Raw genomic sequence first — 72,089 nt, 5'->3', positions numbered from 1 at the left:
CAATGGTGATCTTGTACAGTTGACTTTTTCAGACGAATCGCGTTTCTGGAGATTTCAAATGAACCAGGCTATCCTTACCAAATGAGTGGTATGAATGGATCATATTGAGGCATTAGAGGATATTGAGCCATGGTTTGAGTTGTGGCACCATGTCCTGATTAAAAAGTCAGTTGTTCAGATGAATTAGGTCAAAAACCCTAATTGTCGACCTGATGAAATTGATGACTGTGGATCTTGAATTGAGATGTAATTTCCATTGGATGTTGTCATAGGAATTATTTGAAGATGATTGAAACCTTTGATTGACTTCCTGGGGATTTTTAGGGTTTCCCAAATGTGGTCCCTGATTTTGGTCCCTGATAGTTCAAAACCCTAATCTGATGATTTGAAATTTCACTGTTGATCAATCCTTGTGTAGGAGATGTCTTGAGCCAATGGATTAGGTCAAAGTGATGCCCTTGGGGTCTTGAGGTCCTGTCCCAAGTCATTAGATCAAATCCTGAGCAAAAGTCAGGAGTATGCTATCTTTAGTCAAAACCCTAATTTGGTTGATTCAGTGCCTTTGAGCTTGTTGAAATGAATCTCTGAGGACCAAATGTTGATTGTTGATGAAGATGGTTCATTTGAGATGAAGGGAGAACAAAACCCTAATTGATTGTTACTTGTACTGATGAGTGATTTCTTGATTAAATCCTGCTGAGTCACAAGTAACAAACACAAGCTATGCAATTTGTTAGAGATGCAAATGATGCATATGCTATGATATGAGGTGGTATCTTAGGTCAAAAATTGGGGTATGACAGATGCCCCTATTTAAGTTTCTTCAACCTGAGACATGAAGATTGAAAATCTTCGTTTTGATAGGGTGGAAGAGACTTAAATATCAGAAGACGCGAATTTTGGACCTAAGATACCAAAATTGCGGATGATGCAAGGATATCTTTACCGAGGGGATATCAAGAACTGGCTCCGTTGGGAAAAGAGATCGGGTAGATGCCTCAATCCGTTTTAGGAAGAGAATCCGTTTTTTTCGAGAAAGCAAGTGTATGCTTCACCGGGGAACGATAGCTTTGTAAAAAAAACTTACCTATCGACATTATCGACTATCAACACATGGATAGACTTGTTTAATAATGCGAAGGTGAAAGGTATGAAACTGTGTTACCGACTATCAGCATGGTGATAGACTTGACATGGTAAAAAGAGTTTCAAAGGTTCGGTTAATATTACCGACTATCAGCATGGTGATAGACATGTTAAATAATATAACCAGAACAGAAAGTTACCGACTATCAGCCTCATGATAGTGGTTCTGAAGACATGATCAATTATCAGCCGAGTGATAAAATGATTCTGGAGACTTTGCTAGGGAAATTACTGGTTATTCAGCCTTGTGAACAGTAATAAGGCCCTGATTGTCACATGGTCTTCACAATTGATTTCCTAAAGAGGAAAAATCTTTTGAAAGAGACATAAGCTGCTTAGATGATGAGGCTATTGCTTATGGTTCTATTTTTCACGACTCTGTTTGAGGAATCGGAACTTGAATCTTTGGTAAAGACAAGGTTCTATCCATGAATGATTTGGAAAGAAACAGTCAAACAAGACTTTAAACCCATGAGGAATGAACTCAAATGGGGATTTCCCCCTTTGTTTTTGAGAGGAGAAACTAAAGCAACCTTCTTCCACGAGGAATGATCTCAGTGGGGAACTGGAGAAAGAAGATGTTCTTTCTGCTTATGGGTGACAATCTATTGGAGAGATGACACGCCCATACCTGTTTCTTTTCTTCTCTTTTTTTTTTTGGGATAGATATATCCTAAACAAGTGATTTTATAGCAAACATTGAAAAATGCAAGAATGCATAAATGATGCAAATATGTATGAATGATGAATGTAGCATGCATGCTGACGATACTGACAGACAAAAGAGTATATACTGGAGACGGACCGACGTCGCAATACAACCAGATACTTGGTTAATGTTCTTCAACACGGTGATGAATGGTGTTGCATGCTTTCAACTTCTCCGGGGAAGATAAGCATCTTTTCTTATTGAGATGGAAGAACTTCTTCACTGGAGATAAAAAATCTTCGTCACTGGGGATGAAAGACCTTCTTCACTGGGGATAGAAGAGCTTCCTTACCTCGAGGGGTAATTGCTTCAGGAATTCTTTTCTGGGACCAGAATACCGTTGTCTCAACAATTTTCAGGGAGAATCCTTTTGTTCATCTTACGGAGACAACTGCTGATGTTCCTCCCGTTGTTCACAACTCAAAGGAAAGTTTCGCTTTTATTTTGAAAAAAGAAAAGGTAAATTCATTTAAAACTTATTTTTTCTTTTCTTTCAAAAGTGAATAACACAATTAAAGCGTCATTTTGCAAGCTGAAAGGAATTAAAGATTGCAAACAAGTGGGCACAAGGCTCAAATTTATTTAATAGGATGGTAATCAGCTAAAGGCGTGATTCCATAGAGTATTTACAAAAGTTGGAAATGGTAATTATGCAGAAAAGGCTACATTGAAAGCAATAACCACTACTCCCCCTAACAACTTTGAGTTCCAACTGTGCTTGTTGCTTCAGATTGGCGATGATTTGATCGAAGATCCTTTGATGAAAAAGACTCTTCAGGTGACGAAGTATTGGCTGATGCAGTTACTTTGTCATGAATCCCTAATTTTTGCCTAGATTGCCCTTTCAGGTTTTCAATCTACCAGGATGAATTTTCTGTTTATTGTCTCTAATTTTTGCCTGGACCGCCCTTTCAGGTTTTCAGTCCACCGAGACGCTCATTTTTGCCTAAGTCGCCCTTTGCGGGTTTTCGACTTACCGAGCTGTTCTTTTGTAATTTTTTAGACAAAGTATTTCTTGACTGCATCAGCATTCACAGGATGTGGGAATTCATCACCATCCATGGTTGCAAGAGTCATGGCGCCGCCAGAAAATGTTCTTTTGACAACATACGGGCCTTCGTAATTAGGAGACCATTTGCCCCTAGAATCTGGTTGAAAAGACAAGATCTTTTTAAGCACGAGGTCGCCTTCTTGAAATTCACGAGGTCGAACCTTTTTGTTGAAGGCTTGTTTCATCCTTGCTTGGTATAACTGTCCATGGCATAGAGCAGTCATACGTTTTTCTTCGATTAAATTCAACTGATCATATCTGCTTTGACACCATTCAGCCTCTAATAACTTAGTCTCCATGAGGACTCTCATTGATGGTATTTCAACTTCTACGTGGAGCACAGCTTCCATGCCGTATACTAGAGAAAAGGGAGTTGCCCCTGTTGAAGTACGCACTGAAATACGGTACCCATGTAAAGCAAATGGCAGCATTTCGTGCCAGTCTTTGTAAGTGACGACCATTTTCTGGACGATCTTCTTAATGTTCTTGTTGGCAGCTTCGACGGCGCCGTTCATTTTTGGTCTGTAAGGAGAAGAGTTATGATGCTCAATCTTGAATTCCTCACATAGTTCTTTCATCATCTTGTTGTTCAAGTTTGAACCATTATTAGTAATGATCTTGCTGGGAACACCATATCGGCAAATGATGTTATTCTTGATAAACCTCACAACCACTTGTCTTGTAACATTGGCGTAAGATGCTGCTTCGACCCATTTGGTGAAGTAATCAATTGCCACTAAGATGAAACGATGACCGTTTGAAGCTTTTGGTTCGATCATCCCAATCATGTCGATACCCCACATGGAAAAAGGCCATGGAGATGAGAGAACGTTGAGTAGAGTCGGTGGCACATGGATCTTATCTGCGTAGATCTGGCACTTGTGACATCTCTTCACGTGTTTATAACAGTCAGATTCCATTGTCAACCAATAGTATCCTGATCTTAAGATCTTTTTGGACATTGCATGCCCATTTGAATGAGTTCCAAAGGACCCTTCATGCACTTCATGCATTAACATGTCTGCTTCGTGTCTGTCCACGCATCTGAGCAAAACCATGTCGAAGTTTCTTTTGTATAGCACATCTCCGTTCAGGAAGAAACTGCCAGAAAGCCTCCTTAGAGTTTTCTTATCTTTGTTTGATGCCCCAAGTGGGTACTCTTGAGTTTGAAGGAAGCGTTTGATGTCATGAAACCACGGTTTATCATCGATGTCTGCTTCGGTTGCAAACACATAGGCGGGCCTTTCAAGGCGCGTAATTCTGACTGTAGGCATATCGTTCCAATGATTGACTTTGAACATGGAAGATAGAGTAGCCAAGGCGTCTGCCATTCGATTCTGATCTCGAGGTACATGATGCAATTCAACCTTGTTGAAGAAAGTCAAAAGACGTCTTGCATAGTCTCTGTAAGGAATCAAGCCAGGGTGGTAAGTTTCCCACTTGTCTTTGATTTCGTTGATCACGAGGGCTGAATCTCCATATATGTCTAGGATCTTGATCCTTAAGTCAATGGCTTCTTCGAGACCCATGATACAAGCTTCGTATTCTGCGATATTGTTGGTACAATCAAATAGCAATCTGGCAGAGAACGGGATATGAGTACCCTTGGGAGTGATGATGATTGCCCCGATTCCATTGCCAAAAGCGTTTACTGCTCCATCAAAAATTAGGCCCCACCTTGATCCAGGATCAGGACCTTCTTCAGGTAATGGTTCGTTACAATCTTTCATCTTCAAGTACATGACATCTTCGTCAGGAAAGTCAAACTTGAGAGATCGATATTCATTAATTGGTTGATGCGCCAAATGATCGGCGAGAATGCTTCCTTTGACTGCTTTTTGAGCACGGTACTCAATGTCATATTCGGATAACAGCATTTGCCATCGGGCAATCCTTCCTGTTAATGCAGGCTTTTCAAAGACATACTTGATCGGATCCATTTTGGAGATTAACCAAGTTGTATTGTTGATCATGTACTGGCAGAGACGTTTTGAAGCCCAAGCCAAAGCACAACATGTTTTTTCGAGCATGGAGTAACGAGACTCGCAATCTGTGAATTTCTTACTCAGGTAATAGATGGCATGCTCCTTCTTACCGGTTTCATCTTGTTGTCCAAGCATACAACCCATGGATTCTTCCAATACGGTAAGGTACGTGATTAGTGGTCTTCCTTCAACTGGAGGAATCAATATTGGTGGTTCTAACAGGTATTCCTTGATGCTGTCGAACGCTTTCTGGCAATCTTCAGTCCATACAACCCCTTGATCTTTGCGGAGAAGCTTGAAAATTGGCCCACAAGTAGCAGTCATTTGAGAGATGAATCTGGAGATATAGTTCAATCGTCCGAGAAATCCTCTTACTTGCTTTTCAGTTTTTGGTGCAGGCATCTCTTGAATAGCTCTGACTTTGTCGGGATCTACTTCGATACCTCTTTGGCTGACAACGAAACCCAAGAGTTTTCCAGATCTAACCCCAAAAGTACATTTGTTAGGATTCAAGCGAAGCTGATATTTCCTTAGTCGTTGAAACAACTTCAAAAGGTATTCAATATGTTCTTCTTCTGTGCTGGACTTGGCTATCATGTCGTCCACATAAACTTCAATTTCTTTATGCATCATGTCATGAAAGAGAGTAGTCATCGCCCTTTGGTAAGTTGCGCCTGCATTTTTTAATCCAAATGGCACCACTTTGTAGCAAAATGTACCCCATGGGGTGATGAAAGATGTCTTCTCCATGTCTTCAGGAGCCATCTTGATCTGATTATAACCGGAGAACCCGTCCATGAAGGAAAAGACGTTGAACTTAGCGGTGTTATCAACCAGCATGTCGATATGAGGTAATGGAAAGTCATCTTTTGGACTGGCTTTGTTCAAGTCACGGTAGTCAACACACATTCTGACTTTGCCATCTTTCTTCGGAACTGACACTATGTTGGCCAACCATTGAGGATACTCAGAGGTGACTAGAAAACCTGCGTCGAGTTGCTTTTGAACTTCTGTTTTGATCTTGTTAGCCATATCAGGGTGAGTCCTTCGCAATTTCTGCTTAACCGGCGGACATTCTGGCTTCAGTGGTAAGTAATGCTGAACAATATTGGTATCCAACCCAGGCATGTCTTGGTAGGACCAGGCAAACAAGTTAACATATTCTTTGAGAAGGTCTGTCAACTTACTCTTGATATCAGTATCAAGCAGCGATCCAATGGTCACTTCTTTTTTGTCTTCTTCATAACCCAAGTTGATCTTTTCTAAAGGCTCTTTGTGAGGCAGAATGGCTCTTTCCTCGTGCTTAAGTAATCGAGAGATCTCGTCCGGGATCTCCACTTCTTCCTCCTCTTCGGCTTCGAACACAGGAAACTCAAAGTTGGGAGAAGGCATAGGGTTATTGCATTCAATGGGTTTATCAATAGTGAATCTGCACATATGATTTATATTTATTTCAGAAAATTTATGAATGCAAGAGTGTATGCAGATTTTTTTTGAAATTTTTTTTTTTTTTTTTTGGTTTTTTAGGATTACCATTTCCAGAAAAAAGCAAAAATAAAACATATAATGTAGGGAATTCAAAATGATGCTTTATTTATGATTCATTTTTGAAACAAAGCCCTAAACACAAACTCATTTGTCTTGGGCAGGACAAAGAGGGAAACTTTTAAAACAAAGCCCTATACACAGAGTTATTTGGGCAAAACATTTAAAAGCAAAGCCCTATAAAACATCTCTCTGCTTTGGGCAAGGCAGGAGGTCAAAATAACAGCGAGGTGATTACTTTGAGCGGCGAACAACATTCGGAACGTCAACAGCTTTCCAGTAGCAACGAACTCCTCTGTGTATTATGTATTCAGGAAAATTCTCCTCAGAATTATCTTCAGCAATGACATTGACCGCTGGTCGAGCAGGATTTGAAGGTCCTGGTTTGTCACCCTTGTTCTTTGTAGAGTTGAAACGGTCTTCTTCTATTTCTTGAAGAGCATAAGATGAGTCACAATCTTCAGAATTTTCAGGATGTATTTCCCAGTCTTCAGGATGAAGAGACTCATTGTCAGCGACACTTTCTAAGTCAACTGCGGGGCCATCTTCCCCTTCATCTTCAAAAATGGCATTTATGTGATAATAACCACCTTCAGGATTATAAACCTTGGCAGGTGCGTTGAAGCTGAAATCTTCAGTAATTTCAGGCTGCTGAGAAAATTGACAGGGCTGATAAGCCTCTTCTGGTTGACTGTTATATTCAAAGGGATCTCCCTATCCAGTTGGTTGGATATCTTCAATCGCAATCTTTGAACTTTCGGGTGCAGTATATTTCACCATATAATCAAATTTTCCACTTGGTTGTCCCAAGGTGTCCCAGATCTCTGCAGGAATAGGCGGAATTTCTTTAACACTTGTTTTCTCTGAAGGAGGATATGGTTCTTCCTGAGATATGTATCCCGAGTCATTGAGATAACATTTCCATTCTTCTTCAGTATCGGAGAGACCTTCTTCGATGCATTCTTCAATAAGGACATTAACCTCTTGAGGAATTGGGTTAAGGAACCCTCCACTATGGAACGTTTCTTTGATTGGACGAAGGGTTTCATCCTTCTTGGTGCAGTTTGAGAATGTTGGTGAACATCCGAGTCCTGCTCTAGTTTCATTCTTGGTCGGGATCACAACTTGCCCCCAGCCGGTGGTAGTTCCATCTTTCACTACTTTTACTGCCTCTTTGTAAGAAGAGATTGACGCTTTCTTTTTGGAAGATTCGTCTTCTAAAGAGAGACCTTGGAACTGGGTTCCTTCCACATCATCAGCACCAATGAAAGAGAAATTGGATAAATGACTCACCATTAAGGCTTGTTCCCCACTTATTGTTACCAATTTTCCATTTGTTACAAATTTTAACTTTTGATGGAGCGTAGAAGTTACTGCCCCTGCTTCGTGGATCCATGGTCGTCCCAACAGACAGCTATAAGCAACTTGAATGTCCATGACCTGGAAGGTGATTTGAAATGTATGTGGACCAATTGTCATGGGAAGGTTGACTTCGCCGATAACAGATTTTCGCGATCCATCAAATGCTTTGACAACTACACCACTGAACTTCATAGGCATTCCTTGGTAAGACAAACGAGCAAGGGTCGTCTTTGGCATAACATTCAAGGAAGATCCGGTGTCTACCAGTACATTAGACAAAGAGTCTGACTGACAGTTCATAGAAATGTGCAAAGCAAGATTGTGATTTCTTCTCTCCTCGGGGAGTTCTTCCTCACAGAAGCTCAAATTGTTGCAAGCTGTTATGTTAGCTATTATCCCATCAAAGTGATCAACAGTCACATCATGATCCACAAAAGCTTGATCTAATACTCTCATCAGGGCTTCCCTGTGGGCTTCTGAGTTCAACAGCAATGAAAGTATTGAGATCTTTGAAAGAGTCTGCATAAGCTGATCCACAATCTTGTATTCACTTCTTTTGATAAGCTTCAAAATTTCATCAAAATCAGGATTGACATTGGTTCCACTGGATTGGCCAACATCAGTGCTTGTGTTACTGACAGGAGTTTCCTCAGGATTCCCTATTGGTGTATTGATAGGATTTTGTACGGTTGCAGGAACAACAGGTTGCTTTGGAGGTAGTGGAGTATACACACGTCCACTTCTTGTTACTCGACTCACATCGGCAATATTCACGACAGATGAAAGAGTAGGTAAAGGAACTTCTTGTCCATTCTTTATCATTGTTGCATTGTAGTTGTATGGAACTGCCTTGTCAGAGTCATAAGGAACAGGTCCAGGTAGACAAATGATCAAAGGAGCAATAGGAACCTTTGGCTTGTTGTAGGTAACTTCTATGCGCTCGGGCATGTTGAAATAAGGAACGACGACGTTAACTTTAGGCATTTCCGAGTTGATATCTGAGACTAAAAGCTCATGCGGATAACATCCTATCATGTTAACTTCATCTTCATTCCTATTTCTGTAGATCTGAATAGTACCATTATCCAACAGAACTTGGAGATCTCTTCTCACAATCGAACATCCGTGAGGATCTACACAACATATGCTACAGGAACCGTAGTGATGCTGGCGAAAATTCTGCCCTCGACAGAGAGTGGCGTGCATTTGTACCAAATCTGCTCTTGAGAAATTGATATTATAGACTCGGTATGGACCAGGACATCCATACACCATGTTTACAACATACCCTCCATGATTGGGTAGCGGATTTGCTTGCACATTTGGATTCAAATTTCTGAAAGAGAGAAGATTAGATCTAACCAACCTCTGAACTTCATATTTCAAAGCTATGCAATGCTCAAGATCATGGCCAGGTGCTCCTTGATGATAAGGGCATGATACCTCAGCTTTGTACCACCATGGAAGTTTCTCAGGTACTGGTGGTGGTGCTTTAGTTTGAACAAGACCTCTTTCAATCAAAGCAGGGTACAACTCGGTGTAGGTCATTGGAATCGGATCGAACTGTGGAGCTCTTTGCACACGATTCTGATTGTTGTCAAACTGTTGAGCCTGTTGTCGAGGCTGTTGTTGTTGAAACTGCGGGGCAAATCCCGGATTTGGTGCTGTGTTAACGGCTGGCGCGATAGTAGCGACCTGTTTTCGACGATTGACGTTTCCTCTTGGCCTCCCTTGGGATACCATGTCAACACTTTGTTCTTTCTTCTTTGGGAAACCACTTCCAAACTTTTTGGTTCCGCTTGAAGATCCACCTTCTTTAGTTAGACGTCCGGTTCGGACTCCTTCTTCTAGACGCATCCCCATGTTTACCATTTCGGTGAAATCACTTGGAGCACTAGCAATCATGCGTTCATAATAAAACGGACTGAGAGTATTCAAGAAGATCTTTGTCATCTCTTTCTCTTTTAACGGTGGATTAATCTGAGCAGCAGTTTCTCTCCATCGTTGGGCATATTCTTTGAAAGCTTCATGATCTTTCTGAGCCATGGATCGGAGCTGATCTCTGTCTGGAGCCATATCCGAGTTGTATTTGTATTGTCGGACAAAGGCCTCACCTAGGTCGTTGAAAGTTCGAATGTTGGTGCTATCCAATCCTGTGTACCACTTCAGTGCGGCACCAGTCAAACTGTCTTGAAAGTAATGGATAAGCAACTGATGATTATCTGCATAAGTAGACATCTTCCGGGCATACATCACGAGATGGCTTTGTGGACAAGAACTACCTTTGTACTTCTCAAAGTCAGGGACCTTGAATTTAGCTGGTATTTGTACACTGGGAACTAAACATAGCTCCTGGGCATTCTTTCCAAACAAATCTTTCCCACGAATAGCCTTGACTTCCAGTTGAATCTTGTTGAACTGTTCTTGGAGATCTTCCACAAGATTACGCTGATTTGTGCTATCACCTTGATCATGATAAATCTCATTGCCATCATAAGGAACAGTGTGAACCGTAGGGGTCGGAACTGTCATAGTGGGTTGAGAAAGTGCCATAGTGATTTGGGAAAAAGTTACCCCTGAATGTGGAATAAATGCTGAACCTTGTGTGGCAGGCGCTTCAGTTGTAGTTGTTTGAACCTCAGAGAAATTATGGCGGAAACCTGCACCAAAGCTAAAAGGCGTGCCCCAACCTTCTGGCATAGAGAAAGATGGAATGCTGAATGCAACTGTAGAAACTGGAGTAGTGACTTCAGATGTTACTGTTGCTTGACTGTTGGGTGGCGGCTGCTGATTCTGTGCGGCCATTAAGGAGTCAACCAGAGTAGTGAGACTTTCCAATTTTTCCTGAAGGGTGGTCACTGTACCACGAAGCTCAATATTCTCTTGTTCAGAGTGTTCCATTACTCTTCTTCTGCTTGAACGAGTATTGTATCTGTGATCTGATTGCGAGCGCGGTCGAGAAACTTTGAGACGCGACAGCTTGACGATCTAATGGAGAAAGATCCAAAAGATGAGACTCTATACAACAGACTCGATATGCAGAATGATGTATGCAAAAAGAAGTTTATGATTTTTCCAATTATTTTAAAGATTATTTTCTTGCAAACATTTGAACACAAACTATTCTTTTATTATTTTTTTATTGCAATAATGGGAAATGTTACAACATTGGAGTGTAGCTCCTTACAGAAGCAAATGATAAATAAAAAGCTAAACAATCCTAAGCATCCTCATCAGACGAAGAACCAAATGCGTTGTGCAGCTTGAGCCTCAGGATTTCTTTCCCACAGTAAGCTTTCAACTCGGCCTTTTCAGCCCTCAGTTTGTCAACAACATTCTTCCAATTGTCAGGTATCGGAGCATTGCTTGTCGAGGCTTCAAGATTTCTCTTGCTTTCTTTGATGTACCTCTTGATTGCAGCATCTTTCTGACGGATCTTCTCATCTTTACTCATGAGCCAACCATCTTGATAATAAAGAGTTTCTTCGTGATCTTTCACTCTTTTCTTCAACTTTCTATTTTCCTCATCAGTTTTACGAAACTTTTCTTCCCAAGCGTCTTTTTCTAACCTCATTTTGGCTAAAATCTCTTGGTATTCTTCCGTAGTGTCAATGGGAATGTTGGGTAGTTGAGACACCGCAGGGAACATGGGTTTTTCATAATCATAAGGCATTTGAAACTCCCTTGTTCTTTTCTTCACCCAACAGGTATAGGCGTTTGTAGCAATGCAGTTTCTTTCCCCACCTTTTTCTTTTCTTCGGACGTCATACCAAGCTCTTACCATTCTTGTCTTCAACCTTTGAGGATCCTCCCCTTCTCGGTAAAAGTAGCATTCCACTGTGAGACCAATGGGTTTAGCTGAATTTGCATACCCGAGTTGTCGTCGGGCTAGGACCGGATTGTAGTTAATTCCTCCTTGTGTGCCAATGAGAGGTACATTGGCGAACTCTCCACAACTATCAATGGTTTCTGTACCACAGCGAGCCAAAGTATATGATTGGAAAAATAGCAAGTGTACTATTTTCACCGATGTAGTAATAATGGGTTTTACCCCAAGTATCGATCACGAGGATTGCGTAGGAAACACAAGTTATTTAAGTCAATTAAACAAAAGAGCAAATAAGTGTTTTGTTATAATGCAATAAGTAAATTTAAATAAAAGAAATAATAAAAATAAGCTGAAATTAAAGTTTGACTTTTTAGATGTAATTTGAGGTAATGCCAGGGTAGGTGTTTGATCTTCCTTATAATGACTCTGTAAAAAGATCTCTTAAACAAGTTCATAGACTGCAACTATTTGTTCTTAAGGGTGTTTCCCTAAGTCCTTAGTGGAAAGCCTTTTGGTTTGCAATCCTATTGCCTAAGTCCTTAGAAACAAAGGTTTGCAAACCAAAGATGTAAATAATCAAGAATGTTCAAATAACCTTTCGGTATCCCTAGTCCTAGGTGATAACTACTAGATCAAATTGTTTAAAAACCTTAACAACCGTAGTCCTACAAATTGTTAACCGTAGATCAATCTTTGTTTTTCCGACAAAGAAGGCATAAAAACATTAAACAATCAAATTGCATAAAACTAATACTTGATTAAAGAAATACGGAATTCAAAAGTCATTACAATTCAAATCAGGGACACCCCCCTAGCATTGGGGGGTTTAGCCTCTCATAATATTCAAGAAACCAAAATCAGAAAGTTTAGACATTTACAAAAGATTAGGAGAACTCTGATCTTCAATGGTTTCCACCGTTGAATCTCTTCGTCTTCCACAACCTTGATAATGCTATCTTGCTCTCTTCTGGAATTCTTTCGTACGATCAAAAAGTATTTTCCCCTTGTCTCTCAAGCCTCTTTTAATCCCTCTAGGTTTTCAGATTTTAGCCTCAATGCCCAAACTGCCCCCGGACTTTAAAAATTGGAAAAACCACAAATTTAGAACTCCTGCCCGCACCGCTGACACGGCCGTGTCCTTTGACACGGGCAGACCGTGTCCGCTTCTGGTCTGGGAGATGAATTCTTTTTGAGGCCTGACACGGCCGTGTCAGGTGGCACGGTCAGACCGTGTCCGCCTCTGCCCATATGCTTTTTCCTTGCTTTTTGCTTCTTTCTTCACATCTTTTGGCCACACGATCTTCCATCACTCTGAAGCTAACCTGAAACCATTACCAAACGAGATCAAAAGCACCTAATTGACAAAGAAAACGACATAAAAATACATTGCTCATAGAATAACTAGAATTAGATGAATTAAAGAAAAACACTTAAAAACAAACACAAAGTGTTACCAAGTATGACGATCTTATGCCGAATTTATGACGAAATTAAGTAGAAATGGTGACCGATCACAACCCCAAACTTATCTCATTGCTTGTCCTCAAGTGATGCATGAGAGAACAAAACAAAGGTCACCCCTGAATTCATGCTACCACATTACAACCAATGCTTTTCGCAACTCAATTATACCTTTCCGATCAATTTTTTCAGTTTCGCGAACCGGGTTTTCCGCTTCACTTCCACGTCAAAGTACTCCTTCACCTGCAAGCTTTTTCACATTTCTCACCAATTCTCTCGGGGTTAAAATGAACTTCACTCACAAGTCATGATATGCAATACCAACTTTTAAATTTGAGTAAACTCTACTTTCATACACAAACACTTTACACACACTTTTTGAGGTCTTTGGGATGTAGCGGGGCTTAGGTGCGGTGAGATAAACAAGGAAAAGGATACACAAGGGTTATAGGCTCAGCATTCATGTTGTTTTTCTTGTTTTCGTGCTTCTTATAGCATCATAGGATTTAACCACACCCTTATTTCTATTCCTTTTCTTTTCTTTTTTTTTTGCTTTGAGTGTGTGATAAATCAATGAGTCTTTTTCTTTAGGCGAGTGCTTCTTCGAATTCTTCCTTTTCTTAAGGAACTTTGATGTCTCAACATTTTTCTTTTCTCTTTTTTTTTTCATTCATTTTTTTCGCACTCGCCATTCTTTAGGTGTACTACCCCAAACTTACAATTTTTGCACTGATATAACACAACATTACAACACTTATGCTGAGCAGGGTAAGAAATTAGTTTTTTTTCTTTTTGGCCGTGAGTTAATATATGTGGTTAACACAAACAAGGGATACAGGCTCAAATGGGTTTACAATGGATAAAAATAAACATGGGAAGGCTAGAAAGGCTCAGAGGGAAACAGAAACAACGTGCCTCAGTGTGTGTGATCATGTAGTGTTATATGAGCAGAATGTACGCAAATTCAAAGTGATAAAGTCATACCTGACTACTCTCTTATGATGATATATTTTTGGCTTTTTTGTGTTCTCACCATGTTGGGCATAGCTTACAGGATCCATAGTACTTATCGTGTGATGTTGCTCCTTTTTCGGTTCGTGTGTACCAATTTCAATCTCGGTCCGGTGTCATCAAGTTGCGTCCAACAATTATTTTTGGTTGAATCAACTTCCAGGGATGCCTGGGATGCAAGTTTGGGTTGGATCTTTCATCCTTTTACTACCATTCCATCAACCATCCGGTAAATCTCATCAATCTGTAACACTTGGTAAACATAATAGCATAGAAATACTAGGAAAAACAACTACTCAAAAAAATAAAAACAGAACGCAATAAAACCCCCCCACACTTGAACGAAACATTGACCTCAATGTTTCAATTCGAGATAGCAAGGGTGAACTCACAGAGGGTACTGCGACTCCAGCTTCCGCTTCCTAGCTTTCACCAGAGAGACCCACTTTTCTTTATTTTCTGAAAAACAAAACAAAAAGTAAACCGCATTATTAAAACCGTGGGTTGCCTCCCACGAAGCGCTTCGTTTAACGTCGCATGGCTCGACGGTCCATTACCCTTTATTAAGGAGGGTACTTCCTCCTCCAAATCTGGTTGCTTGTCACTTCTCCAAACCTGGTTGCTTTTCTCTTCAATTTACTATCCACTTTCATCTTCTCACTTTGATTTGCTTCTTTCTTTTTCTTCTTAACTTCTATAGCGACCTTAGGACTTTTGATAGAAACATGAGCTATTTCCACCTGAGAAGCTATGCTTGAAACTTTTTCTTGGAGATGTTTAAGGCTTTTGTATTCTCCCTCACTTTCGATCATACCAACAGAAGCTTGATCATGTACACCTTCACTTTGTTTCTTGACTTCTAGCATCTTTAAGGTTAATTCTTCATTAAAGGCTTTCACCGTCAGAGTCCCTTTCTCAATGTCAAAGTTGCAACGACTTGTCAACAAAAATGGTCTCCCAAGAAGGATAGGAGTTTCTTCATCTTCAGGAATGTCCATGATGTGGAAGTCAACAGGGAATACAAACTTGCCAATCTCCACTAGTACGTCTTCAGCTATCCCATATGATTTCTTGATGGTGTGATCCGCGAACTTCAACTTTGTCTCACTTTCACTTATCTTTCCCAATTCAAGCTTTTTAAAGATAGATAGTGGCATTAAACTCACACTAGAACCCGAATCAATGAGTACCTTTTTAAACATTCTATTCTTGATAGTGCATGGTATCGCCGCCGCTCCAGGGTCTTTCTTCTTGATGGGGATCTTCCTTGCTGGAGAGACTATACTACACTTTTCTGTTGCAATTTCTGGTTCTCCCCCCATTGGTCTCTTTTTACCGATAACCTCCTTCATAAACTTTTTGTACAAAGGCATTTGCTCAAGTGCTTCAAAGAAAGGTAGATTAACCTCTAATTTTTTAAACAAGGCTGCAAACTTCTCAAAATCCTTTTCTATTGAATTCTTCTTTGTCACTCTAGAAGGAAAAGGAAGCTTGATTGCCGGTTTAGCATCTTTCTTATTTTTCTCTTCAAGTTGCTTAACCGGTGGTATCACAATTTCGGGCTCTTTCACATTCTCTCTTATCTCCAAATCTACCTCAATCACCAAGGGATCATCTATTTCCTCCTTTTCTTTTTCCGGTTCTGCCACTTTCTTACTCCTTGTAGTAACAGCATTAATCTTCTCTTCGTTTTTAGGATTTTTCACAATTGAGCTCGGAAGGGTACCTTGTGCCTGTAGAGTGAGATGTTGTGCTATCTGACTCATTTGAATTTCCAGATTCTTGATTGAAGCGCTGGTGTTCCTTAGATTGCTCCTAGTTTCTTCCTGGAATTGAGAGTTTTGAGCTGCCATTTTTTCAATAGCGATCTCCCAATCTTCTTTCTTCGGTACCTGTTGTTGAAATTGTTGTTGACCTTGAGTTTGGAACTGTTGTGGATGGTGTTGGAATTGTTGCTGGTATGGTGGTTGTTGTGGAGGTATGTATTGATGTGGCTGAGCTTGAGATTGATATTGGTTGGGTCCCTGCTTTTGAATATTTCCTTGTTTGTCTTTCCATGCGAAATTAGGATGATTTTTCCATCCTGGATTATATGTGTTGGCGTATGGATTATTCTGCCTCAACATATGAATCTGTTCAACCTGTTCCTGCGTTGCCACACAATGCATAGCAAAATGCGGTCCACCACATATTTCACACATAACTGATGTGATTGGCTCAACCTGTGCTACTTTATGTTCTCCAATATTCATCTTCTTTAGTCTTCTCTCTACCTCAGCCGCAATCTGATCTTCCATTTTAACAACCTGATTTGCAAGCTTTAAATCAATTTTTCCTTCCGGTTGGCTCATTGCACGGTCATATAACTCAATATGCTCATTAGCGGCAATAGCTTCTATGATTCTCTTGATACCAGTGGCTGTTGAAAAATTTGTTGAGCCACCGGCGGCAGTATCGATAAGCTGTTTAGTCTTAAGTCGGAGACCATTAACAAAAGTCTGCATTTGTTCGGTTGGGTCCATGTTATGAGTAGGACAAGCAACCAAACACCTCTTGAACCTTTTATATGCATCTCCCAGCGATTCCCCTTCTTTTTGCTTAAAATTCACGATATCATATCTTTTTCGAATGAAGACTGAAGCAGGGAAATACTCATTCAAGAAGGCGGTTTCCATCTGTTGCCATGTTGTGATGCTTCCAGCTGGAAGTGAGTAAAACCATTCTTCTGCATCTTCGGATAAAGTAAATGGGAACATCACAAGTCTCTTGGCTTCTTCAGAATGGCCTTCTATTTTTAATGATGTTGTTGTGGTGAGGAATCTCTGTAAATGCTTATTTGCATCTTCATTGATTCTTCCAGCAAAGGGTCTGCTCTCTAGCTGACGGATAGTAGAAGGATGTAGTTGGAAGTGTGCCACGTTAACCGGTTGATTTACTATGGTCATTCTTCCAAGTGGTGCATTGGCCCTTCCATAATCACCCAAAAGTCTCTCTGGAGGAGGTGGGTCAGCTGCCATAGTTTCAGGCTCAGAATCTGACTGCTCGGACTGAATAGATATTACTTCTTCGTCTTCTGATTCTGAAACTACAGGTGATTCTTCTTTCGATGCCGGTCTTTTCCGCTTAACTTCTCGGAGTCGTGCTCGCAATAATCTTTCGGGTTCTGCGTCAAAAAGAAGTTCAGCTGAGGATTTACCTCGCATACAAGATTAGACAGTTATTAGTTGGGAGTAAACAATAAAAACAAATAAGTAAATAAAAATCAAATTTTTGCAAAAGAAATAAAATTTTAATTGCAGAGCAATAAAATTTTAATTGACTGAATAATAACTTATATTTTGGCAATCCCCGGCAACGGCGCCAAAAACTTGATCGGAAAAATAGCAAGTGTACTATTTTCACCGATGTAGTAATAATGGGTTTTACCCCAAGTATCGATCACGAGGATTGCGTAGGAAACGCAAGTTATTTAAGTCAATTAAACAAAAGAGCAAATAGGTGTTTTGTTATAATGCAATAAGTAAATTTAAATAAAAGAAATAATAAAAATAAGCTGAAATTAAAGTTTGACTTTTTAGATGTAATTTGAGGTAATGCCAGGGTAGGTGTTTGATCTTCCTTATAATGACTCTGTAAAAAGATCTCTTCAACAAGTTCATAGACTGCAACTATTTGTTCTTAAGGGTGTTTCCCTAAGTCCTTAGTGGAAAGCCTTTTGGTTTGCAATCCTATTGCCTAAGTCCTTAGAAACAAAGGTTTGCAAACCAAAGATGTAAATAATCAAGAATGTTCAAATAACCTTTCGGTATCCCTAGTCCTAGGTGATAACTACTAGATCAAATTGTTTAAAAACCTTAACAACCGTAGTCCTACAAATTGTTAACCGTAGATCAATCTTTGTTTTTCCGACAAAGAAGGCATAAAAACATTAAACAATCAAATTGCATAAAACTAATACTTGATTAAAGAAATACGGAATTCAAAAGTCATTACAATTCAAATCAGGGACACCCCCTAGCATTGGGGGGTTTAGCCTCTCATAATATTCTAGAAACCAAAATCAGAAAGTTTAGACATTTACAAAAGATTAGGAGAACTCTGATCTTCAATGGTTTCCACCGTTGAATCTCTTCGTCTTCCACAACCTTGATAACGCTATCTTGCTCTCTTCTGGAATTCTTTCGTACGATCAAAAAGTATTTTCCCCTTGTCTCTCAAGCCTCTTTTAATCCCTCTAGGTTTTCAGATTTTAGCCTCAATGCCCAAACTGCCCCCGGACTTTAAAAATTGGAAAAACCACAAATTTAGAACTCCTGCCCGCACCACTGACACGGCCGTGTCCTTTGACACGGGCAGACCGTGTCCGCTTTTGGTCTGGGAGATGAATTCTTCTTGAGGCCTGACACGGCCGTGTCAGGTGGCACGGTCAGACCGTGTCCGCCTCTGCCCATATGCTTTTTCCTTGCTTTTTGCTTCTTTCTTCACATCTTTTGGCCACGCGATCTTCCATCACTCTGAAGCTAACCTGAAACCATTACCAAACGAGATCAAAAGCACCTAATTGACAAAGAAAACGACATAAAAATACATTGCTCATAGAATAACTAGAATTAGATGAATTAAAGAAAAACACTTAAAAACAAACACAAAGTGTTACCAAGTATGACGATCTTATGCCGAATTTATGACGAAATTAAGTAGAAATGGTGACCGATCAGTATACCAATGGATATCATTATTAGTAAGGGACATAAGTCTTTGAGGCCAACGCAAACCTTCTCGGTTTTCCGTGAAAGTAGGGGACTTAGGTAAGTCTGAAACAATCCATTTGTACAAAAAAGGTGCACAACATACAATGATTCCACCGCCTTGGCGATTCCTATGATGGATAGAGAAATACGTGTCACCAAGCAAAGTCGGAACAAGATTTCCAATCAGAAAGATCTTTATGGCGTTGATATCAACAAAGTCGTTGACATTGGGAAACAGAACCAACCCATAGATGAGCAAGGCTAGTACAGCTTCAAAAGCTATCATGCTACCAATCTCAATGAAATCAAAGGCTTTCTTTATTAGAAACTGCGAAGTCAAACCCGGAAGGTTTCCTTTGGTAGTCCAATTACTTTCTATTTCAGATTTCTTCAAGTGGATACCCGCTGCAATGGCTGGTGACTTAGGAATGGCTTCCAAACCATTGAAAGGTATTTTGTCAGACACGGGAATACCCACAAGATTGGCATATTCTTCCAAGGTTGGTACCAACTGATAGTCTGGAAAGGTGAAACACCGGTAGACGGGATCATAGAACTGAACCAGAGTTTTGAGAAGTCCTTCATCAACATGAGTGTTCAAGATAGGCAAAAGCTTTCCATGGCTTTTCCTAAAATCAGAAGGATCTTGTACAGAAGATGCTAACTCTTTCAGTCTTTCCACATTAGGCATTTTGAAATCGTACTTTTTGGTATGCCTTTTTACCCCTTCCATAACTTAATCCTATAATGTTTGCAAAGAAAATTCTCTAAAATTTTTGGAAAAATCATGCTTTTATGGGAAAAGATGGATTTTTAATGAATGTATGAATGCATGGATGCATGAATGCCACATATTCAAACATGGTAAAGCAAACATGGTAACACAAACATGGTATTGCAAACATGGTAACACAAACATGGTACACATAGGTTCAAAGGTCCAGCGTCACGAGCATGAGGTCAGAGAACCAAACATGGGATAGTACTAGGGGTTAATCACCTGCACAACATGTTCTACTGATAAGTCAGAGTCTACATTTTTCTTTCGGATATTACCGGCTTGCACAACTGAACTTGTGAGCCAGCAATATTCTCAAGAAAAACTCGTCTGAGTGTGGTTCTCCGCATGACAACTAATCCAAGTCTACACCTGAATAGTTTCTGCACCACAACCTAATAAGGCCAGGATGGGTTATGGGTTCTACAGCCAACTCAGCTTCTACAGTTCAATGAAAGCAATAATGTCTTTGCAACTAACTTGCTAAACATATACTACCAACAAGGAACCTCCACTGAGCGGAAGGATTCTCATGCTGACTTTTTAAGGACTGACTCCTTGTATGCCATACATGACTATACCCTCCACCTAATTCTTATGTGTACTTAATCCGGGTTAGGATTTTTCCATAATGTATCACTTGTAACAGAACCACAGATGTAACAGAACCACAGAACCACACATGTAACAAAAATAACAAACATAAAAATTAGAATTAACCCTTTCTTTGGAGACAATAAAAAGTTTCTTCCCTAGTGAAGTCGCCATTTTTCTGTCGCGGGGAAAAATCGTATCTTTTTTCGGGATGAGACACCTGATGCCTTCTTTGGGCTCGAGTGCTCAAAAAAATGATTTTTCTTTGTTTCGACCAAACTTTTTATTGTTTCCAAAGTAGGAAAAGGAAAAAAGTTGCAATAACCTAAAAAGTGGGGGAGAGATTCCGGGTAAGAGGGTTAGTTATACGAAGGGAAGGTATTAGCACCCAACGTATCTATAGTACTCTATAGGCTTCTTTGTTATGTTTGTTTCATTCTATGTTATGGTGGAGGTTCTTGTGAAATAGGTGGGACCTAGGGTGTTTGTTTGATTATGCTCGCAAAGATCATCGCGATCCTCTGCATACATATCCCTTAGAGGGAATCAGAGCATCTGTAGCTCGGGGTCTACGGGTGCTAAGGTTTGAGTGGTTTGAGGGAGAAGTTTTGCTCGCCAAGGATACGACCTTGTGCCTACGTATTCTCAAAGGGATGTTGAGAAAGTCAGAGCAATCGTAGTTCCCACTTATGCTAGTGGAAGCAAAGGAAAAGAGACAAATGTCATCTCAATGTTCGATGTATCTAATCTATATCATCACATACATCTGTTTGTTTTTGTTTGAAAATCTTTTCATTATAAGCCCTGGGCCATGCCACTTATGGCGCTTAGAATGATAAAGATGCTTTTTAGCCAGCCTTGTGGCAAAAACTTTCAATGAAGTCAGCCTTGTGACAAAAAGTTTTGATTAATCAGCCAGCCTTGTGGCAAAAGTTTCAATGAAGTCAGCCTTGTGACAAAAACTTTGATTAATCAGCCAGTATGGTGGCAAAAAGGTTTGATTGATTAGCCAGCCTTGTGGCAAAAAAGTTTGATTGATTGATTGATTGATTGTGATGATATAGAAGAGATACTCCTCTCATAGAGATGATAAATGTCTAATCTCCTAGGGTATTTGATTTGGATATTGGGGATGCTTATAAGAAGCCCGTGGGTCCTTGTACGAAGCCCAAGAGGAGGCTATCCGAGGGTCCTTGCATTGTAAGCCCAAGAGGAGGCTATGGGAGGGACAATCGAGGGTCCTTGCATTGTAAGCCCAAGAGGAGGCTATCGGAGGGTCATTTGTTTGTACAAAGCCCAAGGGGAGGCATGGTATAGTTGGTTTGAGCTCTTAGAGCGATTTCACCGGGAAACCATACTCTATGTCCTAACCTAAACTAGGGAGATTCTTTGCACGAAGCCCAATAGGAGGCTATGGGGAACCTAGTGTTGTACTAAGTTGAACAAGTATATATAACATGATCACAAATATGAACAAGTACAAACAAATATTGACAAGTACATGAACGAATATGAACAAGTACATGAACAAATATGAACAAGTATGAACAGTTATATATAACAAGGTGTGTGTATACAATGGAGTTTATGAAGGAAATATACCTGTAAGCATGATCCATTTGTATACACGGGGCTCGGGACTCATACTCGGGGAGAGGCCCATTGAGTTTATTCAAAAGTTATGTAAGCAAGTATTTACAAGAGGGCTCGGGACTTATACCTACATGGAGGCCCATGGTATTTTTGGGAAGATTTAAAGAAAACCTTCATTTTTTGATTTGTTGTTCGAAGTTAAAAAAACAAATTGAACGAGATATATACAAAAAGGTATGTGTACAATGAAATACCCAATTTCATGTACAGGAATGGGACTTATACCTATGTGGAGGCTCCTATTGATTTTTGATGAAAAAACCTAATTTTGATCTTGTTATTCGAGGGTTTAAATCGATTCGATCGAAGTATAAAAGATAGGTATATATACAATGAAAAACCTAAATTTATACAAAGGAATGGGACTTATACCATAAGGGATGCCCAGGAGGTTTTGGAAATCAATTGATTAATCCAAAAAGATTTATTCAAAAGTTTTTGAAAGGAGAACCAAAAAAGAAATGGTTTTGAAAGTGATTTGTTTTTTTTAAAAAACGTCGATCGTTTGTTTTAGAACAGTTTGAAATTTTTGAAAGGAATCGAATTAATTAAGATAAACACAAAAATTATACTTAATTAACATCTAAATGATTAGGGTTTGATCACAAAATATTTACAAGTGATTAGATTTGAAAAATCAAGTGAAAAACAATATTTAAAGTATTTTAAAAACACTTAAAAATATGTTATTTTAAACCTAATTAGAAATGTATTAAATAAATATTTTTTTTGTGATTTTTTTTGATATTCATAAAATACATATATAAAATAAGAAGTGTGTAAAAAATGAATGAAAAATGAATTAATTTGATTGGTTAATTAATTAGTTAAAGTTGTTAAGAAAAATAAGGAAAAATGTGATAAAAAAAATGGGTTTTGTCTCCACAAGGACTTGAACTCACGCACCCACGCTTGCCAACCAAAACAATGACCAACTGAGCTGCGCGCGCAGCTTGTAAGTATAACGCGCTCATTTAATTATATTGAAAAATTGACATTTGAATTTCTGAACACAAAAATGGCGCCAAGAACACACCCCAATTTTTATTTTGAAAATCTTTGAAACTGAATCATTTTGATCAAGTGAATAGCCTATCTTGCTCGATTTTTCACAAGGAACATGATGGCATCATTTAATTTTATTTATTTTCACTCTAAGATCATTAATTTTCTGATGAACACGAAGAACCCTAATCTTATGATTCAATCTGAAATCGTGTATATGCAAGTTATGATGCAATTGATTGAGGGTTAATGATCCTCATGTATGCAGAAACAAGATGGTATGTTCATATTTCATTTATGATGCATGGAGAATAGAGTTTGAAGTTCATGAAGCTTACCTTTAAAAACGGCCAAACTGAGAATTGAATTTCGAGTTAGAGGTGTTGCAGATGCTTTGTAATGATCTGGATAGCTTCAATGATGATTATGGAACATGTTTGGATGCTTGGAACCACCTGAATTCATCTGAGCATGACCATGGTACCCGGTCTGCAGAAGCTTCAAGAGTGAATCAAATTTGATGATGGAGATGTTTCAGGTCATGTATGAGTGTTTGGGTAGTTCACATATGGTATATGGAATGTGTTTGGATGATTAGCTTGGACAGAATTGGCCTGGATTTGATTTTGGCATGATAAGGCTAGTGTTATGCATATTTGGGAAGTGAGGTAGTGATTCTGAGTTTTTGATGTTTTTGGAAGGTTTCAAAGGTTCAAACAACTTCCATATGGTATTTGGGAAGTGTTAGAAGCATCACTTTACTTAGAACTTCAAAGATTTAGAGGTTGAGAATTTTACCTCTTTTGAAAACCATGAAACTTGCATTCTAAGAAAGGAAGAGAAAACCTATGTTTATGAGGTTTTGGTGTGAGTTTGAAGATGATTTGAACCTCTATTTATAGGCCAAGGATTCTGAACTCAAAGCTCTTGCAAGTTGATCCAAGAATGATGATTTGGCTTAAGAGATAAAATGGAATCTTTCACATTAAATGCAAATGGTTAAAAGTGACAAAACCATGGTTAAATCTCAAGCTTCTTATCCTCTTCCATTCTGATCTTCAAATCAGAAATATCTATCAATTATTGCCTTGATGCATCATTATTTGCATTATATGTCATGTAGTATTGAAACTTAGTGAAAAAATGGTGAAAATTCAAGCATAAGGTTCACTAATGTCAAAATTCAAAACCATGGCTACACTCCATATTTTTTCATGCTCTTGGACATTTTGGAAAGCTCATGTTACACACTTCAAAACCCTAGTTGAAAGTTTCTTCAAGACCTTTAAGGAAATGGGTGAAAAAGATCCATGAACTTTGAAGAAAATGAGGTTTTAAGTGAAATTTTCAAAAGATACCAACTTTGAAGCTCCATATCTCTTAAATGGTTGATCTTTTGGAAAAAAATTATATGTGACAAAGTTGTTCATTGAATCAAAATCTACAACTTTCATGTTGGAAGTTTTTTTCAGTTTGTAGGTGAAATTTTGAGTTATTCCCTTCCAAAGTTTGGAAAAAACCATTGAAAAAAACTTAGAATTTTTCTAAGTATGGAAAGTCAAACTTTTGACTTTTTGATTCTTGATTGATTTTCTTGATTTTTCTTGATCAAATGACTTCATATATCATATATTGATGATTCAAAACTTCAAAAGTCAAGGTTGACCAAAATTCCCCAAAAGTCAATGGTGATCTTGTACAGTTGACTTTTTCAGACGAATCGCGTTTCTGGAGATTTCAAATGAACAAGGCTATCCTTACCAAATGAGTGGTATGAATGGATCACATTGAGGCATTAGAGGATATTGAGCCATGGTTTGAGTGTTGGCACCATGTCCTGATTAAAAAGTCAGTTGTTCAGATGAATTAGGTCAAAAACCCTAATTGTCGACCTGATGAAATTGATGACTGTGGATCTTGAATTGAGATGTAATTTCCATTGGATGTTGTCATAGGAATTATTTGAAGATGATTGAAACCTTTGATTGACTTCCTGGGGATTTTTAGGGTTTCCCAAATGTGGTCCCTGATTTTGGTCCCTGATAGTTCAAAACCCTAATCTGATGATTTGAAATTTCACTGTTGATCAATCCTTGTGTAGGAGATGTCTTGAGCCAATGGATTAGGTCAAAGTGATGCCCTTGGGGTCTTGAGGTCCTGTCCCAAGTCATTAGATCAAATCCTAAGCAAAAGTCAGGAGTATGCTATCTTCAGTCAAAACCCTAATTTGGTTGATTCAGTGCCTTTGAGCTTGTTGAAATGAATCTCTGAGGACCAAATGTTGATTGTTGATGAAGATGGTTCATTTGAGATGAAGGGAGAACAAAACCCTAATTGATTGTTACTTGTACTGATGAGTGATTTCTTGATTAAATCCTGCTGAGTCACAAGTAACAAACACAAGCTATGCAATTTGTTAGAGATGCAAATGATGCATATGCTATGATATGAGGTGGTATCTTAGGTCAAAAATTGGGGTATGACACTTAGTAGGAATGCAGTAAAGCAGTTTATGACTCGCTATTGGAACTTTGTGTAACTATTGAAGCTATTCTATCATGATGATGGATACTTTCTGATGAAGTTTCATTGTAATAAGGATAAGGATATGGTATTGATGAGGGGTCCCTACTCAATACACAATATGCCAATGGTTCTGAAGGATTGGTATCTGGGTTTCAATTTCAAGCGTGACATGGTTAGGACGATACCAATTTGGGTCAAACTACCAAAGCTTCCTTTGTACCTGTGGAGTGCTACAAGCTTAGGTAAGATAGGGAGTGCCCTGGGCAAACCGCTGTTTACGGATGAGTGCACGGCAAATAAGCTTCGTATATTATTTGCTTGCATATCGGTAGAAGTTGACATTACTAAGAAGCTGAAAGAAAGCATCATTATAAGAGATAATGAAGGAGACAGAATGGAACAATTGGTGGAATATAAGTGGAAGCCTTTATTTTGTAAGGTTCGCTAGAAAATTGGTCACTAGTGCACTAGAGAAAAGCAGCTTCCAGCAAAGCAGTGGCAGCCAGTAAATGAGAAGGAGAAAACTCAACTGCCTGAGATAAGCACCCCTAATAATCCTATAGATCAGACTGCTTCCTCCTGGACAGAAGTTAGTAAGAATAATCCTATAGATCACAATTTTCTTTACTGGTGTATTGTATATTCCAAACTTTTCTTTTAATCTCATAGTAGTATCAATACTTGCATCATCATTAAACCTGTGAACTTAATTCAAACAAATGCTTGATACATAATATACTTACAGACATGATGTTAGAGGGTTTATCTGTTACGACTCGTCAAAAATTTATGTCAAATACTGTCTTGGTAGAAAACTAATAAATTATGTAGCCAGTGGCGGAGCCAGTGAAAACTTGCTCGGGCTTCTTAATTTTTCTGGCTCCGCCACTGTGTTTACCCGTGCGTCCGCACGAGTACTGGTGTGGCCAGCAGAATTGTCACTAGGGGTCGATGAATCTCAATTTCAGTCAATCTGGGGCAGTTACGTCGAGATTCGACAAATCTCTTCAAGGATCTGTTGATCAGGATGGGGCTATTTCAAATGTATGAATATACTGGGGCAAATTATTTCAAGTAATTGTGGTGTAAGGATCCTTTCGAGGCAAATCTCTTCGTAAGTCAAGCAACCTAAGGCATAATCTTCTGGTTTGTATTAAAGGAACCGTCATTCACTTGAAAAGTGCAGTTGGCCATCACGGAGTGGAGAAGTATCATAATGCTTTTCCCCAAAAAAATTTCTGAAGTCTCTCCCCCAAGCATAGGAGTTTATCTCTCCTGAGAGTTGGATCTGTTCCCCGGGCATAGGAGTTTATTTCTCTAAGAGTTTGTTCCATTCCTCGAGCACATGAGTATATTTCTCCTGGGAGTTGTTCCACTTCCCCAACCAAGTTTCCTTATCTGAATTTCTCATCCCTGACAAGGTGGATCGAGGGAATCTCCTCAAGCTGCAAATTCTCCAAGCAGTAGCACATGGTGAGAAGTCAGGAATTATTATATGTTCCACAAGTCAGCAATTAGAAGGTACATCTTTGAAGTCAAACTCCAATAGCTATTGGCATCGCATCAGATTTCTTAACACTGAGGGGATTCTCCCTGGTGTTCACCTCACCCGAGGTCAGAGACGAAGTTCGATTGACGAGTCAGTGGAATATTCTCTATAGGGCCCTCATCATTTTGCATATAGTAATCATCATTACATGGCATCTATAAAAAATGCGTAGCATTTCCGTGAATATGGAGCATTACGCCATTGAAAAATTCAAACATGCATCAATGCATAAGCCAGGTTGGTGTGTGTTTCAAGAGCACAAAGTAATATATCCCCAGAAGAAGTCTCACATTCTCTCTCCAATGTAGATTGGATACAATGTCTTTCTTCGCCATAATTTTTGTCTCCGTGGTTATCTCCCGTATGCTGCGTGTAGTTAGAGTGATAATGAGGATATGCATTCAACCCATCTCATTTTTCAATTTAAAGGCAAGAGCTTTAACTGGTTTAGCGGGGAAGGGAGGTCGATGAGCAGAACTAATAAATTCCTTATAACTGAATCGTTAATTTCCAAGTGGGGGATTGTGGGACAGTTGATGAGTAATAGGGATGTCTTCGGTCACTGTTTGATTTGGCTTATTGATAATAATTCTGATTGGGGCCCGAAACCTTTTGTGGTTAATGACTGTTGGTTTAAAGATAAATCGTTTTTGCCGTTTGTGGAGAGTGAATATAACAACCTGAAGGTCTCTGGCAGAAGTGATTACGTTTTTAAGGAAAGGTTTCGTTTGCTCAAGATCAGTTTGAGGAGATGGAACAAAGAGGTCTTCGGGAGGTTCGATTTAGAGATCGAGGAAGGGTTTAAGAACATAAACGAGGCCGACTTATTACTGGTTAGCTGTAGAGATAATTTGGTTCAGGAGGTTGTGGCTAAGAGGAGTGTGGAAACTAGTAGAATGTGGAAGTTTTTGAAGATTAAGGAGAATATGTCAATGTAGAGATCTAGGCTAAAATGGAGTTCAGAAGGTGATTTGGCCAGCAGCTTTTTTCACAAATGTATGAAGGAAAGGCGGCGCAGGAGGAATTTTATTGGCTCTCTCAATACGGAAGGAGGTATGTTGGAGTCAGTGGACGATGTTAAGGAAGAAGTTAGAAGATTTTTTTCAGCCAAGTTTGAGGAACTAGATTCTGATAGGCCTCTGTTGGAAGGCATCTAGTTTAACATGTTATCAAAGGAGGAAAGTTGTTACTTGGAAAGGCCTTTTTCTAAATCGGAAGTTAAGGAGGCTGTGTGGGGGGGTGCGAGGGATCGCGTAGTCCGGGCTCAGATGGTTTTAGATTTACGTTCATTAGAAAGTTCTGGAGGTTTATGGAGAGAGAAGAGACTTTTTTGACTCTTTAAGGATTTTTACCGTTGCAGTTGCCTTTCTAAAACTATCGTGTCGCCGTTTCTTACGTTAATTCCTAAGAAGGATATTCCGTTGGGGCTTAACGATTACAGACCTATTTGTCTTATGGGGAGCCTTTATAAAGCCATAGCCAAACTTCTTGCAGCCAGATTAAAGAGGGTTTTGGGAGCTCTTGTGTCCAGTAGTCAAAGTGCTTTTGTTCCAGGCTGTAATTTACTCGATGGTGTTCCTTTGGAAAACGAAGAGGTTGACTATGCAAGGAAGTCTAAGCAAAGTTGTTTGTTATTTAAAGTCGATTTCGAGAAGGCGGATGATTGCGTGAGTTAGGATTACCTTAAGTATGTGTTGAGGAAAATGGGATTTGGCGATCAGTGGATGAGGTGGATGAATTCTATGGTTTTTTCGAGTTAGATGTCAGTTTTGGTTAATGGGAGTGCAACTAAAGAGTTTGCGGTAGGTAGAGGGCTCCATCAAGGAGATCCTTTGTCTCCGTTTTTGTTCATTTTAGCCGTAGAAGGGTTTTTACGTATGGTGCAGAAGGATTCTGTAATAGGGGAGTTTTTTGGGTTTGTGGTGGGGGAGGAGTGTGTCGTGGAGTTATTGCAATTTGCGGACGACACGTTTATTTTGGGGCAGTGTAATTGGGGACAGGTGTGGGCTATTAAAGCGGTGCTTAGGGGTTTTGAAGTTGTGTCGGGGTTACGGGTGAATTTTATCAAAAGCAGGCTGATCGGTATTAATATCAACGATCACTTCATTGGGACTGCTTCAAATTTTCTTTCATGTCAGATTGAAGAGAGTTCGTTCATTATAAGTTTTCAATACAGAATGCTTTAGTGTCTTAGTTGAAAAACACATATTTTTCCTACTCATGGAGGAATTTCTCTTGATTAAGATGCTACATGATTTTCTCTTTTTATGTATGGGACATCAAGACAACATCACTACAGGACAAAACGGGAACCCTAAATTTAAAATAGGCTTTCCTAGAAGGCGCCATATGGGATGGCGCCTATGTACAAAAAATAGGAGTATGCGCCATCTCAAATGGCGCCATTGTACACGTGTTCCATTGCATGCTTTTACCTAATCCTGCATCCTCTATCTATCACGCATGCGTCTGCACCCTATTTTGGCCCCTACACCTATACTGAATGCATGCATTGCTAGAATGTAACCTACACCTATACTGCATGCATGCATGCCTAGTCTTCATCCTACACCTAACACAACTAGATGTTGTGACATGTCCAACATGCATTGAGTTTCCGTTTCATCTTTCTCACTATATATACATGCACTCTATTCTCATTTTTTTCATCAGCAACACAACTATCAACCCATAAAAAACCAAAAGCTTAAGTATTTCCAGTCTCAGAATACCAACTATGTCTCTCTTGACGTGGGGAAACAATCAACAAGGGACAAAGGAAAACATCCAATCATTTGTAAGTTTTTTCGTTATGCATATCATTCTATTGTATTATACTTGCATATTAATGTTATGTTACTTTTTTTAGGATATCTCCCGATTCCGTACCCGCAGTCACGATGTTGTTCCTCCTGACGAATTCATTATACCATATTTAGAACGGACTGGTTTTGGGCACATTATCAACATTACAAACACAACCATTGATATTAAGTTTGTCCTGGCCTTGTTAGAACGATGAAGGTTAGAAACTCACATGTTTCATCTTCTAACTGGGGAATGCACAATAACCCTGGAAGATGTATAAATGTTGATGGGCCTTCCGATAGCGGGTAAGGCCGTTAATGAGGATGTCCAACAAGCCAATGCCCTTTGTGAGCAAGCATTGGGCATTGATTTGATAGAAGGTGATGACGGTTCTAGGGGCCAGGGTATCAACCTAAAGGCCCCTAAGGAATATTATAGTGAGTTTCATTTGGACGAAAATTCGTCTGAAGAAAGAAAACTGATGAAAACAAAGTGTTACTTGATGTTGCTTTTTGGAAACATGTTATTTCCAAAAAGTACCGGAAACACGGTTAATTTTATGTATTTACAGTTGTTTTATGACATTGATAAAGTTGGTCAATATAGTTGGAGGTCTGCTGTCCTGTCTATGTTGTATCAATCCCTATTTAAGAATGCTAAGAAGGATTCTTGCACGTTCTATGGATGCGCTTTCTTGGTCCAAATATGGGGGTGGTGGAGAATGCCTATACTGGTAAGTATTAATCTTATCTTAATTAAAATAAAATCTTTAGGGTTTACTTCAACTAACAAATATATACTGCGTTGAAGATTTTGTGTAAGAGGAATGGACTACACCAAGAATCCGAGAAGAAATATCGTGATGTACCGCCAGCTTCTGAATCACTTACGACCGGAGGATGTATTATCTCTAATCTCTTCCACTTTTACGTACTTTATTTTTAATATATGACCAATTTAATTTATAAGTTTTATACATGCAGTTTATATGGAGACCATATCAGGAACTCAATCATGAACCTAATGTTGAAGATGTCGCTGTTTGGACATCAAAGACGGCCATCATTCGGTACAACATCGTCGAGATACATCATAGTGACCGTGTGAAAATCCAATTCGGGATGCATAAAGAAATCCTTAGTCCTCCAACTGTTTTGGGAGAATGACACCTGAAACGAGTCAATCATCAATGGAATCTCCGAAACTGGAAGTAATTCGCTCCAGAATGGCGGCAGATGTGGAAAAATTGTAGGCAACATGTCCTCGACTTCCCTATTAGTGATACTGAAATGAAACCACCAAGACAATATATGAGTTGGTACATATCTGTTACCACCCCCAATTTATTTGTGGCAGACCCTTACTACTTAATAGACCCCGCCAACAAAACTACATCATCCCATAACAACAATACCCACAACAACAAAAGTCTCAACAACAACAACAACAATACCCACAACAACAACAACACCAACAACAACAATACCCACAACAACAACACCAACAATATACAGAAGAAACCCAATATCAGTGCAACTCCCTACAACACAACTACCAATAGTACAACCCATTCCAAACTCAGTCCCAACCACTTTACCAACAGCAAGACCAATACCAAGAACACAACCCATATCAAACCCAGTCCCAACCACTATTTCAACCATGTAGTCAACCACCTCGCCAAAATCGTAGACGACCCACTCAGTATCAAGAGGCATGCTCCTCAAGATCATTCAGCCAACACAACGAGGCTGGTTCCTCAAGAATCCAACTAAGTCCCGACTTGGGTCCACAAGATGAATGTGACCGCCGTGACCCACTAATATCACAAGCCTTTCACCACCGTAGCCCATATGGCTACACAACACCAACCGAAACATTTGCCTTTTATCAAGGCAGTTCAAGGGCCGCCGAGTGCTACCAACCAGAAATCCTAACTCCACCTCCTTCCCCATCACCATTTCAAAGCTATGAGGGAATGGGTAACCGACTTTACGACAGTCGGCTTCCGGGACGTTACGGTGGCCTTAACGATTTCCTTGACACCGACTTTATTGACGACACAATTCCAGGGCCATCCACACAGACACAACAAGAACCACAAAGGGGAAGGGGTGGGGCTCGTGGCGTTACACGTGTTCGTCAATCTCCTAGATGCGGAACCGACAGGCGTTACGGTGATGGGAGACACTAATCGTATTTTAATTTTCCTTTATCAATTGTTATTTCTGTTGTTTCTAATGTATCTGTCAGTTTAAATTAATGAAATTGTTTGATTCTGAATTTTTTTTTCAATCGTTCAATCAATATTTGTTTAAAAAAAACAAGAAAAAAACAAAAAAAAAATAAGTAAATTACACTAAGGCGCCATCTGAGATGGCAACTCTAATTTAGGGACAACATTGGCACCATCCCAGATGGCGCATACACCTAAAGTTCAAAGGTAGGCGCCATCCCAGGTGGCTTATGCACCTGGGTGCCGTACCAAACCTAGACAATTGTGTAAATTTTCCCAAATTATATATTTTTTTTAATATATTTTTTTTAAAACATGGTTATTTTAATTTTTTTCCATAAATCATACACACATCTTTCATGATCTCATATCCAAAAGTAAATAAATAAACAAATATTTGTGGTTAATGGACAAATTTCTATAAACTAAACATAAATATCTAAAATTAATTCAATAACAATTAATCCTGTAAAACATGTTTTATACATATGATATAAAATATATTTTAATCATATTTTTTTCTACCACCGATATCTAGTCTACTATAAGATTTAATTTATTTTAAAAATCAATTCTAGTATCAAATAATTTTAGTTTCCTTTTAATCGAATCGTTGCGGAATATTGAAGTGTGATATTTTAATCTATAACAAAACACACTAATAAACATGCAAGTTTTACAACTATATGTTAAATAATATTATGAAATAAGTATTAAATGTTAAATAATATAAATAAAAACTATGAAATAAGTATTAAATGTTAAATAATATAAATAAAAACTATGAAATCATGTGTTTGCTTAAATGTATTTGGGTGCTTACCAACAATAAATTAATATTTAATCAATTGTTAGTAGGTCCAGTGCTGATTGACGTTAGACTTAGTATGGAAGACCACTGTTTGATCCCTACAACTGTGATCGGAAGGATGTTGAAACCACTTGATGCTAGAACTGACCCGTGAATCGGACTATACTGGTGATGAAAAGCTAAAAAAAATATTTGATTAAAACAAATAAATTAATAATAATATATTTCAATATAATTTAAAATTGTAATAGTTGATATCCTATTTAAATTACATTACCATAATAAGAATTTGTTTGTTGAAAATAATTTATTTATTTAAAAAGGTAGTTTGTTTTTTTTTTTTTAAATAATTTCTATGAAGATTTATTTTAAGATAGTAAAAATTATTTTAATTTATTTTTTATAAATTTTTGATATCCAAGAACATAAATATACGTTATTAAAGATTTAAAAATAGTTAAAATCACATAATTTTTTAAAAAGATATATCTTAAAAACAGTTTTATGTAAAATTAATTAAAATAGAATAAAATTTATAAACTATAGGTGCGAGGAGCTCAATCAATATGTGTTAGTTGAGTTAAATGAGTATAATTTATTAGATGAGGGTTCGATACCTAGTTGTAGTATTCATTTATACATTAATGTAATAAATTGTTGATATTTATATTTTTTGAAAAATTATTTGAACTAATTTTTTACTAAAACAATTTTCTAAAACATAAATATAATTACAAAAAAACATTTTAGAAAATGAAACAAACCAATCCTTAAAATAGACTTAATGCCCTGTTAGGTAAAAATAACGATTGACATATGGCTACTTTGGGCAAGCTGTTGTGGATTATTCAATCCAGGGCTGATAAGTTATGGGTGAAGTGGATTAACATCTACTATCTTAAAAGTCAGGACTTCCTAATGTGGCAACCAAAGGCTGCGAGCTCTGGGTTGATAAAGAGTCTGTGTGCTTGCATGGAGATAATTACCCAAACTGAGTATTGGACTAAAGCTATGCAGGGTGATGTGTGTAACACAACAAAAATGTATCAATGCCTTCGAGGGGAGAAGCATCAAGTGCCTTGGAGTAATATTCTATATAAGAATATGGCTAGAGCACGGGCGCAATTCTATTTGTGGTTGACTCTTATGGGGCGGATTACCACCAAGACAAGGATCCAAAAAGTTGGTATTGTCACTGATTTACTATGTGCATTTTATACTGAGCAGGAAACTATATATCACCTATACTTTGGGTGCAGTTGGACAATGGACGTTTGGACTCGTGTGTTACATTGGATTGGCTACCAAAGAACACCGTGTCTATGGCAGCAGGAACATTTATGGCTCTCCTTGGAAACTAACAAGAAAGGATGGAGAAGACATATCCTAAATGTGGTTGTAGCAGAAATGGTTTATGCTATTTGGAACAATCGTAACTCTATTATTTTTGGTCAGGAGAATTTAGATCTTCATGTGGTTGACAAAGTAAAATTTATTGTATACACAAGATGTTCTAAGAATAGAACACTTAGCACACACTTTGATGAGAATACTCTTTGCATAGAGTAAGTAGGTTTGCTAGCTACCTGGATCTTATAATCGGTTTTGTACTTCATTGGTTTTTGGCAATAAAAATTTTATTTGTTTCCAAAAGAATAATGATTGACTGATAAGTTAGTTGTTAACATATAATTTAGGGCTGATAACTTATAACTTATAATTGATGAGTGATAACATATAATTTTGTACTTCATTGGTTTTTGGAAATTTTAAAATTTACGGTATTTTGTACCGGAAATTTCAAAACTTCTGGTATCTTTATAAATTTTTAAAAATACCGTACATTTTGAAATTTCCGGTATTTTACTCCAGTACAAGAAATTTTTAAATTTCCGGTATTTCTATTTTTTTTAAAATGCTATATTTCTTATACTTTTTAATTTTTATCAGTGAGGACTAGAGGCAGTGATGGTACTGCTGCAGGTTGGGCCATCGATAGAGCTGAGGCTCGTGCTCGGCTGATGCAGATGAGGCCGGTACGTCAGTCTTACGTGCTGGACGCGTTGCTCCGACCGGTTCTAACCGGAAACGGAGGTCTGAGCAGGCGCAGGCGGGTAGGGGTTTCGTGCACCTCGGCGCCGGGGTGGTAGTGCTTTCACTGCTGTGGACGGGCACGTGCAGCAGGATGAGGTTGCTTTTGAATGCAATATAGGGCAAGCAACAAAAAAGATTTGGAAATATTGATCCGGGAATTATCGTGTCCACAGAGATGGGGTGAATACCATTCAACAGTTTCTACGGTTTCGAACTTTGGATTGAATGAGCAAAGTATAAGAACGGAAAAGTAAAATATATGAACAGAAAAGAATTCATTCTTCGGATAGATAAGACTTATCAAGCTTTGCATATGATCTACTTCTTACAAACTTAAACTTGTCGACCAGTTATACTCAACCTACGATACTCGTCTATGTTATCACGTATCTCTCACATAAGTGTCCATCTCTGGAGCACCTACGAGATTAACTCACAACCAAGGTTATCTCTAACGCAAAGTCGCGAGAACATCCGTATTCTCGCGTCGGCGATCTCTCGCGCGCCACTCAAACACGAAATCATTAAGAACGGATATCCACAGCGATTGTTAGCTCTAAATCTATCTCTAGAGTTCAGAAACTAACAAATAATCATCCTAGATAAGGATTCAAGAAGTTTATCTCTAAAGCAACCCAAATCCCAAGCACAGAGCAAAAATCTAAGACAACAATCAACATAGATTTGTAAAGCAAGTTTTATATAACGCCATAATCAACAAATATACATGAGTTCAAAGTAAAATCATATACAAAACCCAACCAAATAGAAATACACAAATAAGAAGAGAAATGAACCGAAAATATCCTGGTTTGTCAGCTCCGTTCGATGCTCAATCCACCCCCAATCATCCAAATGCAACCTCCGAAGTTGTTTTCTAAGCTAATCTATCCAAAAAATAAAGGTTGATGAAGTTGGGAACAAATACCCCAAAACCATAACCTAAAAATTTGATTTTTACCCCTATTTAACGAGGTGCTATCTGTCATGGTCGCTCAGCGAGCTCGGCTCCGCTTAGCGGATGACAGCAAAAGTGAAATCTTGTTTTCGCCATAAGTTGAGAACCGTAACTCCGAATTGCGCCCGGTTCGAAGTGTTGGAAAGATTATTCAATGCTCTATCCAATAATGAATGAATGGAAACCAAAATGATGATTTTGGTCATCCTTATTTTGAGCCTATGGAAGTCCGCTTGACGGTGGCTAAGCGGGCTTGCACCAAAACTGCGAAATCGAAGCCGTGCCTTTGACACTTTATTCCTCAAGGCTCCAATATGCATAACTACCTACAAAACACAGGAAAAACTATCAAATGATATAAAAGTATATGAAAATACAACTATTCACAAAGTATACGTATTTATACACATAACGGGGAATTATTCAAACGGTATTAACAAAAGTATCGATAAGTGCCACTATTTACATACACAAAATAAGTACATTTTGGCACTTATCAGTTGCAGAGGTCGTGCCGGAGGTTGTTGTTCAGGATTCGGTGGCTATTGCTGGGGAGGGGGTTGCTGATGAGGGGGTGCCCAGAGTTGAGGAGCAGATACCTGTTGCTGAATGAGGGGGTGGATAGAGTTGAGGAGCGGGTGACTGTGGCGGATGAGGGGGTTGTTGAGGAGCGGGTGGTGCATGATACGGGAACCACCACAGGTGCATCTACAGAGCCATCAGTACACACTGATGAGGATTTTCTAGGAGGACCTTCTAACAGGTCCGTTTTGGCAGGATATGTTGACCATGCCGCTTTTAGGATATGGCAGGGCGAGGTATGTAACATTGCTTAATTTTTATTATGCAATTTGATTTATACTATTGTGTTTTAATTGTATTTTTTTGTTACAGGAGCGTCTAGTGCTGAGCGTCACTTCACATGGGTCGGAGTTGAAGAACTTCCGCGAGAGACTGATGCCTAAGGAGGTGGCGAGGATAGTTCGAGAGTTCCATTTGTTAGACTTTGCTGGATGCTCCCTGACGATGCTGGATGCCCCTCTATTATCAGCTTTTGTAGAGAGATGGCACCCGGAGACATCATCCTTCCATCTTCCATTAAGGGAGATGACGGGTATCTGGATGATGTGCATTCCCTGTTTCACCTTCCGATAGCCGGTACATTTTCTACACCAGTTCATAGGGACCAGGCAATGGCGGTGCAAATGGTGAGGGATGCGTTAGAGGTTGATGAGCTGGCTATGCTCAAGGAGTTTGGTGACACTCGGGGCTTTCACCTCAGGATGTATTTGTTAAGGAAGGTTTATCAGGAGCTTGTCGATGCAGGGAGGTTCTAGGCTGCCGCTAGGGCGTACATGCTACATCTAGTGGCATGTACTCTCTTTGCGGACAAGTCAACATATTATATAGATGTCTGCTATCTTACTCTCTTCAGCGACCTTAATACCCCGTGTTAGGCTTGGGGAGTAACTTCTTTGACGATGCTATATACGACGCTTGATGCCGCACCTCATCCTGACACCAGACAACTTGCTGGTTATCTGAGCTTGTTACTGGTATATATTTTTACATGGTTTTTTGTGTTTTATTATATTTTACAAGGGCTTGATTATTTTTATTTATGTAGTGTTGGATCTACGAGCACTTTCCTCGCATTTGTGAGCGGAGGACCCACAATTGTGCGGTTGCTGTAACACCCCAAATCTACCCCACAATTATAAGCGAAAATCAGAGTGCATCAAACGATGGGATGTCACAATTCGACTTAACCAAACAAACATACTTATATTTCATTTAATAAAGATACATAGCATTCGGAACAACACTTCTTTCACCACTTACAACTTAAACTTATAAACACCTTTCAATTCAACTTAACACAAATGTCATCATGGAATACAATAATCATATAATAACGACTAATTCCCCGAGTGCTACGTATCAGAGCAATGGACACCAACTCGACTTGCCATAAAGCAACATAAAGACTTCACATAAATAACCTCGGACCTCCACGACTAATCTTGAGTACCTGCCCATTTCCCATAATAGGGGAAATATCAGCAAAGGGGTGAGATATCTTACAATATAAAGGAATGCATGATAAATAATATAGGAGATATAGATCATACATAATTTCACCACTTCGCATCACATAACATCTTACAACAAGTTTCACCGCAAAACAACTCATCAATATAATTCAACTCTCAAAACGGCAATGAGGTCATTAATCACATATTCAAATATACAAGTATGATATCAAATACGTCACAACAAACATATCATTATCACGTCATAAAAACACCTCGTCATCTCAATAATCCAAACACAATTCAAATGCAATTCAAATGCGACTCAAATGTGACTCAAACTTATGCATATGAATGTGGTACCATTGGAGTAAAACTCCCGTCTCAAACAGTTTGCCATTGGGCCGTCTCAAACATTTGCCACAAGGGTCGTCTCAAACATTTGCCACAAGGGCCGTCTCAAACAATTGCCACAAGGGCCGTCTCAAACAATGCAATGGATGCGACTCAAATGATGCACATCCATAAACACAACTTAAACCACTTAATCAACTTAAACGACATAATCAACTTGAACGACATAATCAACTTAAACAACATAACCACATCAACTAAACAACATCAACTCAATGCCAAGGTTCTATGGCAATAACCGTATCATAGTAATTTACCACATCTCAATCACATCATCACATCATATCGACATACAACATCTATTCAACTTCATTCTTATCAACATAATACAACTTATCAATAGTGACCATAGAGTCTACAACAACAATGACAATTCATCATGTTATAACAACAATAACAATTCAACATATTGCACAACAACAACAAACATCAACATGTTACAACAACTACAACGATTCATCATGTTACAACAAAAACAAATCATTATATTGCACAACAACAACAAACATCAACATGTTACAACAACAACAACGATTCATCATGTTACAACAACAACAATTCATTATATTGCACAACAACAACAAACATCAACAATTCATCATGTTACAACAACAACAATTCATTATATTTCACAACAACAACAAACATCAACAATTCATCATATTGCCAACAACATCAACACATTCATTATATTCCTTAATTCAATTAATCATCATAATACGTTATATTCAATTTCATATATATTTTTAATTCATCACATGGCATCATCGTCGACTCATACATATCAAATACGCACAATTAATCACATATAGCATACAACGTCTTTATCAATTATGCATATCATCACATATCTCATTATCTCATTATAAGGAAGGCACATATTATCATTTCAATAACATTGTATCGTCATAGGAAAACATACATCAAGTTATACCGCAACATGGTTACATTGATTGATAGCAAAGAACATACTCCACATGTTAACACAACATAGTTCATCACTTAATCCCAATAAACATAATATGAGAATAGATCCTATGAATCATTTTATTGCATCATGATATAGTTCATTGCGTTAGCTTTCTAACGCTTCGAACGGCGCCTAAAACGGAGTTACGGATCAAAAGTTACATCATTTTAAAGTTTGGAAAAAGTTCTGTAAAACAGGGTTCGCGGCGCCAACAAAGTTCGCGGCGCGAACTGAGTGAATCAAATATTCCTAAGTTTCTGCCAAGCAGTTCGCGGCTCGAACAATAGTTCGCGGCGCGAACTGGCAATTTCAGAAAATCCCAAATCTCAGAAAACAGCATGCGAATTTCATTCCAAAACCCCTAAACTCAACCCAAATCAAGCTGAAAACACCAATCATCATGAACAACAATAGAATACATGTTATAAACACAAATACAACACATATTATGGATCTTCTAACATCATAACATCATCAAACATCAATTAAAACACATTTCAAATCATAAATTTACACATTTGTTCATAAACCCTAACATCTCTACACATAACTTCCATGGAGAATAACATACAATCTAACCCACCATATACATCATCATGCCAACCCTTAGAAAGTAAGAACCCCACCCTTACCTTAGCAAAAGCTTCACCTTCTTCAATGGAGTCCTTCCTCTTCAAGCCATAGTTTTCCTCTTTCTTCCCTTCTTTCTCTTCTTCTTTTCTTCTTTTTCCACAAAATGAGTTATGAGGTTTAATCTCTAAAACCCTAACTCTTACTATCTTTTCTCACTTATGGGCTTAAACCATAACCCATCCATTGTGTTATATTCTTTCCACTTAGGCCCAATTCTTAACATTCCTCTAATTACTCAATTAAGCCAAATTACCCACATAATTGAATAACCACATATCATAACGAATATTATTCCCAATAATATTCCCCAACTACAATTGCTCCTTAACTTAATTAATACCAACTCGTAATTGTATTTCTCCGACTAATCCGACCACAACTTAACTGCTCAAATCAACATATTAATCCAATTTACGCCTTTAGAATAATACCGATATATTCCGACTTCGACTAATTCCAATGAATAAATCCTTAATAATTCAATTAAATAATTAATTAAGTTCAGGGCGTTACAGTTGCTGACCCTTGTACGATGAGGTGGAAGGCCAGACAGACCCTTCCAGGAGAGGCACCCTCAGAGTGTCACACCCTAGGGTCATCCCCCCATCTACCGCAACATCTGATATTCCAGGACCTTCAGGTACCAGGGCTTCTTCACCACCACTACCACCACCTCCACCTCTCGCTGGTGACCAGGACAACCGCCTGCAGTACATCGCAGTTCACTTGGATAGCCTCATGGGTCTGGTGAACCCTGATGGTGAGGTCCGCAGTATTTTAGCTAGGTTGGCGGATGTTGCCCGTGGAGGACCTATGTAGATTTATTTTGTTATCATTGTATTATTTGTATATTTTGTATGAACATTTTATGTGTGAACATCTTTTTTATTACATAATCTTTTTTTGGGCTAATTCATGTTTCGAGTAGATAACGAACATCAAATGACAAATAACAAACAAACATAGTTAACAAACATCAAATGACAAATAACAAACAAGCATAAATAGTACTCCGAAACATGAAAACCTAGGCACTACCGAAAGACTCTGGATGAATCAGACACTTCATTATATCGTCAACGGATCTTTGGATATGCGCATCCAATTCGATCGGACCTTTAGTTATCCTACGGCGAAATGATTGCCACATGGCATTCACATCTTCATCATTCTTCAACTCGATTAATTTGTATTTCACCCTTCCATTTGTATCAATCCAGTCCTCCCGAAACTCGATCTCTGTCACCCTTCTGTTATCAGAATCATACAGCAAATTATTCAACATTTCTTTCAAGGTGGCATATGATTCAGCGTCATCTGGAATCTTGGATTGAACAACAGGGTTGCGGCCATTGAAATACACAGATACTTTAATCAAATACTGAGGAAGACACATTTTGTTGAAATGATGAGTTATCACATAACCCTAACACCCCTATTTATACAAATGGTGGTGCATTCTAGACCACACAGATGTGTCGCTGCAATCAGGACCCTCCAAAAGTGTCGGCAAAATCTCAAACGTTTAAAAAGTAAAAAATTGAAACATATCGAAAATTTTAGTTTATTTGAAATTTTTGGTATACCGGAAATTTGAAAATTCCGAGATACTTGAAATTTCAAAATTCTGGTATACCGGAAATTTGAAATAAACTAAATTTACAGTATGGTGTACCGGAAATTCCAAATTAACTGAATTTCCGGTATTTAGTACCGGAAATTTTGTGATGCATACCAGATTTGTTTTTTGAAAATTCTTTGTTTTTTATATTTTTTTTATCAGGGGTAAAATTGGATTAAAAAAAATTTGGGGTGGCAGGTCTAAAAAAACAGCGTGGCAAATTAATTCCTCAAATAATTATGGAAATTTCTTTACAGAACCCCCAGCGGTGAAAATCCCTGCTGGAAACCCGAAAACACCAAAAAAATTGGAATTTTGATTAATTCGGATATGCATATCCGAAAACCCCCCAAAAAATAGTTAGAGGTTTTTTTGGACATGCAAATCCGAATTAATCAAAATCCCAAAAAATTTTGGGATGTTGATTAATTCAGATAGATATAATTTATAAGTTATGAATAATAATAATGATAATTATATGGTGGATATTTCTATTCTAATTCCAATTATAAATAAAAAATAAATATAAAAAATATCACTCATAAAAAATATGAGATTCAAAATTTTCATATGGATACATAAATATATAAGATATATATTTGTCCTTCATACATAAAAAAATTAAAATATATTTAACTCAAATTAATAAAGAAACACAATAAAAATTATCTTTTATTTGTATATATAAATAAAAAATAAAAAATAAAAATATCCCATAAACATATAAAAATAAACATAACATACATGGAAGTTATAAATATTTGTAAATTGACGTTGATAAAAACTATAGTTATATTGACTTTTACTAGTATTCAACTATATAAAATTAGGGTTAATAGTAATTCACCTCTAATGTTAGCGAATTTTTCTTTTCCCTCTCCCTACCTTTTGGCAACGGTTTTTTCAAAAAACCGTTGCCAAAATTTACCTTTGGCAATGACAACGGTGGGAGGTAAACCGAAACTCGCTCATATTACATTACATGGTGTAAACTACTATTAACCCATAAAATTATAGTATTTTGTTGAATTTAATTACTTATTGAATATCAATAGTTATTTTCATGATATTGCCCATCATATTATTATTAACTCTAAAATTGTTTTGAAAATTTTGTTTATAAAATGAATTGTTCTAACTATAAATTGTTTTTGAAAATTAGTTTATGAAATAATTTTTTTATGTATCATAAAAAATAAAATAAATAGTAAAAAAATATCTTTATTATTATAATTATTAATTTTATATATAAAAACAAGGTGTTGATTTAAATATTTATTAGACTAATATTATTATTATATCTTGATTATAATGATATATATTCAATAATATATTTTAATTAATACAATTAATTAAACTATTAATTGAATTGATTCACCTTGATTTTAATTTTTTAATTTTTATTGAGTTTTTTCGGATATACATATCCGAAAAATTTCAAGACAAAAAATTGGAATATTTCGGATATGTATCTCCGAAAACACCATATTTTTCCAAAAAATGGTGTTTCCGAAAGTGCATATCCGAAATCACCGTTTTTTCAGAAAAAAATAAGGTGTTTTCGGAAGTGCATCTCCGAAACTACTTTTTTTTATAAAAGTGATTTCGGAGATGCACTTCCGAAATATAGGAACATTTTCAGAATTTCGCCGCGGATTTTCAAGAAGGTTGAGGTCTATAAAGAAATTCTCACAATTATTTGGATTTTGTGTTTTTGGGCTTATTGGGCTTATTTCTATGGCCCATTTTCCTCAATATAAAAGAAGAAGTTGTAACCTAATTTCTACATCTTTAATTTTAGGGGAAATCATTGTATCCCTCCTCTTCCAATCTCGCTTCTTCTTCTTATGAGGTTAGACATCTATTCTTTCTTCTTAATATATCTTTTTACATTTGTTTTTTCCTACGGTTTATTTTTCAATCTATTGTCTTTGTTCTTCTCAAGACATTGAAAAATAACTTGTTTCTCATTTGAACAATTTTTAATTTTGAAGAGATTTAGTTTTCATCTTTTATTTTTTTAACTATAATTTTATAATAATTAATTTGTTTATATATTAAAAGCATTGGGTTGGCTCATATCATAGGTCAAAGATAACAAGTTGTGATATGTTATTGCGTATAAGATATGCATTGATCTATTGATGAAGAGTTTGATAAATTCACTTTGTTTTTTTTTTTTTTTTTTAACAAATTTATTTCAAGAGGTTTTAACGTTAGATGAATTTTAATTAATTCAAGTGGTCAGTGCTAACCTTTTATAGTGAAAGTGGTAACCGGTTACAGTGAAAGTGTTTGATGAATTTTAACTAATTCATGTTTATAACCAATTATATTGAAAGTGTTGGAGGAATTTTAACTAATTCAAGCCTATAATCGGTTATAGTGAAAGTGGTTACTGGTAACCGGTTATAGTGAAAGTGGTTACTGGTAACCGGTTACACTGAAAGTGGTTACTGGTAACCGGTTACACTGAAAGTGGTTACTGGTAACCGGTTACAGTGAAAGTGGTTACTGGTTGTCGGTTACAGTGAAAGTGGTTACTGGTTGCCGGTTACAGTGAAATGGTTGCCGGTTACAGTGAAAGTGGTTACTGGTTGCCGGTTACAGTGAAAGTGGTTACTGGTTGCCAGTTACAGTGAAATGGTTGCCGATTATAGTGAAAGTGGTTACTGGTTGCCGGTTACAGTGAAAGTGGTTACTGGTTGCCAGTTGTGGTTACTGGTTGCCGGTTACAGTGAAAGTGGTTACTGGTTGCCGGTTACAGTTAGGGGTGGGAATAGGCCAGGCTGGCCTACAGGGGCCTACGGCCAGCCTACATAGGCCTAGGCCAGGCCAGACCTATTTAATAAAGAGGCTAGGCTTAGGCTTTTTTAAAAGCCTATTTTATTTAATAGGCCAGACTTAGGCTATTAAAAAAGCCTTATAGGTCGGCCTATATTTTCATATATATTAGAGATATGTTAAATAAGTTGGTTCATGTATGAATATATATTAGAAAAAAAAAAGCTAAATAGGCTACCCTATATATATATATATATATATATATATATATATATATATATATATATATATATATATATATAATATATATATATATATATATATATATATATATATAACAAATGCTAAATAGGTTCACTTATATATGTATATATAGGTCGACCTACAAGACTTCTTAAGTTATACAGATTAATTGAAAACTTTAATAAGATACAGGCTTTTTAAATAGGCTTTCAGGCCAGGCCAGACTTTTAAAAAGGCCAGGCCAGGCTAAAAAACTGAGCCTATGATAGGCCTTAGGCCAGGCTTAGGCCTTTTAAGTTTATCGTAGGCCAAGCTCAGGCCTTCTAAAGTCTAGCCTAGCCTAGCCTATTTCCACCCCTAGTTACAGTGAAAGTGGTTACTGGTTGCCGGTTACAGTGAAAGTGGTTACTGGTTGCCGGTTGTGGTTACTGGTTTCCGGTTATAGTGAACGTGATTACTGGTTGCCGGTTACAGTGAAAGTGGTTACTGTAATCGGTTACAGTGAAAGTGGTTATTGATAACCGATTACAGTGAAAGTGGTTACTGGTTGTCGGTTACAGTGAAAGTGGTTACTGGTTGCTGGTTACAGTGAAAGTGGTTACTGGTTGCCGGCTACAGTGAAAGTGGTTACTGGTTGCCGGCTACAGTGAAAGTGGTTACTGGTTGCCGGCTACAGTGAAAGTGGTTACTGGTTGCCGGCTACAGTGAAAGTGGTTACTGGTTGCTGTTACAGTGAAGGTGGTTATTGGTTGCCAGTTACAGTGAAAGTGGTAACTGGTTGCTGTTACAGTGAAAGTGGTTACCTGGTTGTCGATAACCGGTTACAGTGAAAGTGTTGAATGAAATTTAACTAATTCAAGCCTATAACCGATTACAGTGAAAGTGTTGGATGAATTTGAACTAGTTCAAGCTTATAACCGATTACTCTGAAAATGGAAAGTAGTAACCGGTTACAGGGAAAGTGGTTACCGATAACCGCATAACCGGTTACAGTGAAATGGTTACCGGTAACCAGTTACTGTGAAAATGGTTACCGGTAATCGATTACAGTGAAAGTGGTAACCGGTTACAATGAAAGTGTTGGATGAATTTTAACTAATTCAAATCTTGTAACCGATTACTGTGAAAGTGGTAAGTGGTAACTGATTACTGTGAAAGTGGTAAGTGGTAACCGAATGTGGTAACCGGTTAGTGTGAAAGTGGTAAGTGGTAACCCATTACTATGAAAGTGGTAGCCGGTTAATAAGAAAGTGGTAACCGGTTAGAGTGAAAGTGATAGTCGGTTACGTAATCGGTCGGTTATAGTGAAAGTGGTAACTGGCCGGTTACAGTGAAAGTGGTAACCGGTTACAGCCTTGATAATTTGTTTTTATTTTTTATTCTATTTCAGTAGTAACCTGTCATGTCAAATTTGGACACCGATTACACGTCCGAGTTTTTGTTTTCTTTACACTGATAGTGGTAACCGGTTACACTGAAAGTGGTAATAGTGATAACCGATAGTGGTAACTGATTACACCAATAGTGGTAACCGGTTACACCTATAGTGATAACCTGCTATATCGATTATGGTAACCGATTACACTGATAGTGATAACTGATTACACTGAAAGTGGTAACAGTGGTAACCGATAGTGGTAACCGGTTACACCGATAATGAAAAATGATAACCAATTACACCAAAATGAAAGTAATAACTGATTACACCCTCGATAGTTTGCTTTTATTTTTTCTTCTAATAATCGGTAATGGCAAATGTGGTCACCGAATATCCGTTTGAGTTTTTGTTTTTTAAGCAATTTTATTTATTTTGACAAATATCTACTTTATTATATAAATCAAATACATTGTAACCGGTTACCACTTTTATAGAAATATATAAACATTATATTTTGCCAAGTGAAAGTATCTCGTATTGACATTTTTTTGCAATTGCAAATTTTTTGTACTTACAGAGTTGGAAAACATCTTGCCATTGAGAAGAAGAACTACAAGTTGAAATACACTTGCCATTTGACAAAGATACCAGTTGAGAAATTGGAGTTATGGTAATGCAAAGAGTACCTTTGAATTCCAATTTTAAAGGTCAACAGGTACGCTTACAATATTTAAACTTGATCGGTATATATATATATATATATATATATATATATATATATATATATATATATATATATATATATATATATATATATATATATATATATATATATATATATATATATATATATATATATAGTTAAACTTATCTCGAAATTTTATAGTATTATTCATTTTTTTCTGAGGAGTGTGTACATTTGAATTTTAAAACACAATTTATATAATTTTATTTCAGAAGAGAAAATTTGAGGAGTATATATATGATGGTGTATTTCCTACTAGTTTTGAACTTATCCACAGAGAGAAATATGATAGTAAAAATTCAAAGGATCCTATAGACTCATCGTCTCCCCTTGCATCTTCAACACTATCCCACAAAAATGAGAATGTTTTAGAAGGAACAAAAGATGGAGAATATTGTGGTATTTGTATGGAAGATTATTCTCACTTTAGTGATTCTAAAGATTCTACTAAGGGACTTAGTTATCCTATGTATTTAGGAAATTTGGAAGTCCAACCTAGGGATTTATTGCCTAGTAGTAGTTTTTCTTTCACTACCAAAACATTAGTGAATGTTAAATCAAAAAGGAAACACTTGGAAGTGTTGAAGTCATTTGGGGATGACAATAAGACTTTACCATTTTCATTGAGCTCAACTGAAAATGACATTGATCGGGTTAGCTCGATCAATAAATTTTTACCTTCGAGGAGTAGTCATCTTTCGAGACTAATTATTCCCATAGGACCTAGGTTTCAAGCAGAAGTTCCTAAATGGGAAGGCGGAACCGACCTAAAACATTTTAATGGTTACGATGATTTGAAATGGCTAGGAACTCCAATTTGAACATTTCTCATTAAGTTTATGATTTTGATTGATTTGGCATGTGGTATTTCTCATGTTGTAAAAGTAATAGTCACCTGTTTTATTATTGTGTTTTTGCCTCCATTGTTTGTTTAAAAATCCTTATATTGACAATTAAAAAAAAAATCTTTATCTTGAGTTTGAAACTAATTAGTGTAGGTTGTCTACTTCATAATTTAGTTCAAAGATAAAAGTTTAGTTTTGTATCTTCAAACTATTGAATTTGAATTTTCTTTAAGTAGCATGTTTTTTTATTGTTGAGGAAATATCCTTTTTGGTTCTTTAATAACTTTCTCTCGTGGTCTATTTTGGTCACTTCATTTTTAAATCGATCAAATAGATCTCTTATGTATTAAAAATGTGGCACATTAATCATTTCCGTCTATTTGATAGAAACAAATATTTAACAGTGTATGTGTGGTGTATGACATGCATATATTTTGCACGCATGAGAGGTTACGTGTTTTAAAAATTATTCCAAAATTTTAGCCACAACAAGAATTTGAACCAAAGATATCTTGGTTATTGAACACTTTGGTGTACCGTTGGATCATATTTATTTTGGTTAATATCTTTTATTTCTGCAACTACTTATTTAACTACTTATGTCATTTAATTCCAATCACTCTAAAAAACCTACGACACCCAATAGTCTAATTTTATTATGGAGTAAGAAATAATTTGATTCACTCAAATTATAGGGCTTTATTATTATTACCACAATAATAATACTATCAATAACAATAATAATAATAATAGTAATTATAATTCTGTTTCATGTGAGTAATAAAGAAGTTTAGGACAAGCCTAAGAGACAATTTAGATTCGGTAGTTGTTCGGTGGATATGGCTGGGTTTGAAGAAGTGGTGCATAACAACTGGAAGCAAAATATTAGAGGGACACCCATGATCGTGCTATGGAGGAAATTGAAGAGAATGCAAGTTGTGCTAAGAAGGTTCAGTCGCCCCCCTAACTCATCTGAAACAGGATTTGGTCACAGCTAGAGAAAATATGTTACAAGCACAAACAGAACTTAGTAATAACATGAATGAGGCCAGTATTATAGAGAAAGTAAAAGTGTGCACAAAGAAGGTGATTAGGCTAAATGAGATTGAGGAAAATATGCTGAGACAGAAATCTAAAATTGAATGGATTAGGCTTGGGGATGGAAACAATAAATTTTTCGATGCCTTTATAAAAGCCAAGAATCATGCTAAAGATATGAGAGGGCTGGAAAAGAGTGATGTTACAGTGATTCAAAATCAGAATGAGTTGGAGAAGGAGATCTTGGATTTCTATGGAAATCTGATGGGTAAAGAGGAATACAATCTTCAGCACATTGACATTGAAGCCATGCGATTGGGAACTCAATTAAATATGTTGCAAAGCAAAAGTTTGATCAAGTATGTTACTAAGGAGGAGATTAAAAAAGCTTTGGATGGAATTGGTGACCTCAAATCTCCAAGTATGGATGGTTTTGGCTCTAAATTCTTTAAGGCAAGCTGGCTCATTATCAGGAATGATGTTATTGCTGTAGTTAGGGAATTTTTTGATATAGGGCATATGTATAAGGCATTCAATAGTATTATGGCTACTTTGATACCAAAGAGTGATAGCCCTAAAGGTGTGAAGGACTTTAGACCAATAGCTGGTTGCACCACCTTTTACAAGATGGTCTCTAGAATTATGAAAAATAGGTTAGGTAAGGTCCTGCCAAGCATTGTGAATAAAGGACAGGCTGCTTTCATCCCTGGACAGAATATTCACAATCACATTCTTTTGGCTTATGAGTTGTTGAAAGGATATGGAAGGAAAGGAGGGGCACCTAGGGTGATGATGCAAATCGATCTACAAAAGGCTTATGACATGGTTAATTGGAGGGCAATGGAAAATATTCTGCATGAAGTGGGAATGCCAAGGAGATTTATTGAATGGATCATGGTTTGTGTAACCACTATATCACACAAGTTCAATGTAAATGGTAACTTGACTGATTTTATGCAGGCCAAGAGAGGAATCACACAGGGTGATCCCATGTCACCCCTCCTTTTTGTAATCATCATGGAATATATGCACAGAACCATGCATAAGATGCAGCTAGATAAAAACTTCAAACACTATGCCAAATGTGATAAGCAAAAGCTAACAAATTTGATTTTTGCTGATGATGTGCTTCTCTTTTGTATTGGTGAGTGTTTTTCCTCTGCCAAAGTTTGTTGTCAAGAAAATAGAGAGTATATGTAGAAGTTTTGTTTGGACAGGTACTGAACATAGCAATAAAAGCCCTGTGGCATGGGATAATGTGTGCAGGCCCTATGCTAAAGGAGGATTACAATTAACAAATCTCCAGGTATGGAACAATGTGTTGATGCTCAAATGTTTATGGAATTTATGCAGAAGGGTTGGGAATATTTGGGTCCAATGGATGCATAGTTATTACTTTAATAAATTTGATGTCATGGACTATGAATTAAAGAGTAGCAACAGCTGGATCTCTAAGAATATTTTGAATCAAAGAGCTTTCATTCCCGAGCTGCAGCAATATTGGGATAAATCTTTCCAACAACAGAAGTTCAAGATGATCTTAAACACCAGGGGGGAGAATCATCAAGCAATATTAGGATTAGCTTGGAACCAATCCATATTTCCCAATAATTTGTCAATTCTAAAGTAGATTGGACCAACAAAATGTTTATTGAACCAAGTAAAAAAATCCCCTGAACTATCCATTTCACTGGTGCCAGTTCTCATCATCATATTCTGCATATCACTATATTCCTTTTTAGTAACTAATATGCCTCCAATGTGATCCCGAGCTTTTGCAACATTATTAAAGTCATCAATCACACACCAAGGACCATTCAGACTACTTTGAATTTGCTCAATATCTCTCCATAATTTCTTTCTCTTATCCAGTTGATTATGGGCATACACTGCTGTTAGCCAATATTTGAAAACACCCTTAGCATCATCCACCCTGCAATGAATAAGCTGACTGGTGCTTTGGACAAACTGAACATCCACTTTATTATTATCCCAACCTAACCAAATCCTCCCATTCTTATGGTCTCTATAATTGTCAATATACTGGTCAGTCAGATGGAGTTTTGCTCTAACCACATTAGCCTTAGTTTGTTTCACTATATTTTCTAATAAGATTATAATAGTAGACTTTAGAGCATGGAGACGGGATCTAATCTCCTTAATCTTGTCTACTTTATTTAGCCCCCTTGTATTCCAAGATACTATCATCCCCTAGAGCTTGTGGCACCTAGGTCATTCAAAACCTCCAATGCCTTAAACTCATTAACATAATTTACACCAGTTATAGTTCCCGCATAGTTAGATTCATACCTTTATTGTTGCTATTTCTCTTCACCACAGTCCATGATTCTGCAGTATCATCTTTGGTCCCTTGTTCAGGTTCCTCTGTAGGCTTTGTTAGGGTCTTCTGTACTTCATCATCAGGAGGTTTCTTCTTTGGTTGCCACTGCTTAATTTTCCTTTGTGCTTGACATTGATGTCCTAACTTTTGGAATTTTTCACAGAAAGAAGGTTTCCATTCATACTCAACCTCTTGTTTCAGCAGTCTCCCTTCAACATCCTTGATTGAAATTTCCTTAACAAGTTATTGAGTAATATCAACCTCCACAAGTATTCTAGCATATGATACCCGCAATTTGCTTGTTGTGCATTATTTAGTCACCAAAGGGGTTCCTATAGCACTACCAATTTTGTTCAAACTCTTTACACCCCAGAGATGCAAAGGTAATTGAGGAAGCTTAACCCATATAGGAATTGTGCGCATCAAATCTCTTTTTAGATTGAAATCTATCCTCCACTCCTTCAAAATCATTGGCATATTCTTGATAGTGTATGGGCCTTTCATCATAACTGCTTCTCTTTCTTCAAATGAATTGAATCGAGCCAAAAAATAACCCTCCTCATGATAGTACAAATTAGGTGTTTTCACGAAATTCTAGGTTTTCATCATGTAGTTCTTGACCATGTGATTAAAGCATTCTACCAAAATTGGATTTCAGTCGCTGTGTCATCTTGTTCAATCTTGATTTCCACTGATCCATTGATGAGTTTAGGCGCAACATGCGCCATTGAAATCTGTTTGGCTGGGTTGCGATTATTGCTAATCACACCTACCCATAGTTTCCTATCTTCATTCTTTTCCTTTATTGTTTCAGTAGTATTCTTCGCACTTAGGGTTTCAGTTACAATTTGTCCATCTCCATCCTTTGAGCTTGCATCATCATCGTTCGTTCGTTCGCCCTCCGTCTGTTTCACAGTCACCGATTCCAGCTGATGCATTGGTGAGGAATGGTTCTTCGGTGACGGTGGCACCGTAGATTTCGGCCGCCTGCGTCCCCGCTTCGCCATCAGAGTGATTACTCATGTTTAATCTCTGAGAAAATATTTTTAAATAGAAAAGACAAATGGAAAAAGGTTTGAATGAGGTTTGTGTTTTCTTAGGATATCTATCTCAAGTGGTTCCCTTAGGAAAGAGATAATTGAACATTTTCTCCTTCAATTTGAAAGAGTTTTGATATGCTTAAGATGTTTTAAAATTTATTCAAGAAAATATTTGACACTCACTTGACAAGGTCAAAATTTATTGCAAAAGAGTTTAAGTTTGAAAACAAGAAGATTTTTTAAAGAGAGGGGGAAGATTTTGAAATTTAAGAAGAAGGGAAAGAGATGAAGAGATTATCCTAAAGCACAAAGTAAAAGCTAAGGACTAGAAACATCTAACCAAGAAAAAGTCAAACAAACCAACACAATAATTCTCTTTCTTTGGATTAACCTCAAAGCACAACATTGGATGAACCAAAGCACTTAAGCAGATGAATAACAAAATCCATAAGTTCAAAAAACAATCCAATCAAGCATGTATCAGATAAAAGTTAAACTTGTCTCAAATGAATTTGCATCAGATGAAATTGTATCAGATGAATGTTCAAAGTTTCAAACCAACATAACACCTGCACATAAACAAAATAACCAAACAAACCAAACAACCAACAGATAAAATTCCGAGGTACTAGATACATTGGTATCAGATGAATAGGTCCAGGTTCTAATCTTAGGTCTAAAAGAACAATTCCTTAAGCAAGGGATAGTGGACATAGCCCAAAGAAGTAATTAAGTCTTTTTTTTAGGGTTTTTCCTTTATTAATGTTTTAAGACAAAGCAATAAAATGTCCAAATGGACAAAAGAAAAATAAAGCATAAACATATGAGTATCGTAGCATACCTTCTATACTGCAGAATAACCCATCACCCAAAATATACTCTCAATCTCCTTAAGCCACTCTTGTGCCCCATTTGGATCATACCAACCTCGGAAAGTAGGCGAATTCTCCCTCTGGAAAGTACTCAAGCTACACGGTTCATCAATCACTCTAGCATTAGGCTGATTCTGCATGGCTTGAGCAACAACCTTCAAGGCAGCAACAATCATAGTATTATTCCTTCCTGCCATACTCTGTTCACACCAAAATTAGTATCAAGGTTAGAATTAACTATCGACAATATCCAACTGCCACACTACAGACTCAGTAACCTGGTCACGTGGGCCGACCTACTTTGATACTACTAATGTAACACCCTTTTAACCCACATAGAATATTTGCAATATAATATGAATTAAAATCAATTTAAAACATACACACGATGGTGTCACCTTCATATAAACTTAACAATAACAAGTCTTGCTCCGTAACACGGGTTCTCAAAGGTTCATAATTCAATTGCTTCTTAAACACACCAATAATATCACCACTTTACTCACAGCAGAATTCATAATTTAAAAACATCATTAAAACTTCATAAAACAATCATTCATGACTTCACCGTTCATATTTTATAAACCAACGTCGTAATAATTTTAAAAGTACTTCATCATGTTAAAACAATTCAAAATGAACATAATAGTTCCAAAGAAACACACGATCCCGACCCCGATGTTATGTATCAGAGCAAGACTCCATTTATTCTAAACAAGCGATAAAAAGGGCCACTCGAAGCTATCCTCTAACTTCGGTGGACTACTCCTGATTACCTGCGCGTTACCCACGTGGAGGCAACATTTAAATAGAAAGGGTGAGTATTTAATAATTATTATATAAGACATAAGGAATAAATATAGTAGTGGTACATAAATAATCAACAACCACACATATAACGATGCACCGTATCCTCATGCTTCACACACTTACTCACACCTGCACATCATCCTCTATTCACAACATCATCATCATCATATAACTCAATCATACTCATCATTTAATTCATCATCCACAACACGAATAATCAAACATCATTCAATCATGCAATGTCACAAACAATGCCATGCAACACCAATAGACTCACGCATGTGGTACCAACACTTCACGGATGACTTAGTCATCGTTCTCCAAAGATCCCCACCAATAGGATCAATTCCCGCTTGGAACCAGAGCACTTTACAATATCACACCCAATCCGCACAATAGGATTAAGACCATCATCGGACCAATCGTCTTGCAAACATCACTGGACTATCATCCTATAATATGCTATGAATGTATGATGCACAACTTCACAATAATCAACGACCATGGCTAGTCAAAATGGCATCACCATTCATGTATTCATAAAATCATATCATCATCTCAACTATACAAACATCTCAATCAACATAACACATACTCCAAAATCATCATGTCATCAATCATCACAACAACATACCATTACAACAAGCAAGGCATACATATAGTCACATAATCAAGTTTCATGTAGTTGACAAAATAGCTCTCTAAACCCATCTAAACATGAACAATAAATTCTCGAAAATTCTCAGGAATTAGTTTAAAATATAAGCTTCCTTATTTTGAAATAATTTTTCAAAAATATTGATTTTCATTCCAGTATATCGTGCTAAACGGGCTACCTATTGCGCTAAGCACGTTCCTTACTGACATGTTTCAATCACTAACTTCCTGCGATTTAAGGTCTATTATCCTAGTTCTAACATGTATTATTCATTCTAAACACCAAATCACAATTGTTCATCATACCTCCAAGATTCATCATTAAACCCTAGACCTTAAAATCTATAAACATGGTGGATTTGACTCTAGGTCGTGTTATCATTCACCAATACAATAATCAACAATATCACACATCATATTTATCACACAATCTAAACAAATCATCAACATCGTTCATCAAATTCATCAAAATATCACCAAACCCCAACATACAATTAACCCCTTAAATCAAATATAATAATCAAGATAACTCCCCTTACCTTAGTTTGTTGGCTAATTTAATCCTCTTTTCGAATTCTACGGTTGATTATCCTTCTCCTCTTCTTGTCCTAACTCTCTCTTTCTTTCACGCTTCTCCAAAATACTACGATGAATGAATATTCTCTCATTTTTCCTCTTTTTACTTAGTTAGCCTTAGGACCCCTATTATGATATTCCTAATATGCCTTCACTAACTCCACCTCACATTATCTCCTTATTTTATTTAAATAGTAATACTACCTCCGGTCCCATTTATAAGAAAAGTGTGATTGCAAGCTTCTCCAAATGTTATGTGTTTTGATGAAGACAACATGTGTGCACTCATAAATATCAAGAAAGGATGTATCAAAGATTGTACTACTCAAATTATTATAGTCAAAGAAGATTGTCAACATACAAGATCACTTGAAGACTTTATGAAGCTCATCTTTCTAATAGGTACAAACATGCTCTTATAAGAATAAATTTAGTGCTCAAAATCATCCTCAAATCATGTGCATTTTGGCTTGTTAAAAATTATGTTTTTCTAACTTTTTCAAACTGGAAATCGCTTTCCTATAAGTGGAAATCGATTTCCTATGCGTGCCCAGCCAAGTCAGTTTCTGGAAATTTGTTTTTTGCTTGTGGAAATCGATTTCCTGTGGTTGTAAATCGATTTCCAATATCAGTTTTTGAAATTTTAAGGCACAACGTTTCAGGGAAATCGATTTCCCATAATGGTAAATCGATTTCCATTGTTCCAGAATCAAAAAACAGTATGTTTACAAATTTGAACGTTAACCTTTTCTATACCATCAATCTTTGCACCTTTTCATTAAATCATACGAATTCCTAGGGGTGTTAAGACACTATATATATCCTATATTTTCATAATTCAAATCACCTCTTCCTATTACAATTTAACATCATTCTATATCATAAAATTGTCATTCAAGTGTTGTGATTACCAAACTTTCAAAAGAATTTTCTGTATTGTCTCATAAACCATAAACAGAAAATTCATATCATAATCATCAACATTTGCGCACTTGTTATTCTTATAAATTGCATGATTGGTAGAGAAGATTAATCCAAGATTGATATATTATTCATCTTCATAAACTCTTGTATCATTTAAAGATATTTGTCTTTTTCCTTACTATCCAGGATTGTTGGAAGTAAGTGTTGTGTTTGAAGAGGATTGTTCTTCATTCACATTAGTGTTGCTTGATCTTAAATGTGTTAAGAACCTTTTATCACCCTATAGGTTAGATAGTAAGCATAGGCTTGTACAATCATTCTAACTATAGTGAAATCTCTTTCGTGTTTGAAAGGGGACTGGAGTACTCTTGGATTGTGAGGGGAACCAGTATATATCGTTGTGTTCTTTACCTTTCCGCTTTTACCGCTTTCATCACAATTACCAAGAAAAAGATAAGAACCATCCAAAACCTTCAAACACTTAAACAAAAATTGTTAGAAGTATTCTCATTAAACCGATTAAGTTTTGAAAACCTAATTCACCCCCCCCCCCCTCTTAGGCATATCTGATACTTACATTTGGCATCAGAGCAAGTTATAGGTAACTTGTTCTAAAGATCCAGAATGGCTTCCGCAAATCCGGTTTTCAAAGATGGTGGTTCTAACAACATGCCTCCATTGTTTTGTGGTGAATATTTTGATTTTTGGAAAATCCGAATGAAAGCTCATCTAGAAGCACAAGGAGAAGAAGTTTGGGAGGCTGTCCTACAAGGTCCTCATGTCCCTATAACGGTCGTTAATGGTGTTGGATCGGAGAAACCTAAAGCGTCATGGGATGATAATGATAGAAAAAGGGTTCTTGCTGACAAAAAGGCGGTCAATCTTCTTCAAGGTGCTCTTAGTATGGATGAATTTTTCCGAGTATTGGCATGTACGACATCAAAGAAAATATGGGATACTCTTGTAGAAACTCATGAAGGTACCACTGAAGTTAAAAGGTCAAGATTGAATACTTTAAGCCAAAAGTACGAACTGTTTAGATTGAAGCCCGGAGAAACTATTCTCGATTTGCAAAAACGATTCGTACATTTGACAAATCACTTGAAGGCACTTGGTAAGAACCTTACTACCGAAGAACTTAATCTTAAAGTGCTCAGATCTTTGACAAGGGAGTGGCAACCAAAAGTGACTGCGATATCCGAAAAGAAATATCTGTCAAAATTGACTTCCGCAACATTATTTGGAAAGCTTCAAGAATATGAGACGGAACTTGGAAGATTGCAAAAACATGAGAACTTAGAGAAGAAATCCAAAGGCATTGCACTAAAGGTAGATTCAAAGGAAAGCCAAATGAAAGATGCATCGGATGAAGATGAAAATTTCTTGCTTCTTGTAAAAAGGTTAGGCAATTTTTTTAGTAATAAAAATAATATTGATAATGCTAACTATGTCAAAAGAAATAAATTCTCAAAGCATAAGGATAAAGAAGCATCCACTTCATCACAAGAAGTTACATGCTATGAATGTGGGAAACAAGGACACATAAAGCCGGAATGTCCAAAGCTTTCAAAGAAGAATGGATTCAAAGGAAAAAAGGAGTTCAGAAATAAAAAGGCCTACATAGCATGGGAAGATAATGAAGTAAGTTTCTCATCGGACTCCGATAGTGACGAAAGTGCAAACCTAGCACTAATGGCATCACCACCACTCAGACGATGAAGAAGGCGAGGTTAGTTATGATGATTCTCTTTTTGATAATGGTGCACAAGGTGCAATAGATGAAATATTAAAAGAATGCAAAATTCTCTATAAAACTATCTCATCTCAAAAGAAAATAATATGATCTTTAGAAGAGAAGGTTAAGATAATTGAAGAAGAACATAAAGATGACAAAGAAAAAATGATTCGTGTTCAAGAAGATAATGTTGCATGCAAGAATTGTGAATCACTTTCCTTCCAAATTGTCCAATTAAAACGTGTTTTAGAAAGATATGAAAAGGGGTAAATTGGATTGGAAAATGTTCTTAGCACACAAAGATACTCCAATGATAAGAGCGGACTTGGCTTTTCTAAATTTGATAAACCAAGATCCAACAAGACTATCTTTGTCAAGGCTAGTAGCCAACCAATTCAAGAGAAAGTGATCAAGCCTAAAGTAATGCAACATTATCCTAAAAAGAAGAATGTTGTTAAGAAGAAAACTCATCCTTGTAGATATAGAAGTAACTTTGAACTACTTGTTTTTATTGTGGTATTATTGGTCACAAACCCAATGCTTGATATGTAAGGAACTTTAGTGTTCCTAGTGGACATTATGTATGGGTGAAGAAAGGAACTAACTATGATGGACCCAAAGACACTTGGGTACCTAACAAAACTTAATTTGTTTTGTAGGCATGCTTGAAGACCACTTCAAACCTATGATATCTAGATAGTGGTTGTTCAAAGCATATGACGGGTGACCTAAACCAATTTTCAGATCTAAGGTTAAAGGCCAAGGGTTTTGTCACTTACGGAGACAACAATAAGGGAAGAATTCTTGGCAAAGGCAAAGTTGGTGCACCACCTTTCACATCCATAGAAGATGTTCTTTATGTTGAAGGACTAAAGCATAATCTTCTAAGCATTAGCCAACTTTGTGACAAAGGCTTCAAGATCAAATTCACCAAAGAGGAATGCTTGATCATCGATGAAGTCACCAATGAGGTAAAACTCAAAGGTACAAGAATTAATAACATTTTTATGATTTCTTTAAATGATTTATCTTTGAAAGTAAAATGTCTTTTGGTAAACAATAATGAATCATGGTTATGGCATAAAAGAGCAGCCCATATTCATATGGATAATTTAAACAAGTTAACCAAACATGATCTTGTTATTGTCTTACCTAAGATAAAGTTTTTCAAAGATAAATTATGTGATGCATGTCAAAAGGGAAAGCAAACCAAATCATCTTTCAAACCAAAGAATGTGGTGACTACAACAAGACCACTTCAATTATTGCATATGGATTTATTTGGTCCATCAAGGACAAGAAGCTTCGGAGGTAATGTATACGCTTTAGTTATTGTTGATGATTTTTCTAGATATTCTTGGACTTTGTTTCTTGTGCAGAAAAGTGATGCTTTTAAAGCCTTTAAGAAGTATGCAAAACAAATCCAAAATGAGAAGTCATTAAAGATTGTATCCATAAGAAGTGATCATGGTGGAGAATTTCAAAATGCATCATTTGAAGAATTTTGTGAAGAACATGGTATCTCTCATAATTTTTCAGCACCAAGAACTCCACAACAAAATGGAGTAGTTGAAAGGAAAAATAGGTTTCTAGTGGAAATTGCAAGAACAATGCTTAGTGATGCAAATCTTCCTAAATACTTTTGGGCAGATGCGGTTAGTACGGCATGTTATGTTGGAAATCGAGTAATCATTAGACCTATCTTAAAGAAGACTCCATATGAACTCTTCAAAGGAAGAAAGACAAACATTGCTCACTTTCACATTTTTGGATGCAAGTACTTTGTTCTCAACAATGACAAAGACAATCTTGGTAAGTTTGATGAGAAATCCGACGAAGGTATATTTCTTGGTTACTCTCTCTCTCTCTAGTAAAGCATATAGAATCTATAATAAAGGAACTTTGACTATTGAAGAATCCATGCATGTATCTTTTGATGAGACTAACACCTTCAAGGAGGAAATAGTTGTTTGTGATGATGACGATCCTTTAGATTTACCCCTGGAAGAACTTTCAAATGATACAATTGTGAAGGCACCGGAAGTTCAACAAGAAAGTGTTCAACAAGAAAGTGTACAACAAGAATCAAACACCAATGATCTACCAAAGGAATGGAGAACTCATAGAGATCATCCTATTGATAAAGTTATTGGTGATATTAGCCAAGGAGTTGCAACAAGATTAAATCTCAAAGATGCTTGCTTAACATGGCTTTTGTTTCTCACATTGAACCTTCCAAAGTTGATGAAGCCTTAGGAGACGATCAATGGATAAATGCAACGCAAGAAGAATTAAATCAATTCGAGAGAAATCAAGTTTGGGAACTTGTTCCTAGACCATGTAATAAACATATCATAGGTACTCGATGGGTGTTTAAGAACAAACTTGATGAGAATGGTATAATTGTTCGAAACAAAGCAAGATTGGTGGCCCAAGGTTACAATCAAGAAGAAGCAATCGACTTTGAAGAAACATTTGCTCTGGTTGCAAGGTTAGAAGCTATTTGTCTTTTACTTGCTTATGCATGTTCATTAAATTTTCAGCTTTATCAAATGGACGTCAAGAGCGCATTCTTGAATGGCTACATCAATGAAGAAGTCTATGTCAAACAACCCCCGGGATTTGAAGACTTCAAGAATCCTACACATGTCTTTAAGTTGAGAAAGGCTCTTTATGGCTTAAAGCAAGCACCAAGAGCATGGTATGATAGTCTTAGCAAGTTTTTGTGTGAAAATGGTTTCGAAAAGGGTAAGGTTGATAAAACTTTGTTCATTAAGAAAATCAAAAGTAGCACTTTATTGGTTCAAGTCTATGTTGATGATATCATTTTGGATCGACTAACAAAGAAATGTGTGAGGAATTCTCATTGATGATTCAAGGAGAATTTGAGATGTCTATGATGGGAAAGATGAACTACTTTCTTGGATTACAAATTAAGCAACTCAAGGATGGAATCTTTATCAATCAGTCCAAATATTGTAAAGAATTGTTGAAGAAGTTTGATATGGATAATTGTAAAGCAATGAATACTCCAATGGGCTCCGGTACATATGTTGATCAAGATGAATCCGGTACTCCAATTAATATTACTAAGTATCGAGGTATGATTGGTTCTTTATTGTATTTGACAGCAAGCCGTCCTGATATAATGTTCAGTGTTTGTCTTTGTGCTCGCTTTCAAGCAAATCCAAAGGAATCACATCTTATGGCGGTTAAAAGGATCATGAAGTATCTCAAAGGAATGACCAACGTTGGCTTATGGTATCCTAAAGGTAGTGTTTGCAATTTAATTGGTTATTCTGACATGGATTATGCAGGATGTAAAACTGATCGTAAAAGCACAAGTGGTACTTGTCACATTCTTGGAAATGCATTAGTATCATGGGCTTGTAAAAAGCAAGCATGTGTTGCTCTTAGCATGGCCGAAGCGGAATACATAGCAGCGGGTAGTTGTTGTGCACAAATTCTTTGGCTTAAGCAACAACTTCGTGACTACGGACTTGATCTCGGATGCATTCCTCTTCGATGCGACAACACAAGTGCAATTAATATCACAAAAAATCCGGTCATGCACTCAAGAACCAAACACATAAACATTCGACATCATTTTCTCCGAGACCATGTTCTTCAAGGAGATGTCGAAGTAACATTTGTGGATACTCATAACCAACTTGCGGATATCTTTACCAAACCGCTTGCAAAAGAACCATTTTACAAAATTCGGAGAGAACTCGGAATTTTAGATGAGAATGATGTTTGAATCATATGATATAAAGTTTCATTATTTAAGGTACATGCTATCATTCTTTACTTTACTTTAATTTGTTCATTATCATCTTCACAATTTTATTTGTGAAATCATATTTTTGCATTTTATTGTGTTTCTTTATTTTTAAATTATACTCACATATTGCCTAAACATGTTATTTTGATGTTATATATTATTCCATAAGTGTTTCTATAATATTTTCAAAGTTACAAAGCTGCTGTTTTAGTAATTCTGGGCAAAAATTGTCATGGAAATTGATTTACCCTCACAGGAAATCGATTTCCTTCAGCGAAAATCTCAATATTTGGGTTCTAGAAGGATGTTTGCGAAGTTGGAAATCGATTCCTTCCCTTAGGAAATCGAATTCCGTAACCCATCATAGAAAAAGTGCTGTACGTATTTTTTTTACTTTTTTCTTTGCTTATATTATTGTTCTTTTTCCATATTATATTATTCTTTTGGGTCAAACTAGCATTCACTTTCTCTTCCATTCTTCAACTAATCTCCTTGGTAACATACAAGGTATTCAACACAATCTTCATTACCCACTTAAATCTCTCCATCTCCCAATTCTATCTCCATTAAAACCCACTTATCCCAACTATTACAAAACCTTATTTTCTCTCCTTCTCTCAAAATAAGTCATTCCAAAAAGTGCTTATTTTGTGAACCCTAACACCAAAACGAAAAATACTCCCTCACTCACAAATTTCACCTCACCAAAACTCTTCCATGGCACCTCCCAAGAGATCAAGAGGAAAAGCTCCCATGGTTGTCAACTCCGACACTGACTCTGAGCAAGAACTCCCTCCGGTACGGCAACGCAAAGCATTCTTCAACTTCAAACAAAGATCCATCATCACACCTAAATTTGGTAATCTTGCTTCATTCCCTAACACTAGCTTCAATTTCCCTGAAATGCTAGCTTTTCAAAAGATGGATGAGTTTGTTTCTGATGCTGGCCCTTATTATCCGGATTTGGTTAGAATATTTTATGCTCACCTTAGGATAGATGATACTCTTACATTACATTCTAAGGTTAAAAATGTTGACATTGTTATGACCATAGAAGAATTTGGTAGATGTTTGGGTGTTCCTTATGAAGGTGTACGAATTATGCGCGGTTATGTTCCGGAAGAACTAGGAGCTCTTAACTATGAAATGATGGAATTTTATTTTGGCATAAGTCGTATTTCTAGAGAGGAGTTTTATGGCAAACATATTCAATCCGGTTCATCCAAGGTGTTTGTCTCTAGCAAGAATTTGTCGGTAAGTGACAGAATGCTTCATTATTTTCTTGCTTATGTGCTTGTTCCAAAAGGCAACAATTATACTAAAGTAGGAGAAGTAGATATGATGCTTCTATGTGCCATGAAAAATGCTATGCCTGTAAATTGGACCATAGCATAGTTATGTGCGAGCATATGGAATATTGTTTTTCTTTGACAAGTGGGCTACCATATGCTCGCCCAATTTCCAAAATTTTTGAAGCCTTTAGAATTCCATTAGGCAAGGAACCCACAAAGAAAATGGGGAATACAAGCTTAATTTCAAGTGAGACTTGTTTGAGAAATATGGGAATTTTCAAAGATAATGATGGTCTTTACAAACATAATGATGGTGAGAATGCACAAACACCTTCCGACATACCCGAAGGTGGCTTTACCATGGAATTCCTTTACAAGAAACTTCTCCAAATGGAAATCCGTAACATTCGTGAACATCAAAAAACCCGGAATGAGTTTAATCGTCGCTTTGATCAACTTCAACAACAACTTGAGAATTCCGGAGAAGAAGAAGAAGAAGAAGAAGAAGAAGAAGAAGAAGAAGTTGGAAATGAAGAGATGAATGCTAGTGATTAGTTCTCTTATGTGTCTTATGTTCTATTTTTATTTCTTAGTATGTTTTGTGGTATTTTAGACAATTTTTTATGTTATGTTTATGGTTATAAGTTCTTCTTTTTTAGACATAATTAGTAGTATTATGTTATGGTTATGGTTTAGACAGAATTATTATTATTATTATTATTATTATTATTATTATTATTATTATTATTATTATTATTATTATTATTATTATTATTATTATTATGCTATGTTTATTTGTGTTATTAATTCTCATTTTTTACTATATTGCATTATATATTTTGTCCATGTTTTACCTCTTTTCCCCATCCTTTTTGATAATAACAAAGGGGGAGAAGAAACTTGTATTTGTTGCTTTTTAGTCCAAATTATGTAGCCTCATGGATAGAAAAATTTGTCTCAAGACTCATTCAAGTTATGATAAAAACTATGTTAAAAGAGGAGTCATCAACATAGGGGGAGCATAAGGACTTCTCAAGCAAAAAATCACTTTTAAAGCTTATTGGTTGTCATCATCAAAAAGGGGGAGAATGTTATTGCAAGCTTCTCCAAATGTTATGTGTTTTGATGAAGACAACATGTGTGCACTCATAAATATCAAGAAAGGATGTATCAAAGATTGTACTACTCAAATTATTAAAGTCAAAGAAGATTGTCAACATACAAGTTCACTTGAAGACTTTATGAAGCTCATCTTTCAAATAGGTACAAACATGCTCTTATAAGAATAAATTTAGTGCTCAAAATCATCCTCAAATCATGTGCATTTTGGCTTGTTAAAAATTATGTTTTTCTAACTTTTTCAAAATAGAAATCACTTTCCTATAAGTGGAAATCGATTTCCTATGCGTGCCTAGCCAAGTCAGTTTCTGGAAATTTGTTTTTTGCTTGTGGAAATTGATTTCCTGTGGTTGTAAATCGATTTCCAGTATCAGTTTTTGAAATTTTAAGGCACAACGTTTCAGGGAAATCGACTTCCCATAATGGTAAATTGATTTCCATCATTCCAGAATAAAAAAACAGTATGTTTACAAATTTGAACGTGAACCTTTTCTATACCATCAATCTTTGCACCTTTTCATTAAATCATACTCATTCCTAGGGGTGTTAATATATCCTATATTTTCAGAATTCAAATCACCTCTTCCTATTGCAATTTAACATCATTCTATATCATAAAATTGTCATTCAAGTGTTGTGATTACCAAACTTTCAAAAGAATTTTCTGCATTGTCTCATAAACCATAAACAGAAAATTCATATCATATCCATCAACATTTGAGCACTTGTTATTCTTATAAATTGCATGATTGGTAGAGAAGATCAATATAAGATTGATATATTATTCATCTTCATAAACTCTTGTATCATTCAAAGATATTTTTCTTTTTCCTTACTATCCAGGATATTGTTGGAAGTAAGTGTTGTATTTGAAGAGGACTGTTCTTCATTCACATTAGTGTTGCTTGATCTTTAAGGTGTTAAGAACCTTTGATCCCCCTATAGGTTAGATAGTAAGCATAGGCTTGTACAATCATTCTAACTATAGTGAAATCTCTTTCGTGTTTGAAAGGGGACTGGAGTACTCTCGGATTATGAGGGGAACCAGTATATATTGTTGTGTTCTTTACCTTTCCGCTTTTACCGCTTTCATCACCATTACCAAGAAAAACATAAGAACCATCCAAAACCTTCAAACACTTAAACAAAAATTGTTAGAAGTATTCTCATTAAACCGATTAAGTTTTGAAAACCTAATTCACCCCCCTCTTAGGCATATCTGATACTTACAAAAAGATTCTCTTTTTAGATACATTGAATAAATAATGTATCTAGATAGTATGTTGTCCAGATACATTATTTATTCAATGTATCTAAAAACAGAATCTTTTCTTATAAATGGGACCAGAGGGAGTACTAATTAGAACTGTATTATTTTATTATTCTAACTAATACCTTAATTCCACTATCCCACACACATATCAACATAAGCATCACACATAACATAATCTCATAGATAATTATTATTGACTCATATAATCACATCAAAACATCAAATAACAAATTAAATAGTTAAATCTAATTATCAAGGTGTTACACTAGTGATATGATTCCAATGTATGCACGCCACGTTTAAATTAGTTTGAAAAACAACATATTACCTCAGATTTGTGCATAACCGAGGGAAAAACAAAACTGGAACCTCTCTTTTTATTATATTTTTTATTGTAAATTAAATGATCTAACCCATCGGTTTTCATAATAACTGAGGAATAATATAATCAAAATTAACTATAAAACCAATCCTTAAATAGATTTTACCATAATCCTAACTCGTGCGCATCATTCTTTAGGATATATGCTTATCATTTCCTTTAAGAAGCTTGAAAAAGAACTCTATGATTGATTGCAAGTGAAGAAAATCATTTTCGAATGGTTGGAACAAATATCTCCTTTAGAAGTTAAATGCATTCTATCCATATAATATTTTCCAGATAACTCCTGTAACACCCCATAATTACATAAATTAATTTAATTTTAAATTAAATTAATTATTTTAAATTAATCGGTTTTATTCAATTAAACGGAGAATTTGGAGAAAAGAAGGTTATTGGGCTTGGTGTTGTGTTTAGTAAAAGAGGGGTGCTAAGTGATAGGCCCTTTACTAAGTCAATTCCTTATTTTCATAAAATATAGGATTTTTGTGAAAAAGAAATAGAAACCAAAAAGAAGAGAAGAAGCCAAGTGGAGAGAAGACAGAATAAGTGAAAGAGAAGAAGAAGAGGAAGAGAGCCCCCAATCAAGTTTTGAATTCAGGTAAGGGGGATTCTTCCGATTATAATTTATTATTGGGTTTTAGATGATAATATTAAATTGGGGTTGTTGTTCGTGTTAATTGTGATGTATGTTAGGTGCAATTGTGTGTTTCGGTACAATAGAATGTGTACGGATGATTATGGACGTCAATTGAATTTGTGTGATGTTAGGAATATGCTAAATGGCTGAATTTGGTGATATTTTGATGTGAAATTGTATTGGTATGAAATGGTATGAGTAGAGGGACTGATATGCTGCAGGAACTGTGATTTTTGGTTCTGGTTACGCTGTAATCGGGTAGCAGCTCTGATGTAACCGGTTACAGTGTTGTATAATAGGCAGATTGGGCATTCTGGGGTACTGTAACTAGATAGCAGCCCTGCTGTAACTGGTTACAGCTGAACGTAACAAATAGCGAATGCATTGGCAGTGATGTGTAACCGGGTAACAGTCCTGCTGTAACCGGTTACACTTGACAATTTTCAGAAATTTAATATTTTGTAAAACTCATCTTTTGAACCGTACATCCATTTTTAGCACCGTTTTGAGCGTTGTGTCCCTAATTAAAAATCCTATCGAATTAAATAACATTTTAGGACAGTAGTCGATTTTATTTTAAAGCCTCAATTTAATTGTTTTGGTGATGTTATGCATTGTTGACATATGGGGCATTATGTAACAATGTGATCGATGTGATTATGATATGACTATATTATGAATTGTAGTGATTTGTTGAGATTGATATATGATTAGTTATTGAATGATGCTGAGACATGTACATACTTGTTATTGATTATATTGGTGATGTTGTAAGTATGTTATGTGTATGCATTCATTCATAAATCATATGGTGGCTGATTCCAGAAGATGTGTGGGATCAGTGAGGGCATAATTCCCATTGTGGAATTTGTGTCGGTTGGCCGTATCTTGAAGATGTTGGATCGGTCAGGTGGGTTAGTCTCACATTTGGTACCACATGCATAGCGTGAGTGCATTACATATGCATTATTATTATGACATTATTGGATGGTTTCCAGTGTCGTATTCGGTGATGTAATTGCGTTATGGTTGATGAACGTTTCCTTGAAATCTGAATACATGCAATTGGGTGAATGATAAACTGATGATATATTATTGTTTATGATCTAATAACACTTGTTAATCATGAATGAGACTCACCCTTACATGTTGATATTTTTCAGATTAAGGAGTAGCGGCATCTTGAATTGGTGAGGATAACTCTTAGGCTAGTCCGTAGTTCGTGTCAAGTCATGCTCTGATTTGTAACACTGGGGAACGATAGACTTAGAGTTACTTATAATACTCTATTTTTTCTATTTTGACTTATGTATCGTTTGGTTTATGTTTTGGTGATGTCTTACGATATCGTTGAACAATATTCCACTGTGTTGATCATGTGTTTTGATATTTTGTGGATCGTTCCTAATAAAGCATTACGGACGACTTATGGTTTTAATTAAAAAATTTAAACTGTGGCACCCTTGTTTTATGATTACTCTGATTATTATTATAATTGTCGCGGGGGTTTAGAAGGGAGTTACAATAGTGGTATCAGAGCATAGTCGGTCGTTGTGACCAGAGTCTTAGTGTCAGTTATTCCCTTGTATGCGACTAGTGCGAGTTCTCACTGTTGATACTTTTAGTGCTAATGGAATTATTTTGTGATTAGTAGAGCAATGGCTGGAAGAGGTCGAAGAAACAACAATGCTATCAGTGAGGCTCTAAGCATGATTACTGGTGTGTTGGGAGGGAATGCCAATGGAGCTGGGATTGGTGCTGACAGACAATTGAACAGCTTTCAGAGGAACAATCCTCCATTGTTCAAAGGCACTAATGATCTTGATGGTGCTCAGAAGTGGCTTAAGGAAATTGAAAGGATCTTTTGGATGATCGATTGCGCTGAAAATCTGAAGGTGAGGTATGACACTGATCAGTGCATTTTGATGCACATTCCTCTACGGTTGTACTTATACATTTCCATGGTTTACTTGTCTTATTTTTGTATTTTATAATGTTTTTATATTTTAAATTATTTTTATTGTTATTTGATTTTCGTATTCAATTTTCAGCTTTAGCAGTCTGCACGGAAACGACCATATTTGGAGTTCCAGGAGTCCGATTGAGGCGTTCTAGTAATCGACGGAAAGCTAAGAGAAAGAGTTACAATTCTTATGTGTGAGTTGAAGTCATAATCGAACTGTAGAAGGGCCAGAAAATTCGTTGAAGTTGCAACACTAGTTTTAGTTAAGTTTCGGGTCAATTGGTTTTGGGCCTGGGTCGTATGTTTGACCCAGTTGGGTTGTAAAACCGGTTGTGCTATTTTCCCTTAGGGTAGCAACCGCGTTATTGTTCACAATCGGTCACTATTCAAGATTTTGAAGCTTGGTACAATTTCTATGGAGAACTAACCAAATCCTGTCGAATTGATGTATTCAGGTTCCGACCTTGAGATTATTTTAATGTTAATCTAGTATTTATTCCTTTCAATTTTGTTTTATGTTCTTGAATGCTTAATTCGAATTTCATAGAGTACTTTGATTCAATTCAATTGATTGTATGACCCTAACAAATAAACACGTTACCGTTTGCTTAATTCGTTACCGTGTATGATTTATCTCGTTTGCTTAATTCGTGAAGCTTAACTCCGTTTGCTTAATTCGGATATTAGGATTATACATCGTACAATACTCTTCGCGCTTGTCACTGAGTTTGTAGTCGAATAGGAATAGATTATCCTCTTAGGAGATTAATATTGCTTAATCGATAATAGATAGGAACCGAATCAGTAATTCGACTTTTCAGCTTATTTGATAATCACTTTTTCATAATCATTTTTTTTGTTTAATCAAAATTGAACCAACCCCCCCTAATCGATTTTGCATCAGTTGATAATAAACAAGAATCCTTGCAATACGACTCGAGCCATTGTCGCTAAACTACAGTTTTACAAATTAACTCATTTTTTATCCGCGCGCGACAGCGGATCAACACTCACATGTTATCTGAGAAAGCTGATGACTGGTGGGTTGCTACTAGAGCTGAATTGGATTCTGATGGTATTGCAATTACTTAGGCTGTACTCAAGAGGGAATTTCTGCAGAAATACTTTCTTGAAGATGTTCGGGGAAGAAAAGAAATTGAGTTTTTGGAGTTGAAACGGGTAGTATGACGGCGCCGGAGTATGCTTCCAAATTTGTTGAGTTGGATAAGTACTACGTGCACAACAATAACAACGATGCAGCTGGTGAATTCTCAAAGTGTATCAAATTTGAGAATGGCCTTCGTGATGAGATCAAGCAAGACATCAGGTATCAAAGGATTCGTCGATTTGCTGATTTAGTAGACTGTAGCAGAATCTTTGAGGAGGATAACCTTAGGCTGAAGTCATCTCACTCCCGCGAGTTGGTTGACAAAAAGGGTAAGAAGCCAATGTATCGAGGTAAGCCATATGGTAAAGGAAATCCAAAAGCTGATGATGGGAAAAGGCCTAGTGGGGGAGATTTTGGAGCTTTTGTTAGATGTTATAATTGTGGCGAAGTCGGACATCATAGGAATGAGTGTAAGGCTGAACAGAAAACGTGCTTCAAGTGTGGTAAAGTGGGTCATGTTGTTGCTGACTGTAAGATGAAGATTGTGACTTGCTACAATTGTGGTGAAGAGGGTCACATCAGTCCATAGTGTACAAAACCAAAGAAGAACCAATCTGGCGGAAAGTTTTTGCTTTGTCTGGATCAGAGACTACTCTAGAGGATAGATTGATTAAAGGTACGTGTTTCATACATGACACACCTTTAATTGTAGTTATTGATACTGGTGATGATTGGAAAAGCAGTGAGTAGTGAATTTCCAGTGGTGTGTGATTTTCCAGAATTTTTTCTAGAAGATGTCAGAGAGGTGCCGCCTGAGAGAAGTGGAATTCGCTATCGAGTTGATCCCTGAAACTAGTCCTGTATCGATGGCACCTTATAGAATTTCAGCATCTGAGTTGGCTGAATTGGAGAGTCAATTAGAGGAGTTGCTTGAAAAGGAATTTATTCGTCCTAGTGTTTCTCCGTGGGGTGCGCCGTTGTTGCTGGTAAAGAAGAAGGAAGGTTACATGAGGTTATGTGTAGACTATAGACAGCTGAATAAGGTTACTATCAAGAATTGGTATCCGTTGTCGAGAATTGATGATTTAATGGATTAACTGGTTGGAGCGTGTGTATTCATTAAAATTTATTTGAGGTCCGGATATCATTACACATTCGTGTGAAAGCGGGCGGTATTCAGAAGACTGCGTTCAGAACAAGGTATGTTCATTACGAGTATACAGTAATGTCATTCAGAGTGACTAATGCGCCTGGTGTTTTTATGGAATATATGAATAGGATTTTCCATCCTTATCTCGACAAGTTCGTAGTGGTGTTTATAGATGATATTCTAATATATTCCAAGAATGAAGAAGAGCACGCAGAGCATCTTAGAGTTGTGTTGGAATTGTTGAAATAAAAGAAACTTTATGCTAAGCTGTCAAAGTGTGATTTCTGGTTAAGTGAGGTAAGTTTTCTTGGTCATGTGATTTCCAAGAATGGTATTGTTTTTTATCCTACGAAGGTAGAAGCGGTATCTCAATGGGAAGCTCCGAAGTCTGCTTTAGAAATTCGTAGTTTTCTTGGTCTTGCAGGTTACTATAGGAAATTTATAGAAGGATTCTCGAAGTTAGCATTGTCGTTAACTAAGTTGACGAGAAAAGGTCAAGTATTTATCTGGGATTCGAAGTATGAAGAAGGATTCCAAGATTTGAAGAAGAGATTAACTAGTGCTCCTATCCTGATTTTTCCGAATGCGTCATAATCTTTTATGGTATATTGTGATGCTTCATTGATGGGATTAGGTGGCGTTTTAATGCAGAATCAACACGTAGTGGCTTATGCGTCGAGACAACTTAAGATTCATGAGAGGAATTATCCGACTCATGATTTAGAGTTGGCAACCGTAGTATTTGTATTGAAACTGTGGAGGCATTATCTGTACGGTTCGAGGTTTGAAGTATTTAGTGATCATAAGAGTTTGAAGTATCTCTTCGATCAAAAAGAGCTTAATATGAGGCAGAGGAGATGGTTATAATTTCTTAAGTATTATGACTTTGTATTGAATTACCATATGGGTAAAGCGAACATTATTGCTGATGCTTTTAGTAGGAAGTCTTTACATATGTCGATGCTGATGGTGAAAGAATTGGACTTAATCGAACATTTCAGAGACTTGAGTTTGGTATGTGAAGATGCTCCTAACAGTGTTAAATTGGGTATGTTAAAGTTGACAAGTGGTATCCTTGATGAGATTAGAGCAGGTCAAAAAATTGATATTGAATTAGTTGATAAATTGACTTTGATTAATCAGGGCAAGGGAGGTGAATTCAGAATTAATGAGAATGATATTTTGAGGTTTGATAATCGAGTATGTGTTCCTGATGTTACCGAACTAAAGAAGAGTATTTTGGAGGAAGGACACTATAGTGGATTAAGTATTCATCCTGGTGCTACCAAGATGTATCATGATCTGAAGAAGCTGTTTGGGTGGCTTGGGATGAAGAAGGAAATAGTTGAGTTTGTCTATTCTTGTTTGACTTGCTAGAAGTTGAAGATTGAGCATCAGAAGCCGTATGGATCTATGCAACCGTTGTTTATTCCATAATGGAAGTGTGACAGCGTATCCATGGATTTTGTTTCCGGTTTGCCGAGGACTGTTAAGAATTGTAAATCTATTTGGGTTATTATGGACAGATAGACGAAATTTGCTCACTTCATCCCGATGAGAATGGATTATCCTATGGAGAGGTTAGCTAAATAATATATTGAGAAGATAATGAGTCTTCATGGTATTCCTTCGAGTATCGTGTCAGATAGAGATCCAAGGTATACATCAAAATTCTGGGAGGGTTTGCAGAAAGCATTGGGTACTAAATTAAGATTGAGTTCTGCTTATCATCCGCAAACTGATGGTCAGACAGAGAAGACGATTCAATCATTGGAAGATTTATGGCGTGCTTGTGTGCTGGAAAAAAGGTAGTGCTTGGGATAGTTACCTTCCTTTGATCGAATTTACTTATAATAA

The 72,089-nt window shown here is 36.8% G+C and overlaps 3 protein-coding genes across 3 annotated transcripts; 2 read left to right on the top strand and 1 right to left on the bottom strand.

Moving 5' to 3' along the window:
• The first annotated feature begins 43,334 nt into the window (after window positions 1–43,334).
• LOC131611908 (uncharacterized) lies at window positions 43,335–47,575 on the top strand. The gene is made up of 3 exons (XM_058883739.1): window positions 43,335–43,385; window positions 46,516–46,653; window positions 46,896–47,575. Exons 2-3 carry the CDS (start codon window positions 46,606–46,608, stop codon window positions 47,502–47,504), a joined length of 657 nt encoding a protein of 218 aa, XP_058739722.1. The 5' UTR covers window positions 43,335–43,385; window positions 46,516–46,605; the 3' UTR covers window positions 47,505–47,575.
• A 2,554-nt stretch (window positions 47,576–50,129) lies between these two features.
• LOC131614173 (uncharacterized) lies at window positions 50,130–51,384 on the bottom strand. The gene is made up of 3 exons (XM_058885797.1): window positions 51,229–51,384; window positions 50,877–51,126; window positions 50,130–50,671 (listed from the first exon to the last, which is right to left on the bottom strand). The coding sequence occupies exons 1-3, from the start codon at window positions 51,382–51,384 to the stop codon at window positions 50,130–50,132; spliced, it is 948 nt and encodes a 315-aa protein (XP_058741780.1).
• A 17,774-nt stretch (window positions 51,385–69,158) lies between these two features.
• Window positions 69,159–69,932, top strand: LOC131614172 (uncharacterized). Its single transcript, XM_058885796.1, has 3 exons — window positions 69,159–69,237; window positions 69,337–69,612; window positions 69,826–69,932. Exons 1-3 carry the CDS (start codon window positions 69,159–69,161, stop codon window positions 69,930–69,932), a joined length of 462 nt encoding a protein of 153 aa, XP_058741779.1.
• Window positions 69,933–72,089: the final 2,157 nt, after the last annotated feature.

This window comes from Vicia villosa, linkage group LG6 (genome assembly GCF_029867415.1).
Source record: "Vicia villosa cultivar HV-30 ecotype Madison, WI linkage group LG6, Vvil1.0, whole genome shotgun sequence".
NCBI classification, from domain to species: Eukaryota; Viridiplantae; Streptophyta; class Magnoliopsida; order Fabales; family Fabaceae; genus Vicia; species Vicia villosa.
Note: the sequence above shows the minus strand (reverse complement) of the source record. Positions and strands in the feature narration are given on the sequence as shown.

Coding starts and splice junctions, on each gene's coding strand:
- LOC131611908 (XM_058883739.1), top strand. CDS start 46,606: ATGGTAATGCAAAGAGTACCTTTGAATTCCAATTTTAAAGGTCAACAG. Junction 46,654..46,895: donor CCAATTTTAAAGGTCAACAG/GTACGCTTACAA, acceptor ATTTTATTTCAG/AAGAGAAAATTTGAGGAGTA.
- LOC131614173 (XM_058885797.1), bottom strand. CDS start 51,384: ATGCCAATGATTTTGAAGGAGTGGAGGATAGATTTCAATCTAAAAAGA. Junction 51,127..51,228: donor GTGCTATAGGAACCCCTTTG/GTGACTAAATAA, acceptor ATTTCAATCAAG/GATGTTGAAGGGAGACTGCT. Junction 50,672..50,876: donor GAGAAATAGCAACAATAAAG/GTATGAATCTAA, acceptor TAATCTTATTAG/AAAATATAGTGAAACAAACT.
- LOC131614172 (XM_058885796.1), top strand. CDS start 69,159: ATGACGGCGCCGGAGTATGCTTCCAAATTTGTTGAGTTGGATAAGTAC. Junction 69,238..69,336: donor CAATAACAACGATGCAGCTG/GTGAATTCTCAA, acceptor CTGATTTAGTAG/ACTGTAGCAGAATCTTTGAG. Junction 69,613..69,825: donor GGGTCATGTTGTTGCTGACT/GTAAGATGAAGA, acceptor TTGGAAAAGCAG/TGAGTAGTGAATTTCCAGTG.